Source organism: Antechinus flavipes, chromosome 3, assembly GCF_016432865.1.
Source record: "Antechinus flavipes isolate AdamAnt ecotype Samford, QLD, Australia chromosome 3, AdamAnt_v2, whole genome shotgun sequence".
In the NCBI taxonomy this organism is placed as follows: domain Eukaryota; kingdom Metazoa; phylum Chordata; class Mammalia; order Dasyuromorphia; family Dasyuridae; genus Antechinus; species Antechinus flavipes.
In genome coordinates this window covers 442,119,794-442,191,882 of record NC_067400.1, presented here as the reverse complement: position 1 = coordinate 442,191,882, position 72,089 = coordinate 442,119,794, and positions in this window count along the sequence as shown.

Below are 72,089 nucleotides of genomic sequence, written 5' to 3'. Positions count from 1 at the left end.
GGGTGGAGGGAGGGAGGGGAAAAATCGGAACAGAAGTGAGTGCAAGGGATAATGTTGTAAAAAATTACCCTGGCATGGGTTCTGTCAATAAAAAGTTATTTAAAACAAATAAAAAAATAAAAAAAGTGCTTTCTCTTTCCTTTCCTTCTTAATTTCTTTCTTTTTCTCTTTATTTCCTCCTCTTCCTCATCTATGTTCATATGTGTATGCACATATATATAATATTGTGGTGTTCTCTTCTTTTGTATAATATAATTGTTCTTTGGGAGCAGGTTTCTTGGGGAGGTTTTCTGGAGGCAGCCTTAGTTTTGGTTCAGAGTACTAATCATTCCAAATACAGCCAGCTGATAAAATCCAAACATTTATTTTTTATCTCTTTCCTTGGTTCTGAGAGCTCTCATTGCTAGTCTTTTGCCTTTAGCTCCACTCTGAATGTCTCCAGCCAGCACCAAGGTGAAAGTTGAAATGAATCTGACTCCATCTCTGGGAGTGTGCTCGTGGGCTTCTGTATCTCTCAGTGCTCTGTTCCTACTCCTGGCAATGTTACGAACTGACTCTGACTGACTCACTGAAGCTTTTTTTATGCTCAGTGTAAAAGGTTGACTCTTCCTCAGAGAGTGGGATTATGGGATCCTAGAGTGGGATTATGGGTTTCTGACTTGTGATTCTCATACTGAATACTGACTTGTGAATCTCCCAAAAGTGTGAAGTCCAATGAGTACTTAAATACATTAGTGAGCTAGAGGATTTGCTAAGTACCATGCTAAATTAGGTAACTGACATCACTTTGTAAGGATTCCAACATAATATATATATATACACACACACATAGATATCTGTATATCTATGCCTTTATGTGTGTGTGTGTGTGTGTGTGTGTGTGTGTATGTATTTACCTATCTTTATAGAACATGCAGAATAACTCATTCTCAACAATGCTAGATAAATAAAGTATTATTAGTATATAAATATTACATTGTATTTTTATAAATTAAGTTTCTCTAAACTATGTCATCTTGTGCTATTGATTCTATAGAACTGCTGGAATGGTATTTGTACTCTGGTATAAATAAAGAGTCAAATCCAGCAACACTTTAGGTATGTTCCTGAGCAATGTGAAAATGCAGAATGTCTCTCTATCTTTCTCTTCTACTTAAATTATCTTTCCTTGAGCCTATGATCCTAGGGAAAAGAAAGAGATTCTTTCTAACCTTCTAGTTTCCTGGGGGTGTAGGGATTGAGTTAGGATATTGAGATGGATTCATATGTTGATTCTAGGGCTTATCAGGGATGTTGGCCCTATTTCTCTTGTCCTTTTGTACTGGGAGAAATTAATTTACAGATGAAAACCCACCTGGATTTCTCCGGTCTGAACTCAGATCATGTAGGAATTTAATCATTGAACAAACAAACCTTTAATAGCAGTTGCATCATTTGGATCTCCTGATCCAACATTGAGGTAGTAAACTCTAATTTTCGATATGGGTTCTCAAATAGGATTGCGCTATTATCCCTGGGGTAACTTGTTCCGTTGATCAAGAGATGGGTCAATTACTGGTATTAATACACTTGGATTAGTTAATCTAGGTTATATTCATTCGGAGGTTGTTTTATGCTCCAAGATCATCCGAACCAAAGAGTTTAACTCAGTGGCTTATACAGTTTGTTCCTGTAGGTTGGATGGTAGTATGTGTTGAGTTATGCGACTTAAGCTCCACAGGGTCTTCTTGTTTTGTATAGGCATTCCCACCTCTGCACGGGAAGGTCAATTTCACTGAAGAGACCACAGGAGAATCTGACACAATTCTTTATTTAACAGACACTCTATGAAATGATTCAAATGAGTCTGGGGCACAGTACTTTCTTCTATTCACATGTTTTTTTTTATTTTTTTATTTTTATTTTTATTTTTTTTATTGAGGAGATGAAGTGCCTTGTACAACCTGAAATAATTCATCCTCGAAGTTCAGCTAAATAATTCTTATGACTCTCCATGGAAGCAAGGTTTTAGTATGAGGCCATTCAATTCAACATTGAATCATCCCATTTTTCAATGTGCAGGATGGGCAATTTCACCTCCATGAAATTGTCATTATTTTCACTTTGTGATTTTCTAGTCGATCTCTAGAAGTTTGCTTGATTTGAGCCCCTGGGGGGAAAAGTGACTGAGCAGCTTAAAGCTGTTAGTATCACTGATACAACATTTATATGTAATAAAGACAGAGTGTGTTTGGTCAGATAGATTTCAACATGGTTAAAATCAGAACTCTACAAGCACTGCTGAGCAAAAATGAACAAGGAAAGCCTATTTATTTTCCCTCCCTAAATCTACCACTGAGGCTGGATACCATATTCTGTTTACACTTTGCAAAGTTCTGTTGTTTGTCTCAACTATTTAAAGGACAGAATGATAAATAAATCATCTAAGGAGTGATGGAGCTGGGAGGAAGGCATCCTATTAATACTTTGTGACTTCAAACTATATATTTATACTCACTAAATTTTCTATCTTGTGCAAATTAATTGAAATGACTAAGAGACAAAGATTTATATTCAGATTAGATTTATAGGGAATACATATGGTAAGGTATTGAGTAGGACTAACATGGTTTTTGCTGGTGAACTAGTTGGTTTATTTATTACAATAGTCATCAATTTACTGAGATTGTCTTCCAATGACAAATAGGTGACTCTGGGTTTCTGAGATTATACAAGTAAAATACATGCTTTTGATAGGTCTTATACTATTGGAACCTTTCAATATGCTGTCATGCATGTTTAGGCATGAGACAGCCTAGCCATCTTCAAAGAAGTTCATCATCAATATGGCCATATAATTATTCAGCTATAGTAATGCAATAACACAATTAGTAAATTGTAGAATTATAGATCCTTAAAGTATTAAAACACAGATAAACATAAGATACAGATATTATTAAATATGTCCTTTATTCTGACTCTAACATGGTCTCTTTTGCCTTTCATATTTTCTTCTTGTTGAAGAAAATTTAATTCCAGTAATTAACTCTTAGGAGAAGAATATCTATAACTTTCAAATAGCTCAATTGCATTCAAATAACATATATTAGAGAAATTTGGTGGTATCTAATACTCTATCCTATATCACTAGTTAAATGAGAAGTTATTGAGAAGAGTGTTAATCCTCTAACTCCTAGGTTGGATTCTTTGTTATCTTTCTTGCTCAGAGTCACCAAGTATTGGTGAAATTATTTAGATTGTAGCTCTACTTATACTTTTGGTATGGAGAAACTTCCACTTTATTTTTTAGACTTTTATAACTTGTTCTTAAGATTAATAGTTCATTACCACTTGTCTAAAATCTGAATATCCCCAGGGGTTGGCTATCTTTATTCAACATTCTACTTCTAAAGCCATCCACTTGTCATTACATAGCATGTGACCTCAGAAGTAATGCTTGGTGACAGCTTTCATTACCAGTTGAAATCTTCAGCCATATATGTGTAGGTGTTCACTTATCTCTATGTAGTTAGGTGCATGACCTCAATCTTCCCCAGGCTTATTACAAAAATCCCTAGAGCCTTTCAGACTTTGCCAAAAAACTCTAAACCCCTTTTCTTTTCTAAGCCAGATTGAATGCTTCAGGTTTCCTAAGCTGTAATATAGTACTATGTATGTGCGTTTATACTTATTATGGTGGGAATTTAGTACAATGGTAATGATGGCAGCCAGAGTCCCTAGAAAATACAATCCTCCATTTGTAGATGTTGAGCAGCTTTTCAAATGTCTCACTAAAATTGCTGGATATGAGTAATCCATGTTGCGATGATATTATTAAGCCATGTTAGGCTGTCAACTACATTCAATTTGAATACTTTCTTTTAGATTCTTTTTTCATATGAATATAAAAACTTTAGAAATTTCAATGAAAAGTGTATAGTATGATGGTGTGCTTTGGACAGAGTTACAAACATTATTAGACCAGGACAAACAAAACAAAACAAAACAAAAAACAAACAAACAAACAAACTTTAGAGTACTCAAAACTTGAACTTTGACCATCCTTTCTGAAATGTCTATGAAGAAATTTGACATTAACCTAAATACCATAAAGGTTTCAAAGACATCCATTAAAGAAAAGACACCTTTATTTTTTAATTTTCTGTTTCTTCTGAATTTTTTGTTAAATAACTGAGAGACAATATGCCATAATGGATAGGCATTCTTTTGAATGTCAGGTTCAAATCTTTCTCCTGGTACTTTATAGCACTATGATTATGAATACATTTCTGAATCTCAGTTTTCTTGATGGCAAAGTAAGAATTTTGGGCACTTAGGTGAATCATCAGGAAGACTCATTTTCCTGATTTCATATCTAGCCTCAAATTGATTCTATTTGTGTGATTGATTCACATAAGTAACTTTTGGTCTCAGTTTCCTCATTTGTTTGCTTCAGTTTCCTCATCTGCTGGATGAAGCTGGAGAAGGAAATGGCAAAGCATTCCAGTACCTTTGCCAAGAAAACTTCAAAAAGAGTCATGAAGAATCAGACATGACTGAATTGACTGAACAAAAATAAAGTAAGAATTGATTGTCATTATGAAAATACTTCATTATTTAAGATATTGTAAAAATGTGAATTATTATTACTAGATATGTCTCTTTCTCCTAATGAAGAACTTTGCCCTAAGTTACAGAAGGGATATAGACATAATAGAAGGACTGTTTGGTATTCTTGTTTAGGGCTAGTCTGTTTATAATGTATGCCAAAAATCTATGTGTTATTTTAAGGTATTAAAACTTTTAACTGTCAGCTGATTTCTGAGTGGACTTCCTGGAAATAGGTAATTCTTTTTGGTTTCGTCTCTATTTCATATGAATTGTATCATGTAGCAAAATACTATTCTTTTTTTCTTTTTTGGATAAAAGATGGAGAAGAAACTCTATAATTGCTAAGATCACAGACTTTTATTGTGAAGGCCAAGTTAGCGCCCTGGATGCCTTAGAATCAGCCAGAGTCAGGATAAGCAAAAGTCCTTGGTCTTTATTCTTGGTTTTAGGGGTAGAATTGAAGGGAATGAGCACAGCAATCTCCACACCTTCTTTCTCTTCCTCTCCCCCTAAAAAGTAACTCTGGCTTGTCTTAGTCCACCTTCTAATTCCTCCTACAATTCTCTGTATACACCAACAGATTGAGCCAGCACAGAATAGTGGGGCAGACCATTTTCCAAGTATATACTAATAGAGTATTGTTCAATAAGTAATTAGCCTTAAGTGCTTGGTTGTCCAAGTGCATCTGCTCAGAGTTTCAGCCCTTTACATTTGATAGTAACTACATGGTATTAAAAAGCAGAATCTCACTATTATGTATAGCTTTTGCTTTTATAAACTTCTGGCCTTTATTTCAAGCCAAAATGGAGAAAAGGAAGAATTAGTGAATTTTTATATCATTTCCTGGCCATGAGCTCCAAACCATTTTACTTCTTTATTTAGTCCTTTCCTCTGCATTCTCCAATAAGAAACCCAAACTTTAGTCTAATCTTACCCCAATTTCTGATGAGTGATTATTCATATTATTTTTCTTGGATTCAAATCTTCATCTCATTTCCTGAGATATTGTTTTCCAGTATTAGAATGAAGCTAGGGACCATCTTGATTTCTTATATCTCTCTTCTCTCTTTTCTTCTCTCTCTCTCTCTCTCTCTCTTTCTCTCTCTCTCTCTCTCTCTCTCTCTCTTTCTTTTCCTGTCTTTATCATTTCCTCTCTCTTTCTCTGTATCTATTTTCTGTGACCTCCAAACTTAAAAGATATTTTTCAAACGTAGAGAGGTAATTTATGTAGTAGTATAAAAGAAGATTAGGTTTGAATCATAGCTATACTAGCTATTACCTATATGAACTTGTCTAAATCACAAACCCTCTGGAATTCATTTCATTTATCTATAGAGTTCAGGAGTAGACTAATGATATCTAAAGTCTTCAAGTCTAAATGTTATGACTCAAATACTTTCCACCAATGTACCTATAGTAGTTAAAATATAATCTCTCAGCATTTTTCTGGGCATTTTGTGTTCAATGTAAGTATAATGTATTTTGACTTTAAGATTTGTTGCTGAAACAGCACAATTACATGATGATTAATTCTGATGGGTATGACTCTTTTCAACAGTGAGGAGATTCAGGCTAGTTCCAATGGTCTTGTGTGAAGATAGTCATTTACATCCAGAGAGAGGATTGTGTGGACTGGGTATGGATCACAACATAGTATTTTCATCTTTTTATTGTTATTTGCTTGCATTTTGTTTTCTTTCTCTTTTTTCCCTTTTTGATCTAATTTTTCTTGTACACCAATGTAATTGTGGAGGTGTGTATGGGGGAAATGCACATATTTGGCATATTGGATTGCTTGCTACTGGGGAAGTGAATGGGGGAAAGGGGGAAGAAAATAATTTGGAATGCAATGTTTTACAGGGGTGAATATTGAAAATTGTGCATATGTTTTGTAAATAAACAGCTTTAATAAAAAAAAATTGTTGCTGAGTTAATCTGATCAAAGTCCTAAGATATTTTTAATTGCTGAAGCACTTGCTTCCCATCTGAGTGTTCTGAGATAAATCTGTTGAATTTTGCATTCAATAATATCTTATATGTGGGGTGATAAGGACAACAGAACCACTTTTTGCAATTTATCTTAATGCAATTTATTGAAACTAAAATTTATAGGATTTAGGAGTTCTACTGATTACATGAATTTTCCTCACTCATATGCCTCCTTGGTAGTTCTCTGTAAGTACATGACCACTATTCCACATGGATATTAAGGGAATTTGGTAGGTAAGGGTCACCTAGATATAACTAGGAATGGTTGAGGTTGTGACACATTGTCTTTATGCAATTATTTTATTATATGAGCACTTATAATATCTCTGTTACTTTTTAAAAAATTAAGTAAATAGTTATATTTAAGATTTTAAAATGTCATTATATAAATATCTGATGGTGTAAACAGAAATGCATTGGTGGGGGTTCAAGTGCTACTCTAGAAAACAGAAAATGTAAATTTCTCTTCAATGAATAACTCCTACAATTCTGAGAAAATTTGAGTGAGTGTAACCAGGTTGGTATCTTCTCTTGGAACCTAATCATGCTAATGTGAGAACTGTAGTCAATGAACCAGAGAGTAAATATATATCCATACACCCATGTGAGAGGTATGAGGCACTATAAGAGAAGTGGCCTCTGCATGATGATATGATGGTATACCTAGAAAACCCCAGAGATTCTACTAAAAAGCTATTAGAAATAATTCATAATTTTAGCAAAGTAGCAGGATACAAAATAAATCCCCATAAATCCTCAGCATTCTTATACACCACCAACAAAATCCAAGAGCAAGAGATACAAAGAGAAATTCCATTCAAAATAACTGTTGATAGAATGAAATATTTGGGAATCTACCTACCAAAGGAAAGTCAGGAATTATTTGAGCAAAATTACAAAAAAGTTTTCACACAAATAAAGTCAGACTTAAATAATTGGAAAAATATTAAGTACTCTTGGATAGGCCGAGCAAATATAATAAAGATGACAATATTCCCTAAACTAATCTATTTATTTAGTGCTATACCAATCAGACTTCCAAGAAAATATTTTAATGATTTAGAAAAAATAACAACAAAATTTATATGGAACAATAAAAAGTCGAGAATCTCAAGGGAATTAATGAAAAAAAAAAATCAAATGAAGGTGGTCTAGCTGTACCTGATCTAAAATTCTATTATAAAGCAGCAGTCACCAAAACCATTTGGTATTGGCTAAGAAATAGATTAGTGGATCAGTGGAATAGGTTAGGTTCACAAGACAGAATAGTCAACTATAGCAATCTAATGTTTGACAAACCCAAAGATCCTAACGTTTGGGATAAGAATTCATTATTTGATAAAAACTGCTGGGATAACTGTAAATTAGTATGGCAGAAATTAGTCATTGACCCAAACTTAACACCGTATACCAAGATAAGATCAAAATGGGTCCATGATGTAGGCATAAAGAACGAGATTATAAATAAATTAGAGGAATATAGGATAGTTTATCTCTCAGATTTGTGGAGGAGAAAGAAATTTGTGACCAAAGATGAACTAGAGACCATTACCGATCACAAAATAGAAAATTTTGATTATATCAAATTAAAAAGCCTTTGTACAAACAGAACGAATGCAAACAAGATTAGTAGGGAAGCAACAAACTGGGAAAACATCTTTACAATTAAAGGTTCTGATAAAGGCCTCATTTCCAAAATATATAGAGAACTGACTCAAATTTATAAGAAATCAAGCCATTCTCCAATTGATAAATGGTCAAAGGATATGAACAGACAATTTTCAGATGAAGATATTGAAACTATTACCACTTATATGAAAGAGTGTTCCAAATCACTATTGATCAGAGAAATGCAAATTAAGACAACTCTGAGATATCACTACACACCTGTCAGATTGGCTAAGATGACAGGAAAAAATAATGATGAATGTTGGAGGGGATGCGGGAAAACGGGGACACTGATGCATTGTTGGTGGAGTTGTGAATGAATCCAGCCATTCTGGAGAGCAATCTGGAATTATGCCCAAAAAGTTATCAAACTGTGCATACCCTTTGATATAGCAGTGTTTCTATTGGGCTTATACCCCAAAGAGATACTAAAAAAGGGAAAGAGACCTGTATGTGCCAAAATGTTTGTAGTAGCCCTGTTTGTAGTGGCTAGAAACTGGAAAATGAATGGATGCCCATCAACTGGAGAATGGCTGGGTAAATTGTGGTATATGAATGTTATGGAATATTATTGCTCTGTAAGGAATGACCAGCAGGATGAATACAGAGAGGCTTGGAGAGACTTACATGAACTGATGCTAAGTGAAATGAGCAGAACCAGGAGATCACTATACACTTTGACAACGATATTGTATGAGGATGTATTCTGATGGAAGTGGATTTCTATGACAAAGAGACTTAACTGAGTTTCAATGGATAAATGATGGACAGAAACAGCTACACCCAAAGAAGGAACACTGGGAAATGAATGTGAACTATTTGCATTTTTGATTTTCTTTCCGAGTTATTTTTACCTTCTGAATCCAATTCTCCCTGTGCAGCGGGAGAACTGTTAGGTTCTGCAAATATGTATTGTATCTAGGATATACTGCAACATATTTAACATATATAGGACTGCTTGCCATCTTGGGGGGGGGGGTGGAAGGAGGGAGGGGAAAAAATGAAACATAAGCGAGTGCAAGGGATAACGTTGTAAAAAATTATCCTGGCATGGATTCTGTCAATACAAAGTTATTATTAAATAAAATAAAATTTAAATTAAAAAAAATAATAAAAATAACATTAAAAAAAAGAGAAGTGGCCTCTGCATGCAAATGGTTCTTCTCAGTCTCTAAGAGTTTTGATATCTTATCTGATTCTAAGTTTTAATAGATATTATAATGACAAGTTTTGTGTTTGAACAATGAAATTAATTATATCTAGTGATAGGACTGAAGGTAAAAGTTGAATAATCGTAGGGGCTTTAGAGAACTCATAGCTCAAACCATGCCTGATGTGTAAAAACTTCCCTATTACATTCAATAAATGATTATCAAGCCTTTTTATAGCATTCAACTATGAAGAAATTATTTCTTGAGACTTCTGATTCCATTTTTGGAGAGTATAATTGTCACAAACGTCTTTATATTAATTCCAGATCTTATTCTATGTAACTTGCCCTTATTTATCTTACTTTTGTCATCTGGGGCCAATAACAAGACTTTATGTATTTGAAATAATACTTTAAATAATTGAAAACTGTGATGATGACCTTACCAAATCTTTTCTTCAAGGCTATTAGCCATAAATTTCTTCTTCTTTTGCTCTTTTTTGTGAGACAATGGGGTTAAATGACTTGTCCAAGGTCACAGAGCTAGTAAGTGTTAAGTATCTATGGTCAGGTTGTAACTCAAGTTCTCCTGACTTGAGGGCTTATCCTCTATCCACTATACCATCGAGCTCCCCAGGGTTATAACTACAGTGAATTGAAACACACTGAGGCCCAAGATCTGCCTTTCTGAGGCTGGAAAGATGCCAGCATTTTTCCTTTGCATTTCTCTTTATACAATCATACTTGAGTGATTAGGTCCTCATGCACAATTGTATTCATCCTAGTTCCTAAATTTATAAAATTATACCCAGTAAAAGGAATGGTCTCTAGACATCTAAAACATATTATTTTCTACTTTATCACACTTTTTTCATACTATATGATGCAAAATTTTTGCTTCACAATTTTAAACACCAAATAATACTTATAATTACAGTAAAATCTCTACCATTTGACAATTGCTGTCAGTAAAAGCAGTAAAATAAACACAATTATTTTCAGCCTTTTAACTTGTTTGTTTTGGGATACCTTAATCTCCACATTTGTAAAATAAAGAATTACTTAATTATATCTGCAATATTCTGTAGAGCTCTAAAATTATGGAAATTAAATATTAGTAATTTTCAGGACTTACAAAATCTGAGTCTCCTAACTACATCTACAATTCAATGATATCAAAACAGGAGCCTCATTATAAATTAAAATTTTTTCTCTCCCTTCCCAAAAATAGAAGACACTAATTTCAAAGTTTAAAATGTATTGAACTTCAAACTATCGATATGTACATTTACAGTTTGTTATTCTTAATACTGAAAATCAGCAAGCTATAGTGCAAAGATGGTAGGTTAGGAGTTAGGACTGAAACTTCCAATAATGCCAATTATTGGTTGTTTGATTTTAGGCAAGTTACTTTAGTTCTCTGGGCTTCAAATGCCTTCTCCCTATGAAAAAGGTGATATGGATAAGATTATCTTTAAGATCCCTTTGAGCCCTATTATTCTGACTTCTAGGCTTAAAGTCTAACACTTACATTAAATTCTAACAGTTGCTAACTCCTTTTCTTCCATTTGTCCCAGGGATCTGCATGTTTTCCTATTCTCCATTTTCCTCTGTAAGAGAACACACATATCTGCCTAGAAGAGATGACTTCAGGTAGCCTTATATTTCAACATTCCTCTGCATATACCTTTAACTTTAGTCAACTTGACCTTGGTTCTACCTAATGTTGCATCTGCTGTCTTGGTCTTTTCCCCACCCTGGGTATGTTTTCCTTCCTCATCTCTGCCTCATAAAATCTTTTTTCCCCTTTAAACTCATGGCAATCATGATTGGCTACCTGTTAGTTTTCATGATTCTCCCAACAGCTATTGCCTTCTTTACATAAAATAGTTGAGAGCTATCAGCTTCTATCACCTACTGGTAGAATAATCTTGGGCAAATCACTTAGCATCTCAGTGCTTTGGGAGATTCTTAAAGATTTTGGAGAGAAGGTTCTGACTTGCATTCATAGAAAACCTTTCCTTATCTGGTAGTTCTAGATCAGTGAAATCACTGGGCCAGTCCATTTCTCATTTCCTATTTCTATATCTGTATTTGTATCTATTCTTCCTTTCAATAGAAGAGAGACTCTTTGAGAGCAGGGACCATTTAATTTTTTTTTCATTGGATCTCTTGTACCTATTACAGTGCCTGGTACATAGTAGGTGCTTAAGAAATACTTGTTCATTGATTAATTGTAAGGAAACCAGTATATTTCATGTAAATTCATTAATTTCATAAGGGCCATCATGATTTCTTTTAACTTTCAGGTTCACAATTATTTTGACCTAAATTATAGAACAATAATTAATTACCTCTAAAAACAAATATCCCTAAATGATGTGAATAATTTCTATAGGAGAAGGGGACTGGTGGTAGAGATTGCATAGAGTAACTTTTATAATTTGATGTAATAAATGGGAAATTACATTGAGATAGAATTATCTGTTAGCATGTACTTGCCCAAGGACAATCAAAAGAACCTGTTGAACCTCCTACTTTGGGAATATTATCTTAAATTGGTTATTGCCTCAGAGGAATAGCACACAACCCAGCCTATATTTCAAGTTATAGAGTGACATCTAGTGTGTATGAGAGGAAATATTATGGATATGTAAACTCATTTGCTTCTAGAAAGGCCAAAATGTCCATCTTTAAAGACGTTTACTTCAAAGTTATACAACATTATTTAGAATAAACTGCAAAAGCTTTTTCATAAATCTCTATTAAATGTGTGTAGTGATGACATAGAAATAGCCTTGTTAGACTGCTTAAAGGAATGTATCAGTTTTCCTCTAAGATTAGTAATGAAAATAATATTCCTTAATTAATCCTATTCAACATTGAAAGTGTTCAACTGTGTTGGGTGTTTAACTGGGGCCAAAAAACTAGATATTCACACCTACTCTAAACATTAGATGAATGAAAGTCATTATATCTCTTTAAGAGTCTACCAGAGATTTTGAAACTTTGAAATCTGTTATAAAAAGGATCCCAAAAACCCAAAGAAAAAGGAAACTGCTATTTGCTTTAGTTTATTGAAGGGGTCAAGAAAATATTTCATTTTACCATTAATTAGTCCAATCAGTCCTATACCTTTTAAAATACATAAATATTTTTGTTTGCCATTTTATTTTCCCTAATTATATGTAAAAATAATTAACATTCATTAAAAAAAATTGAATTTCAAAATTTTTCTTTCCTTCCAACATTTACCCCCTTATTGATAAAGCAAGGAATTTGATATAGGTGACATTGCAGGCATGCAAAACATATTTTCACATTATCAACATTATGAAAAATATACAGAGTAAGTTTTTTTTTTTTTTTAAGATCAAAGATCTTCTTTCAGACAATATCAGTTTTAAGTCTGGAGATAGCATTTTGTTTTTACCATAAATCCTTCAGAATTGTTTTAGAACACTATATTGTTGGAAATAGTTACATCATTCATAGTGCCATATTGCTGTCACTGTGTACAGTGATTCTCCTTGTTCGTCTCATTATATTTTACATCAATTCATGTAGGCCTGTTTGGATTTTATGAGATTACTTGTCGTTTCATATAGCATGATAGTATTATATCACAATCATGTACTGCAACTTGTTCAGCCATTTCCTAACTGAGGGACATTTCCTCATTTTCCAATTCTCTGGCACCACTAAAAAAGCCGTTATAAATATTTTGACTTATAAGTCCTTTTCCTTTTTTTATCTTTTTGGGATATAGACCTAGTAGTAGGAGTGCTAGGTCAAAGGGTGTTTATAGCATGCCCTTTGGGCATAATCCAAATTGCTTTTCAGTGTGGTTGAATCAGTTCACAACTCTACCAACAGTGTTTTATTAGTTTCTTAATTTTCCCACACCTTTAATATTTGTTGTTTCTTCTGTCATATTACATATCATATTTGATAACTACAGGATGGTATCTCAGTTGTTTTAATGTCCATTTCTTTAGTTAATAATGATTTAGAACATTTTATATGATTACAGATAACTTGAGTACTTTGTCTAAAAACTGCCCATTCATGTCCTTTGACCATTTTATCAACTGGAAAGTGACTTGTATTTTTATAAAATTTGACTGTTTCATCTATATTTGATAAGTGAGTCCTTTCTAAGAGAAATTTGTTCAGATTTTTTTCAGTTATAATTACTGTGTATTTTCCTACATCCTTTCCCCTCCCGCAACTTACATTGCCTTTTTATTCCTTTCACCTTTTCCATCCTCAAAAGGATTTTGTTTCTGACTACCACTTCCCTAATCTACCCTTTCTTCTATTAGACCCCCTTCTCCTATTCTTTGCCTTTCCCAATTTCCTTTGGGATGAGATGGATAGATTTCTATACCAGATGAGTATGTATGTTATTATCTTTTTTGAGCCAGTTCCAATGAGAGTAAGGTTGAAGTGTTGCCAGCCACCAACCCTATCTTCTCCACCTTAAAAGCATTTTTGGCTCTTTTATATGAGCTAATATATCCCCATTCTACCTCTCCTTTTCCCTACCTCCTGGTGCATTCCTTTTTTTCTCCCTTAGTTTTATTTTATTTTTAGATATCATTTAATTATAGTCAACTCACATGTATCCCCTCTGTCTATATGTGTTCATTCTAACTACCCTAATAATAAGAAAATTTCTCCTCTTTCCATGTAGGATCTTTATATAATCTAACCTTACTGTATGTCTTATGATTTCTCTTTCCTGTTTACTTTTTTATGCTTTTCTTGAGTATTCAATTTGGAAATCACCATTTATTTCTATTTATCTGTGGCCTTTTCATTAGGAATGCTTAAAAATCCTCAATATTATTAAAAGCCCCATTTCCCCCCGAAAGGATCATATTGTTTTCCTGGATAGAGTGGTTCTTGGTTGTAATCCTCACTTTTTTGCTCTTCAGAATATCATATTTTAAACCTTCTGATCCTTTTAATGTAGAAATTGCTACCATAGCCACCTATGTAGAATGGAGTCTTAGTAGAATGGAGTCTAAAACTATGGAGCCTGCAATAGGGGCCTCCATGTGTGCTTTGGGCAGTCAGAGGTGGAGGCCATATAGTGGTATTTTTACTATGAATGTGATTATGCAGGCATATCAGAGTAGTGAGGTTTTATTTTGACTATCCTGCTTGCAATATTTTCTTCTTAACCTGGGAACTCTGGAATTTAGGTAGAAAATTCTTAGGTGTTTTCATTTTGCGATCTTTTTCTGGAGATGCTTGGTAGATTTTTTAAAATTCCATTCTAACCTCTAGTTTTAGAATGTCAGAGTAGTTTTGAAAATTTCTTGAAAGATCATGATCTAAGCTCTTTTTTTCCTCTTTTTTATCAAAGCTTTTTATTTTCAAAACATTGGCATGGATAATTTTTCCACATTGATCCTTGCAAAAACTTGTGTTCCAATTTTCCCTCCTTTTCCCTAACCCTTTTCCCTAGATGGCAAGTAATCAATATATGTTAAATATGTGCAATTCTACTATACTTATTTCTACAATTATTTTGCTATTCAAGAAAAAAAATCAGATCAAAAACAAAAAAAAAATGAGAAAGAAAACAAAATACAATCAAACAACAACAAAATGAGTGAAAATACTATGTTGTGATCTACATTCGGTTCCCACAATACTTTCTTTGGGTATAAATAGTTCTTTTCATCATAAGATCATTAGAATTGGCCTCAATCTTCTCATTGTATAAAAGAACCACATCCATCAAAATTGATCTTCACATAATCTTGTTGTTGCCATATACAGTGATCTCCTGGTTCTGCTCATTTCACTTATCATTAGGTCATTTGAGTCTCTCCAGACCTCCCTGAAAAAGTTCTGTTTATTGTTTCTAATAGAACAATAACATTCCATAACCTTCATATATTGTAATTTATTTAGCCATTATCCAACTGATGCATATCCACTCAGTTTCTAGTGTCTTGCCACTACAGAAAGGGCTTCCACAAACATTTTTACACATGTGGGTCCATTTCCCTTCTTTATGATCACCATTGGATCAAAGGGCATACACAGTTTGATAACCTTTTGGGCATAGTTTAAAATTATTCTCCAGAATGGTTGAGTCAGTTCACAACTCTACCATCAATGTATTAGTGTCTCAGTTTTCCCACATCCCCGCCAATATTCGTCATTACCTTTTCCTGTCATCTTAGCCAATTTGAGAGGTATGTAGTGTTACCTCAGAGTTGTCTTGATTTACATTTCTCTGATCTATAGTGATTTAGAGCACCTTTTCATATGACTAGAAATAGTTTTAATTTCTTCATCTGAAAATTGCCTGTTCATTTACTTTGACCATTTATCAATTGGAGAAAAGTCTAAGCTCTTTTTTGACCATTAATTTCAGATAGTCCAATAATTCTTAAATTATCTCTCCTCAGGCCTTTTTCTTCAAGTAAGCTATTTCCAAAGAGCTATTTCACATTTTCTTCTATTTTTTTTTATTCTTTTGATTTTGTTTTATTGTTTCTTGATGTCTCATTGGTTCATTAGCTTCCATTTACACAATTCTAATTTTGAGGAATGATTTTCTTCAGTGATTTTTTTGTACCTCCTTTTCCATGTGGCCAACTCTGCTTTTTAAGGAGTTATTCTCTTCAATGAATTTTTGTGCCTCTTTTATCATGTAGTCTATCGTGTTTTTAAGGTGTCATTTTCTCATTTTTTTTTTAGTTTCCTTTACAAAAATGTTTACTCCTTCTTCATTATTTCCTTGTACAACTCTCATTTCTTTCCCCAATTTTAGTCTACTTCTCTTATTTAATTTTTAATTTTTTTGAACTTTTTCAGTTATTCTTTTTGAGTCTCATATTAATTCATGTTTTTTCTTTCAACTTTGAACATCACAGTTTTGACTTGGTCACCTTAAACTGAATTTTTGTTTCAATCTTCCTTTTTACCAGGGTTACTTTCTAAGGTCATATTTTCTTTATTGTTGTTTTTTGTTCATTTTTCAGCCTATTTCTTGACTTTTTAAGTTTATATTAATGTTAGATTCTGCTCCAGGGGTGAAAGGGAAATTGTCCCATAGTTCATATTTTTGAAAACCTGTTTTCAGAGCTTCTTCTGGGGTCTTTCAGTTTTCAGTCCTTCTAAAATGAAATTATCTATGGAGATGTATGCTTACTCCTGCTCAGTTCTCATATTTCAAAGCAATCAAAAGCACTCTTTTCTTATCTTGGAATTATGACCAGGCTCTCTGATTCCCAGTGGCCATGATTTTTAATATGCTAGTATTATCCTTACCCTGGAACTATGATGCAGGACTTTGATCCAAATTTGAAAATAGGAAATGCAGCAAAGTTTTGCACCAAGTATCATTAAAAAGTTTTGCCCAGTGTGGGGCAGATAGGTGGCACAGTGGATGGAGTACCAGCCTTGAAGTCAAGAGGACCTGAGTTCAAATCTGGTCTCAGACACTTAAAATACTTCCTATGTTTTGTATGACCCTGAGCAAGTCACTTAACCCACATTGCCTCAAAAAAAAAAAAAAAAGAAAAGAAAAGAAAAAAGAAAAAAAGGACCTTTGTAGTTGATATCTCTTACCCCATGTTGTGGGCTGAGAGTGGGCAGAGAGCTCTAGAAGTTTCTGCTGCCATGCTAATTCAGTTGTCCCAAAGGCCTTCTGCTGATTTGCTGGGGGTATTGCCTGCTACTTTGGTACAACCCTGTGCTGAACTGTATTCTACTTTCACCCTGCTGTTACAGAACCTTTCCTGATGACTTTTGAAGTTGTCTTAGCTTAAAAAATTATTTCATCCCATTCTTTTGTGAATCCTGCCACTTTAGAATTCATTTTGTGTAATATGTGGACTTGCTCACTATAACATCTTGAAGCCCGAATCTTGATCATAAATGAGGAGTGAAAAGACAAAACTTACATGGATGGTCACAAATGGAGTTTGTTTATTTCAAGTTCCCTCAGCCTTATATACCCTAATACCCTTACATAACTATAGCACACTGTGCATGCACTAGCTGTATACTGCTCATGTGGGACCACATAAATAATTAGCTTTTATGTGTAGATATCTCTTTGCCACTTAGTATAATTCTGATTTAATTACAACACAGGTTGTCACACATCTTGACTTCTCAGGAAGGCTGAGATGCCCCTAAGGGGCATGGGTTGCCAACCCAGACACGTCAGCAAGTTCCCTGGCTTATACTTATACTTCCCTCAGAATTCCCCCATTATCTGTGACCTTCTACAATTTCTAGGCAATTATTTAAAGTTATTTGGAAGAGAATTTGGGAGAGATGTATGCTACAAATAAATTAAACAAATAAGGTTTCAATATACAGCCCTTTATCTTCTTTTCACAATCTTAAACCAATCAGTTGTTCTATATTTGGCTCTAACTGTTGCTTCTTGATTTGCATACAGTTTTCTCAGGAGACAAGTAAGATGATTTGATGCTCCGATTTCTTTTAGGAATTGTTACACACACACACACACACACACACACACACACAAATACCATATATAGATATATAAAGGGGTATGTATGTGTAGTGTGTGTGTGTGTGTGTGTGTGTGTGTGTGTGTGTTTGGATATACATATAATCTCATTTGCTCCATTTCTTGAAAGTAAAAAAAAAAGATTACAGGATTTCTTTAAGGAAGGAAAAAGTATTTATGATTTATATAGTTTAGTTCTTATAGAAAGGTCTTCTACTAAAACAAATCAGCAACTGTTCTCAGAAGTAGTTTTCTGGAGCTGTTCATGTTACTTAAACTTAAACAGACACTTAAAGTGTCTGTTCGGAGACATAGACCTTGAAACCAATTTTGTTACTATTGTTTCTTTGGTTTTGTTATTTTTGTTGATTTTTTTAGGGTGAGGCTTATCTCTTCATTATCTTCACTAAATGTCTCACCCCTATTTTACACATAAGAAACATAAAGCCCAAGATTTATTTTTTTGGTTATATGATTGATTAAAAAAATTTGGATAGGATATGCTGACTAAATCCAACATAATGTCTCAACTGGTGTGCATAATGATGATATCCAAGGAAAAATTGAATTTATTTTATTATATTATGCCATGAAATAACAATTCACATTTAAGTCCTGTGAAGTTTTTTCTTCATTTCTACCACACATAGGAGACCTTGCAATTATTAAATCCATTTTGCTAAAAAAATCAAAGTGGTTGAGTGATATAATTAAAATAGGATAAATATTAGTAATCTTTATTGACTGATTTTATCCTGATATTCGAGGGGGGTATGACTAAATAATGACCTTTAAAAAGAATAAAATAGTTTTCATTAAATCACTTCTAATAGAAGAGGAAATATTCCAAATCAATTGGTTAGTCAATTGGTTCCAAGTTAATGCTGAATGATAAAGAGGGATTCTTTCTTCTTGGCTAACTAAACATTCAAATTTCCTGCAAAGGAGGAAGAATCCATGAAAAGTACCTTAACACCATTTGTAATTAGAGTTCTCATCTGCAGGAAAAGAGGATTGAACTAGATGGAAATCTTTCCCTCTCCCTCTAACATTCCATGATTCTGAAACCAAAAATAGACAGTCAGTTCTAGAACTGAGTTTAGCTATGACATTTTTCAGATATTAGTAGATGCACTGTTTTGCAGAGCAAAGGCCCAGCAAGCAAGTTATGCCCTAAGCTTGTCATAAAAAAAAAAAAAATCATTTGTATTTAATCTTGGATGATCTCAGCCACAGCAAAATCCTAGAATTGTTTTTAGTCAAGAAGTCCTAATATGAATCAAACTTGTCCCACTGTTACTGTTACCTCTCATTATCAGGGCTACAATTCAATGGTACATATACGCACAATCATATACACTCACACATAGGGCCTCCCATTAGAGACTGGGTTCTTGCACACATGTCTTTGCTTGCAACTCATTTCCCTCACTTTGAAATTAATTTTCTGTTTTGATTCCTGACTCTCCTGCCTTTAGCCTGCTCTGGTAGGCTCCTGCCATCCACAGGTTAGAGGCCAATACTGGTCCAATTGACACACTCAAGATAATTAGTATTAAATTGTCTTATTACTACCATGAATCCATTATACAAATCTAACTCACTGAACTAGAAGTCATATAAAAAAATCTTATTAGAATAAGAATATATAACATTTATGAGATTCAGAGACATTTTCTTGTGCCAACATCTATTTTACTTTGTTTCTTTAGAAGGTTTTTAGAATATGGGAGAAATATATCAAGACCTGACTTCTCTATAGTCACATGAAGGTACATTTATATAGCACAAATCCTGGACTATGCATATTATTTGATGTTTTCTACCATCTCAATGGTTTATATAAATGAGCTGGTGGTCAATTTTAGAAAGATCCCTTATCAATACTGGAATATCCCTGGGATATGCCCAGGGAAATAAGCCTGGGCAAGTCATCTGACCCCAGTTTCCCCAAATGTAAGATAAGGAGGATGGGGCTAGATGATCTCTGAGGCCCCTTATAGTTAGTTCTATGTCAATACTTTTAAAAATTCTAACCTCATCTAATATGTTTTCAATAGGATGATTAATTCATTATAGCTCACTCAACCCTAAAGTCAGAGTTCTCCATTATAATGTCCATTAGTTAGTTCCTAGAGTGCAGATAAGGTCTCAGGTCTAATTTGATTTCTTGTTCAACACTAGTTGTTTAAGCACTTTTTATTAGAGAGAAATTGGCCTTTTGATATTAATGCCTTAAATAGTAGTAGCCCTATCCTCAAAAAAGAAATGCCAAATTAATGGTTCCATCTATTTACTCTTTTAATCCAAAGGAACAACAACAACAAAAAGAAACAATTTCAAATAAACCCAATCTCATTAAAAATATTTTAGCTCATTTCTTGCAAATTCCATTTTAACATTTCATTTGGTTAATGTGATTTTGAAAATGGGGAATTAGGGGAACTTGTCCTCTGAAATTCCAAGTTTTAGCTCCAATTTCCACACATTACACTAAAGCTCAGCCAAACCTGTTCCTTTAGACTGATGGGTTGTATTTTTCCCAGTTGTACACCTATTTTTTTCTAAAAAAAAAAATCACATCCAGACTTATTTTAAAATTTCAAAGGATCATAGATTTAGAATTTTAAGAAACTTTTGAGATTACTGAATCCAACTTCCTTATTTTATATACAAAGTAATTGAAGCCCAGAGATGTTGATTTACTTTTCCAGAATCACACAACTAATAAGGTCTTGAGTAGGATTTGAACCCTGCTTTTTCTTATTCCAAATTCTACTACATCAGAGGAATTCAACCCAGTCCAATGCTTTTCTCCCAAGTGCTATGAAACCTGATTAAAAGATAATTGGAAAATGTTAATAAAAGAAATAAAAATACAACATAGATAATGTTAATGTATGGTTTTCTGAGTCAATATGTACTTCACAGGGGGTCCATTTCTATTTGAGTTTGACACTACTGTACTACATCATCCTACTTTAGATGGATCTTAAATTAAAATTCAGGACATTCCTGGTGAGGAGAGTTTTTGTCCTGTTTTCTAATTGCTATTCTTCCTATTTCCTCCCTTCACTCTCTCCCTGTCTGATCTGTAAAAAATACACTATTCTCTCAGCAGCCTGCAAAAACCAACCAGGCTCTCATTGATGACTTGGTAATTCATTTTGGGCTTGTTAGAATTATCCAAGCTATCGTTGTACAGGATGATTTATGATACCATTTCTGTTAAGATTTTTTGCTGTTTGGGAAAGTATTTTACATTTACACTATCACTCTTATAGAATAAACTTGCTTAATGTAACCTTTGTCTAAAAGTTACATTTTTGTGAAATAAGATAATAAAATTAGATAGAGTTGTAATCTTAATGCTGCAGAAATCATTAATTAACTATTTGGAGTGGGATTAGAGTTTACTTTGAGGCTTTTATTATTTTATAGTGCTATGTGATAGTTTGAAAAAACACCGAACAGAAATATGGTAATATTTCTATGAGCAGGACACCAATCTGCTTTATTAAAAAACACACATGTGTATAAATGACATTTGATAACAATTACTGTTGTGACCTCTTTCTTCTTTTTTATTTTTCTTTCTTTCTTTCTTTTCTTTCTTTTCTTTTCTTTTCTTTTCTTTTTTTTTTTTTTTCATTAGCCAGGCACTGTGATATCTGATTGAGGTTAATTGTGGAATTCTTTTCTCTAGAGATCTTAGCAAATAAAACAGAAAGAATTCATTTGTCTTTGGTATTGCCCTTCCAGAATATGTTCACTTGTTGACCTTAGGGAGGTCCAGTCAAGGCTTTAAATTCTACAAAATATCTTCATGTCTTCAGAATGAACATTTCTTTTTTCAACCATAGTTTGTTCCCCAAACACAATCATAGGAATTGTTTGGTTCATTAAGGTCCTAACAACCCACCTAACAAGATAAATAGACTGAATCTGACCTCAATCTGAACTCATTTATTCTTCAATCCTTGTTTTTCTGGTCAAAGTCAATGACTTAGCCAAAAGATTCCCAAGAGGGATTCTAGTTTTATTCTTGAGAAATAAATCCAAAGTGATTGTAACTTTTTCTGGTAACGTCATGTTATTCTCTGGTCTGCTAAACATACTAGTTTTCAGAGTCCCTATAATTCATCATAAGCATCTCTCTTCTGCTATTTTTCTAATTTCAGTACTGGTTCAGCATCTTATTTTAGGGAAGCTTTATTTATCTTTATAAGAATTATTAGAATGTAACCTTGAAATTCATGTACCACTTAGGCCAAAGACAAAGCACGTATAGAGACAGAATGGGTACCTGGGTTCTGTAAGTAAAATGCTAAATTATCTATCACCTCTCTATCTTCTTATCCATACATACATATTTATACATACATATATATATACACACACACACACACATATATATGTGACTTTAATTATAAATATCACTCTATTTGGGTAATTGCTTAGAAATAAGATATCCTCAAAATATCTTCCTATAATTTCCTTTGTATGGGTGATAGATTTGATGTATATATATTTATAAGTTTTGTTGTCATCATGAGGACATTTTGTTTTTTAAAAATAGACAATGAGATAGAAAAATATCTTGCAAACAATAAAGTATATATGTATGATGATCACACTTATTATCTACTGCTAAGGAGTCAGAGATTGATGGATCACTTAAATTTGGGAGAGCTAAAGTACATCCAGGCTAAAGATAATTAGGTACAACAAGTACCTTGAATATAAAGAATATCTGGGATCAGAGGGCCACCACTTTCCTACAGAGGTGTAATTGGTCTGGGTTGGAGAAATAGAGCAAGCAAAAGTTTCTAGGACAAACATTTTAGGATCAGGCCTCAGTGGCTATTGTATACTCAGCATGGGAATGCCAGAGAGCCTCAGTCTACAAAAATAACTACAAAAAATAATTTTTTTTTATAAAAAAATATAACTAAATGTATCTCTGAAACTCAGTTTTAATGTCTGTATATGATTTTTAGCATATGTTGATCCAACTTAGGGTCTCCAAGACCTTTATAAACAATACAACTAATTCACCTGGTCAGAAAGGCCCACTAAAGGATTTCAAGTTTCAATTTCATAAAATTTCATAATTTCATAAAACTTGCCACACAAAGTGACTTATCTTCAGACAGTATCATATATAGGCTTAATACATATGATCTTTCAATTCTACAATATAAAAACATTATGAGACTATTTCCCTATTAGATTAGATCTAAGCCAAATTCCTATCTTGGGACTTTGTAGCAGGGGAAAAAAATATTCTAGAGGTATGATATTTAATGAAATTTATGACTGGTGGCCTTGGCACTAAGTAATGAGATAGAGATTGGGGAATATTTGTTGGTTTCATTCACCACAATGATGATACAGCAGAAATTACTCATGGAGCTATATTCATATATATTCAAATAGTCATGAATATATGTACATAATGAGTCATTTTTTATTCGTGAGGTTGTATTGCTCCAAATTGTTATAGATAAAAGTGATCTCACTCAGTTAAACATTTTAAATATTTTTATTTATAACAGTCAATGAAAAAAGTTTCCTTTTTTTCTCCTCTCCTTTTCTCCTCTCCTAGAGGGCTTCATTAGGGAAATTTAATGAAGCAGTCAAACAGGTGTTTTTTTATATGCTTTTTTAAAGGATTGCAACAGTATTTTTACCATCTACTTGGCTTCCAACTGGGAGCCCGCATCATCAGCTGAGCTAATAGCTCACAGCAGGATGTTTCAGTGTTCTCCACATAAATATTCAGAGGTTCATCTTGCTTTGCCTGGTGATCGATCATAAGCACAGTAAACAATGAAATATGAAAAAAATAAATACTGAAATGTATGATTTCTTGGTCATGAATTAAAGGAAATTTAGTGTTGCATTGTAATAATGATATTTGAAAAATGCACAATGACTTGTTGGGCCTGCAAGAGGACTAATAAAAATTCTGCCAACTGTCATGATTTTTCCAAATACCCAAGTTCAGAGGAGAAAAAAATCCAATTCAAGGTAGGTGCCAATGACTATATAAATTTTTAAGTTGCCTTTGGATTTCTGATTGTACTATATGTTATACAGATAAATTGTGTGTAATGTACATACATACATGTGCATATGAATGACCAAGCACATTCAAGAGCTCACATACATACACACACATACTTCAGTGGCTCTCTATTATCTCTAGGATAATAAAATCCTTTCTTGGACATTTAAAATGCTTTAAAAACTGACACCTTCCTACTTTTTCAATCTTCTTATAATTTACTCTTTTCTATACATGCTACTAGTGGTCTGTCTCTCACTTCTACCTTTCATTTTCACTTCCTAGCTTCAAGATTCAGCTCAAATTCCATCTTTTCTTCGTGTATATACTTCCAACTCACACTTCAACCACCCCTTTTAGTGTCATGCCTCTGAAATTACCTTCCATGAATTCTCTCTCTCTCTCTCTCTCTCTCTCTCTCTCTCTCTCTCTCTCTCTCTCATATGTGCATAGATATTAACATTTGTTTATTATTATTATAAAGTGCGCTCTTTATGGAGCAGTAGTTTTTGCCTTTCTTTGTGTAACATGAACTAATCTGGCTCAACAGCTTGAAGGCCAGGTATGTTATCTTTTATCTTTTTTAATAGCTCTCCAAGAGGTACTGGGGGTGTTTAGATTCTCAGACAATGGACCCAGACCCCATTGATGATGTTCCTTGAGCTGTAAGTGATAGATACTTTGCAGTCTAGTTCATTTAGCTAGTAATAAATGGATTAGTTTTACAAAGAAATATTTACTTCAAAATTATAAATACATCAAAATACAAACTAACTTTCAAGCATCTAAAGCTCAACCTTCCCTCTTTCTTATCTCAGTGTATGGCAGGGGAAGGGCATAAGGTACCTAGTTTACTTCACTTTTAAAGAGCATAATTCCTGGAGAGGATTGTAGGAAGATGGTGGAGTAGGTTAGAAAATTTCAAACTCTCCAGATTTCCCCCACATGCAAGACAAAATTGCACCTCAGGGTGAATTTATAGCAGTACAAACAAGTAAGAGTTGGATGAAAACAATGATCTTCTTAGCATAATCAGAATTATCCTAGTATATATATATATATATATATATATATATATATATATATATATAATATATATATATATATATATATAATATATATATATATATCCTAGAATTTCTCCTAATATATTGAAGAAAAATGCTAGGAGAAAATGTTTGGCCCAAATGAAGTATAAATACCTCCACTCTAGTTCCACTTTAACAGTAAGTAATGAGCTTCAGGGCTAGTAGAGTTGGGAGGTAGCCTTTGCCCTAGCCCTGCACCTTTCACAACTTAAATAGTATGGGAAGTCTTGGGTCTAAGTAGGGGAAGATTGAGGGAACCTCTATTGATAAGGAACACTAAGCCCAGTTGTGCTCTTGAAACATTGCCCTAGATGACAAGAAATTAGTACATACACTGTGAATGCAGAAGCAGTGGGGGGCAGGGACACTGCAAGCTGCAGGCACAGCAGAATTCTTGGTTTTGGATTCTAAAGAAAAGATGAGAATTGAAAGAACACCTCAGGCTAGAGGCACCATCTCCTATCCCTCAAGATTAGCGATTACACCAACAATCTGTTAAAATAATAAAAAAGAACAGGCAAAAGAGAAAGAACACAGCCTTAGAAAGTTACTATAGGAATAGGAAAAACTGAAGTTCATTTTAAGAGGAGTGTACTAAAATTAAAAAAAAAGTCTTTCCTATCCCAAAGAATAACTTTAAATGGTCACTTGTCCAAAAAGAATTCATAGAAAAACTCAAAAAAGAATTTAAAAAATTAAATGAGAAAGATCGAGAAAAAAAAAGGAATAATTCAAGAAAAACGAGCATATTAAGAAAAGAAAGTTGCCCAACTAGAAAATAAATTTCAGAGTTTTAAGAAAGTAAATGATTCCTTGAAAACTAGAACTATAAAGGGAATGCCAGGAACTTATGAGAACAAGATATGATAAGAAAAAATATAAAGAATAAGAAAAACAACAGATTTGGAGAACAGATCAAGAAGAGAAACCATAAAAATAATAAGACCGTCTGAAAACTATGATAAAAATGAATCTTAATACAACAATATAAGAAATAATTAAAGAAAATTGACCAGAAGTCTTAAAACAAGAGGGGAAAGTAGAAATAAAAAGGCTCCAATCCTTATCTGAAAGGGATCCTATGAGGAAAACTTATATATGAGGAAAATATCATACTCAACATAGTCAATAGTTTAGCCACAGTTAAAACTCCAAGATCAATGAGAAAATATTACAAGAAAAAACAATTAAAATATGGCAGAACCAAAATTAGAATCTCACAAGGCCTTGTAAAACTATATTTAAAAAGACCTTGAAACACTATATATAGAAGAGCAAAAGAACTAGGGTATCCAGCAAAGCATAATGCTGAATGAAAAAAAAAAAAAGATATTCAATGATTTACCAGATTGGGGGGGGGGGGATTTTGTTACAAAAAAATCTGAATTTAATAGAAAATTTACAAGAGAAATTTATAAGACAAACATCTAAAACTAATCTCAAGGGATTCTATGAAGACAAACTGTTTATGTTTTATACATGTAAATGTAAACTGTATGTCTAAGACTGTCAGTAATTGACAATTAGAATGATATATTGGATTAGAGTTGAGTATGATTTGATTCTTAAACGTAAAACTGTGTATAAAAAGATAAAAAAGATTATTTGAGTCATAAAACTGAGTTTCTAGAACAAGAATTGACAAAAAGGAATTAGATGGGGAAGGAGGGCTGGGAGATAAGGAATCCTACTCATAACAAGCATGGGTTAAAGAGGGGACAATACATATATATCTAGAAAGGTATAAAACTTCTAAATTTATAAAGAAATAATGGGGAAATAGAAGGATGTGTAGATGAACAAGATTGGAAAGAGGAGGAAAGGAAAGGCTGGGGGAGAGAATAAGGGAGAAATCTTTGGGAAACAAGGGAGATAGCACAAGGCAAGGTAGTAGGGATAAGTAAGCCAAGGACTCAGCAGAAGTAGAAAATAATAGATATAAAAGAACATAATTAAGAATCATCATGAATAAAATTTGACAAAAAGCATATGTTATAATCATTGATCTTAAAGTTATAAGTTAAAACAGATTTAATCAAAAGAGAAAAAATAGGGAAACTATAATATATATCACCATATTGATCAATATACTTTTGGACTATTTAATAATAACTAGATAGCATAAGGTTGGAATATTGCTGTGATAAGGAGATAATGAATTTGTAAATTTAGAAAGATAGGGAAAGATCTGAGCTTCTAAAGGATGATGTTATCCATCTTCAGAGAACCAGAGAACAAACAAATGTCCTAAGTATAGTATGAATGTATATGTGTTTATATTTGATTATAGATATCTATATGTATGTGCATCCATGTATATCTCTCTCTATATATATGTATGTATATATACCTTTATGCATATATGTGTGTGTTTAATTTTGACCATCTTGAGGGAAGTGAGGTAGGAGAAAGGGGGGGGGGATAAAGGGAAAAGTGCACAGCAAAGAACAAAAGAAAACCTACAAGGAAGCAAAGATGGACATTTTTGGATACAATGTGTAGTATTTAATTATATAGGCTTTCTTGCAAGGGAAATTTATTGTCTCATATTTTTATTTTTTTTTATGTTCAGCTTTTCTCATGGCAATTTTTTCCTGTTTATTTTTTTCTTTTTCTATTTTGAATTTGTTTTAAATTAATTTTTTTAAAATAAATTTTATTGACAGAACCCATGTCAGGGTAATTTTTTAAATAACTTTTTATTGATAGAATCCATGCCAGGGTAATTTTTTACAGCATTATCCTTTGCATTCACTTCTGTTGCGATTTTTCCCCTCCCTCCCTCCACCCCCTCCCCCAGATGGCAAGCAGTCCTTTACATGTTGAATAGGTTACAGTATATCCCGGATACAATATATGTGTGCAGAACCGAACAGTTTTCTTGTTGCACAGGGAGAATTGGATTCAGAAGGTATAAATAACCCGGGAAGAAAAGCAAAAATGCAAGCAGTTTATATTCATTTCCCAGTGCTCTTTCTTTGGGTGTAGCTGCTTCTGTCCATCTTTGATCAATTGAAACTGAATTAGCTCTCTTTATCGAAGAGATCAACTTCCATCAGAATACATCCTCAAATAGTATTGTTGTTGAGGTATATAATGATCTCCTGGTTCTGCTCATTTCACTTAGCATCAGTTCATGTAAGTCTCGCCAGTCCTCTCTGTATTCATCCTGCTGGTCATTCCTTACAGAACAATAATATTCCATAACGTTCATATACCACAATTTACTCAACCATTCTCCAATTGATGGGCATCCATTCATTCAAACAGGGCTGCCACAAACATTTTGACAAATACAGGTTCCTTCCCCTTCTTTAGTATCTCTTTGGGGTATAAGCCCAGTAGAAACACTGCTGGATCAAAGGGTATGCACAGTTTGATAACTTTTTGAGCATAGTTCCAAATTGCTCTCCAGAATGGCTGGTTGTGTTCACAATTCCACCAACAATGTAGTTTTCCCATATCCCCTCCAACATTCCACATTATCTTTCCCTGTCACTCTAGCCAATCTGACAGGTGTGTAGTGGTATCTCAGAGTTGTCTTAATTTGTTTTTCTCTGATTAATAATGACTTGGAGCATCTTTTCATATGTCTATAAATAGTTTCAATTTATTCTTCTGAGAATTGTCTGTTCATATTCTTTGACCATTTATCAATTGGAGAATGGTTTGATTTCTTATAAATTAGAGTCAATTCTCTATATATTTTGGAAATGAGGTCTTCATCAGAACTTTTGATTGTAAAAATGTTTTCCCAGTTTATTGTTTCCCTTCTAATCTTGTCTGCATTTGTTTTGTTAGTACAAAAACTTTTCAATTTGATATGATCAAAATTATCTATTTTGTGGTCAATAGTAATCTCTTGTTCTTCTTTGGTCATAAATTCCTCCCTCTTCCACAGGTCTGAGAGGTAAACTATCCTATGCTCTTCCAATTTATTTATAATCTCATTCTTTATGCCTAGGTCATGAACCCATTTTGACCTTATCTTGGTGTACGGCATTAAGTGTGGGTCAATGCCTAGTTTCTGCTATACTAATTTCCAATTTTCCCAGCAATTTTTGTCAAATAATGCATTCCTATCCCAGAAACTGGGGTCTTTGGGGTTTTCAAACACTAGATTATTAAAGTTATTGGCTGTTTTGTCCTTTGAACCTAACCTATTCCATTGATCAACTAGTCTATTTCTTAGCCAATACCAGATGGTTTTAGTAATTGCTGCTTTATAATATAATTTTAGATCTGGTACAGCTAGGCCACCTTCATTTGATTTTTTTTCATTAATTCCCTTGAAATTCTTGACCTTTTGTTTTTCCATATGAACTTTGTTGTTATTTTTTCTAGTTCATCAAAGTAGTTTTTTGGGAGTCTGATTGGTATAGCGCTAAGTAAATAGATTAATTTAGGTAGTATTGTCATCTTTATTATATTTGCTCACCCAATCCAAGAGCATTTAATATTTTTCCAGTTGGTTAGATCAGACTTAATTTGTGTGGAAAGTGTTTTGTAGTTTTGCTCATAAAGTTTCTGATTTTCCTTTGGCAGATAGATTCCTAAATATTTTATACAATCCATAGTTACTTTAAATGGAATTTCTCTTTGTAACTCTAACTGATGGGTTTTGTTAGTGATGTATAAGAATATTGATGACTTATGTGGGTTTATTTTGTATCTTGCAACTTTGCTATAGGTGTGTATTGTTTCTAATAACTTTTTAGTAGAGTCTCTGGGGTTCTTTAAGTATACCATCATATCATCAGCAAAGAGTGATAATTTGGTTTCCTCATTGCCTATTCTTACTCCTTTAATCTCTTTCTCAACTCTTATTGCCAAAGCTAGCATTTCTAATACAACATTAAAGGTGGGCAACCTTGTTTCACTCCTGATCTTATTGGGAATGGTTGCAGTTTGTCCCCGTTACATATGATGCTTACTGCTGGTTTTAAATAGATGCTACTGATTATTTTAAGGAAAAGTCCATTTATTCCTATACTCTCAAGAGTTTTTAATAGGAATGGATGTTGGATTTTATTAAATGCTTTTTCTGCATCTATTGAAATGATCATATGGTTTTTGTTAATTTGATTATTAATATGGCCAATTATACTGATAGTTTTCCTAATATTGAACCAGCCCTGTATTCCTGGTATAAATCCTACTTGATCATGGTGTATTATCCTGGGGATGATTTTCTGTAGTCTTTTTGTTAATATCTTATTTAAGATTTTAGCATCAATATTCATTAGGGAGATTGGTCTATAATTTTCTTTCTCTGTTTTCAACCTACCTGGTTTAGGTACCAGTACCATGTCTGTGTCATAAAAGGAATTTTGTAGGACTCCTTGATTCCCTATTTTTTCAAGTAGTTTATAAAGCATTGGGGCTAATTGTTCTTTGAATGTTTGGTAGAATTCACATGTAAATACATCTGGTCCTGGGGATTTTTTTTTTTAGGGAGTTGATTAATAGCTTGTTCTATTTCTTTTTCTGAAATGGGACTATTTAAGCCATTTACTTCCTCCTCTGATAATCTGGGAAGCCTATATTTTTGGAGGTAGTCATCCATTTTGCTTAGGTTATCAAATTTATTGGCATAAAGTTGGGCAAAGTAACCCCTTATTATTTCTTTAATTTCCTCTTCATCAGTGGAAAGTTCTCCTTTTTTGACTGCTAATTTGATTTCCCTCTCTCGTTTTTCTAATCAGATTTACCAAAGGTTTATCAATTTAATGGTTTTTTCATAAAACCAACTCTTAGTTTTATTTATTAGTTCAATAGTTTTTTTTTTTTTAACTTTCTATATTATTAGTTTCTCCTTTTAATTTTAGAATTTCAAGTTTAGTAATTGATTGGGGGTTTTTAATTTGGTCTTTTTCTAACTTTTTAAGTTGCAGGCCTAATTCATTGATCTTCTCTTTTTCTATTTTATTCAAGTAAGCCTCTAAGGATATAAAATTTCCCCTTATTATTGCTTTGGCTGAATCCCATAAATTTTGATATGAAGTCTCATCTTTGTCATTATCTTGAGTGAAATTATTAATTGTGTCTATAATTTGCTGTTTCACCCAATCATTCTTTAAGATGAGATTATTTAGTTTCCAATTACTTTCTGGTCTATTTACACCTAACTTTTTGTTGAATGTAGTTTTTATTGCATTGTGATCTGAAAAGAAAGCATTTACTATTTCTGCCTTCCTGCATTTAATTTTGAGGTCTTTATGTCGTAATATATGGTCAATTTTTGTGTAGGTTCCATGAACTGCTGAGAAGAAAGTATACTCCTTTCTGTCACCATTAAGTTTTCTCCAGAGATCTCTCATACCTAATTTTTCTAATATTCTATTTACCTCTTTAATTTCTTTCTTATTTGTTTTGTGATTTGATTTATCTAAATCTGAGAGTGCAAGATTGAGATCTCTCACTAATATAGTTTTGCTGTTTATTTCTTCTCGCAACTCTCTTAACTTCTCTTTAAGGAAGTTAGATGCTATACCACTTGGTATATGTTTAATATATGTTTATATGTTTAATACTGATATTGCTTCATTGTCTATAGTACCCTTAAGCAAGATATAGTTTCCTTCCTTATCTCTTTTAATTAGATCCATCTTTGCTTTTGCTTGATCTGAGATAAGGATGGCTACCCCTGCTTTTTTGACTTCACCTGAAGCATAATAGAGTCTGCTCCAGCCTTTTACCTTTACTCAGTATGTATATCTCTGTTTTAAATGTGTTTCCTGTAAACAACAGATTGTAGGGTTCTGACTTTTGATCCAGTCTGCTATCCACCTCCTCTTTATGGGAGAGTTCATCCCATTCACATTTATGGTTAAACTTACTAATTCTCTATTTCCTGCCATCCTAATATCCCCAGATTATATTTTTTTTCTTGCCCTCCTTCCCTTCTTCCCTAGTATTAAACTTATTGGTCCCACTAATGTCACGCACCTCTTCCTCTTTAGTATCTCTCCCTCCTCCCTTTCAATCCCTTCCCCTTTCTTGTACTCTTCCCTTATTACTCTTTTTCCTTCTCCCTTTCCCTCTCCCACTTTTTAATGAAGTGAGAGAAGAATCTCTGTAAAACAAATATGTCAATTGCTTCCTCTTTGAGCCAACTCTGATGAGAGTAGGATATACACAATGTTCCTCCCCCTCTCTAAGTTCTCTCATATATGATAAGTTTCCTTTGCCTCATTGCCACATGTAGTTTCTCTCTTTTTATCTCCCTGCTTCCCTTTTTCTGACACTATCCCCTTTCCATTTCTACTTCCCTTTTTTATGTTATATTGGTAAAATCAAATTATACATATGGTTTTTATGTATATCCACAACAGAAATACAGTTCTCAAGAGTTCCTTTTACCTTTTTCTACTTCTCTTGATTCCTGTTGTTGGAGATCAAATTTTTTGTTTAAGTCTGTTTTTTTTTTCCCTTAGAAACAAATGGAATTCCTCTATTTCATTGAATGTCCATCTTCTTCCATGGAAAAAAAATACTCAACTTAGCTGGGTAGTTTATTCTTGGCTGCATTCCAAGTTCTTTTGCCTTTCAGAATATCTGATTCCAGGCCCTTCTATCCTTTAATGTTGAGGCAGCTAGATCTTGTGTGACCCTTATTGTGGCATCTCAGTATTTGAACTGTTTTTCCTGGCTGCTTGTAAAATTTTTTCTTTAGTCTGAAAATTCTGAAGATTGGCCACAATATTCCTCGGAGTCTTTATTTTAGGGTCTTTTTCGGAAGGTGTTCAATGAATTCTTTCAACGCCTGTTTTCCCTTCCAGTTCTATTACTTCTGGGCAGTTCGCTTTGATGATTTCCTGTAAAATAGTATCTAGGCTCTTTTTTTCATCATAATTTCTGGTAATCCAATGATCCTCAGGTTATCTCTCCTAGATCTATTTTCCAGCTTTGTTGTTTTTCCAAGTAAATATTTGACATTTTTTCCCAATCTTTCATTTTTTTGGTTTTGCTTGACTGATTCTTGATGTCTCAATGAATCAGTCATTTCTATTTGTTCAGTTCTGATTTTCAGTGAGTTATTTTCTTCGTTAGCTTTTTTTACTTCTTTTCGTATATGTCCAATTGAGTTGTTTTGCTTTCTGGAATTTTTTTTCCCTTTCACTATTTTTTTTTTTGTTTGTTTTAGTGAGTTATTTTCTTTTTCCAATTCACAAATTCTGTTTTCCTGCACTTCTTGGGAGTTTTTTTTTTTTTTTTTTTACCTTTTCCAATTCATATTTCAGGAAGTTGTTTTCTTTTTCCACTTTATCAATTTTTTTTTTTTAGTGAGTTATATGCCTTTTCTGTACTCTCTTGCATAGCTTCTCTTTCCTTTCCCCATTTCCCTTCTAGTTCTCTTTTAAGGTTTTTAATAGTCTCTTCTAGGAGAGCCTTTTGTATTGGGGACCAACAATTATCTGGAGATTGTCTGCTATTAGTTTCTTCAGGGTTGAAAATCTGTTCTCTTTCTGTATAGAAACTATCAATTGTTCTTTTGATTTTTTTACTCATTTTGTTAAAGTCTGTAGGTTCTGCCTTCAGAGCCAGGAGGTTACCAGCTTCCTCTGCAGAGCAGTGAAAGATGCATGAACAGGTAGCTGTCCTGCTAGCTGGCTACAAAAAGCAGTGAGGTACTGAAGTGCTCTGGGAAAGAGTTCCCCACCCAGGAGTAACTCAGGCCTGCAGGGCTGAGCTGGGAAAGTGCCCTGCAAAGACCCCATCCCTACCCCCACTCCCACCCCAGCTGTGTGAGGTAACGACTGCCCTGGGGCTAGACACTGAGCAGTGAAAGTTTCACCACCCCAAGCCAAATCCCACTCTGAGGCTGTGGGTATTAGCTGGTTATGAGGGGAATAAGAGGAGCTTAGAAAGTCGTGTGTGCCTTCTCTGCCATCTTGGCTCTGCCCCCGGAAGTTCTACCAATTAAATTTTTTTTAAAGGAAATGGAATTTTTTGAACATAACTGGGGAAAATTGTCAAATTAATTAATTAATAACAACCAAAAAAAGGATATGAATCTGATGTAAAAATAAATATCTCAGTAAAATTCAAATATTTTAAAGATTTTTCTCCTAAAAAAAGAGTATTTGTCCAATTTACTAGTTCATGTGAGCACCATGGACTCCCCACTTGGCTGGCTAAGTATAATACCCTACTTAACTGGAGTCCTGTTTCTAGAGTCTCCCTGGAGCAAAGTCCTAGATCCAGTAGGTGGATCTGCATCTAGAAATTGAGGACAAAAGAAAAAACCTATTTCTTGGAGACATGGAACCTAGAAGGAGAAAGGATTGATGAACTCTCTCTCTTCAGTTCATGGTAGGTTTTCTTTTCTTTTTTTTTTTTTTAATAAATTTTATTTTATTTAATAATAACTTCGCATTGACAGAATCCATGCCAGGATAATTTCTACACGACATTATCCCTTGCAATCACTTATGTTTCGTTTTTTTCCTCCCTCCCTCCTCCCCCCCCCCCAGGATGGCAAGCAGTCCTATATATGCTAAACATGTTGCAGTATATCCTAGATACAATACATATTTGCAGAACCGAACAGTTCTCTTGTTGCACAGGGAGAATTGGATTCAGAAGGTAAAAATAACTCGGGAAGAAAATCAAAAATGCAAATAGTTCACATTCATTTTCCAGTATTCCTTCTTTGGGTGTAGCTGTTTCTGTCCATCATTTCTCCAATGAAACTCAGTTAAGTCTCTTTGTCAGAGAAATCCACTTCCATCAGAATACATCCTCATACAATATCGTTGTCGAAGTGTATAATGATCTCCTGGTTCTGCTCATCTCACTTAGCATCAGTCCATGTAGGTCTCTCCAAGCCTCTCTGTATTCATCCTGCTGGTCATTCCTTACAGAGCAATAATATTCCATAACATTCATATACCACAATTTACCCAGCCATTCTCCAATTGATGGGCATCCATTCATTTTCCAGTTTCTAGCCACTACAAACAGGGCTGCTACAAACATTTTGGCACATACAGGTCCCCTTCCCTTTTTTAGTATCTCTTTGGGGTATAAGCCCAATAGAAACACTGCTGGATCAAAGGGTATGCACAGTTTGATAATTTTTTGGGCATAATTCCAGATCGCTCTCCAGAATGGCTGGATTTGTTCACAACTCCACATGGTAGGTTTTCTAAAATGCAAAATAGATTAGTTGATAAATCTGTATATGTATTGGCATAACATTCACAGCTTAATTTACAGCATACATAGGTGAACTGTATGTGATCTGCTCTTCTACCCTTAGATTCAGCAGCAAAAAAAACCAGTAAGCAAAGACAGTGATATTGTTTTAGTCTGGTAATTTTAAGGAAACAGCCACAGTCAGTTGGAGGAGGCTACCACTCACATGGTGGGAAAAGATAGGAAAGCAAGGTGCCTCCATATTAGTCAATCATCTTGGTAATGATCATACAAATTTTAAGCAAGCTGCAATATATTTGTATCTTTAGCAACTGGCACAGTGCCCAATATATGAAAGCAATGGATAAATATTTGTTCATTGCTTGTCTCTGTGCCTGTGTGTCTATGTTTTAATTTCTATTTCTCTCTCTCTCTTAAACACACATACACATACATGCATGAACAAACATGGGCTCACATATGCACATGGGTGCTCATACAGGCTTTTTGTTTATTTGGATTTATGATTTTATCATCTCAAGGAACTACCAGAGTGTTAACTCCCCTATCCCTCCACTGATACCGAAACAACTCCTTTATAACTTTAGATTCAGTGACATGTCGGGGCCACTGAGAAGTAAGTGATTTATCTACAAACAAGAAAGCAGATTTTCATCATCTTCAGGCTAACTTCTATCTACTATGCCACATGATATCTCCCACTGACATATATGTAATACATTGATTCGTCATCTACATTTACAGGCAAGTGTTTTGATGACCTTAATGAGTTCTACATAGCAATTGTGTATTTAATATATAAAATTTCAAAAGAAAGCTATGGCCAGAGTCACATTCAAGGTGACAACAAATCTTCTGTAATTTAAATAAGATAATTATCTTCTGGCACTACTTACAAAAAGTTCAGTTTAATATGGAAATAGAGATAGATCTTGGAATAGTAAAAAGTTACAAATCAGTTTAGTTATGAGGTAATAATCTCATTGCCTCAATGCCTGAATGTGGCCCAAATAGATTAAAATAGAACTGAGAAATATATAACAAAACAAAAAAATATATAATGCAATATGGATAATGCTAATTTTGAGGTTTTGAAGCCAATATGGGGCCCAGATCCATTTCTATTTGTATTTAATCACACTGGTTTAATTCAAGCCAGTTTTCACGTGATTGTTGTTACTTGTTTAGAATTTTCTTAAATAGTTTCCCAGTCTCATTTCAAGGGTATAGAAGTTCCTAATATTCTATAGCAAAAAATTCTGTATTTTTTCAGATGTTCTAAAGACTGGTGTGGAGACAGTGCTATTGTATTTTATGAATGATAATAAACATCAGATAGTCAAGAGGGTAAAATGGAATTAATTCTTAATGAACTAAATGAATTGAAAGAATGATATGAATGAAATAAAATTAAGTATAGTTATGTATATGTAAATTATGTATAGAGTAACACATGTATATATATAATAACATATGTATATATATGCATACACATGCACATATATACCTATATGTATACATATATATGTGTGTGTTTTTGTGTGTGTGTGTGCGTGTGTATGTGTGTGTATGTGTGTATAATATTATGTATCCCTTCAATTGCAAGTGGAAAAGATGGAAAAGGGTTGATTTCCTAACAGTATGTAAAAAAAAGATTGGGATATATATATGTATATACACATACATATATACATTTACATTTTTTGGGGGGAAGTAATCAGGGCTAAATGATTTATCTAGAGTCGTACAAGAAGTATCTGAGGCTAGATTTGAACTCAGTTCCTCCTGATTCCAGGGCCAGTGCTCTATCTATGACACCACCTAACTGCTCCTAAATTCTATATTTATTTGTGTAAACATGTGTACAGCTTAGTCTCTATTAATATGGATAATAAATCCTATAAAATGGTCATGTTATTAGAATTTGCACTGCATATTTCTATTAATATAGAACCATTTATTATAGTCTACATTTTTAAACTGAATAGTACAAATTCAAATGCATATATTAACTTCACAGGGATTCATCAATTAAAATCTAGCTATATGCCTATGACAATAAACCTAAATCTAAGCTAGAGTATTATAGAAAGAAAAAAGTCATTCTACAGACATGACACTTGAATTAATTAAGTGCCAGGAGAGTTTCTTTAGTGAAATTTTGAGGGCCCTACTTTGAGGGATTGTTGAGACTGTTTTGGACAACTAATTGAAATTATTGATTAGAATAATCATCATTTAATTGTATAGGCATTTCCTTTCCATTTAAGAGTTAATATAAAGTCACATATTTACCCTCATTTCACTAAGTAGCTATCCATTCCATGTGCATAGCCATGTACATTTTCTCAGTGTCAGGTATAGATTTAATAAATTAGTATACATCCTGACTTGGCATTCACAACTTAATTTGCAGCATACATGGTTTGGATTTATTATGCTATTATTAAGCATTAGAAATTCCTCCATGATTTTATATGTGACTTTGAGGAATAGAACCTTTTCTTTCTTCCATCTACCTGATTCTGAAATTCCCTAGTCATATATAGGCAAAAAAAAAAAAAATGATGCTACCAAATGTAAGATTGCATAAATGGACAACTTTCTTCATTTTCTCAAGATATAGATCTCCTCAAAGGTTATGAACAGAAAATTTTCAGATAAAGAAATTGAAACCATTTTTAATCATATGAAAAGATGTTCTAAATTACTATGATCACAGAAATGCAAATTAAGAAAACTCTGAGGACCACTACACACCTCTCAGATTGGCTAAGATGACAGGAAAAGATCATGAAGAATCTTCAAGGGGATATGGGAAAACTGGGACACTACCATGTTTCCCCTATAATAAGACCTATCCTGAAAATAAGCCCTCCCCTTACTGTGTAAGATTCCTCTAAAATAAGCCCTTGCCCAAAAATAAGCCCTATTGAGATTACTACTGTAGTGAAGGTGATCCCCTGAACTACACGGTACATTACAGTACCCTCTGTATGCACCGTTCCCCTCCTCCCCGCCGGGTGAAACGCACGCCACTTTCCGAGCTGCATCCAATCAGAGCTGCAGCGGTGAGCACGTCATCCTGTTCCTCCCCAGTGATTTGCTTGCTGGCGCCATTGAGAGCAGTGCTGCAGAGGAGAGCTGAGGCAGGAAAACATAAAATCCCAGTATGTAAGCGGGAGTGAGGGGGCATGATGGAGGATAAAAGGGGCATGATGGAGGATAAAAGAAGAACTCAGGGGGCATGATGGAGGATAAAAGAATAACTCAGCCAGCACTCACCACGCTAAAAAAATGAAGAACTTCCTTGCAGAGAGAAGAATAGATTAAGTAATAATTCCTGCAGGAATGACTGCCTATCTCCAGACCCTTGATATTAAAATAAACAAGCCATTTAAGGACCATTTGTGCATGGAAGTCAATGACTACATTGAAAATAGAATGGAAAGAAATCAGCGTGGAAACTTTGTGAAGCTCTGTCTGCAAGAAGTCGTGACTTGGGTGAAGAAGTCATGGGATAAAATTACTGACAGCTGTGTCGCCAAGGCACTACGAGCAGATTACCTGGACAAGACATGTTCATTTAAAGAGAGCTATATTGCTGGACATGACAGATTGGGTCCACTTCTTCTGAAGGAAATAGAGGCGCAAGACATCCAGGACGGAATTCAGGGTATGGACACTTATGACGATGTTGTTGAAGAAGATGACATGATCATTATTGAATAAAGGTAAAATTTTTTGTTCACATTTTTGTTCACATTGTTCATTAAAATTGCTGTCAATGTTCATTAAAATAAGCCCTCCCCTGAAAATAAGCCCTCTAGTGTTTTTCTGTCCAAAAAAATAATAAGACAGTGTTTCATTATCGGGGAAACATGGTAATACATTGTTGGTGGAGTTGTGAACTGATTCAGCCATTCTGGAGAGCAATTTGGAACCATGCCCAAAGAGTTAAAGTGTGCGTACCCTTATATTCCAAAGAGATCTTAAAGAAAGGAAAGGGGCCCACATGTGCAAAAATGTTTATGGTAGCCCTTTTCATAGTGGCAAAAAAAAAACCTGGAAACCAAGTGGATGTCCATCAGTTGAAGAATGATTGAATAAGTTACAAGATATGAATGCTATGGAATATTATTCTTCTATGAGAAGTGATCAGCAGGTTGAGTTCAGAGAGGCCTGGAGAGACTTGCATGAACTGATGCTAAGTGAAATGAGCAGAACCAGGAAATCATTGTACATGACAACAAGAGTATATGAAGATCAATTCTGATGGATATGACTCTTCAACAATGAGATGACTTGATGCCAGTTCCAATGATCTTGTGATGATGAGAGCCATCTAGACACTGAGAGAGGACTGTGGGGACTGAATGTGGATCACAACACAGCATTTTTATTTTTTTGTTGTTGTTTGCTTGCATTTTTTCTTTCTCATTTTTTTTCCTTTTTGATTTGATTTTTCTTGTACAGCATGATAAATATGGAAATATGTATAGAAGAATTGCACACTTAATATATATTGGAATACTTGCCATTTAGGGGATGGGGTGGCAGAAGGGAAGAAAAATTTGGAACAAGATTTTTCAATAGTCAATGTTGAAAACTTAACCTTGTGTATGTTGTGAAAATGAAAAGCTTTAATTAAAAAAAATAAAAAAGATATAGACCACCAATTTTGGATTCTATTTATTCATCTAGCTTGGCATGTTATTTGATCACTTAATGGAATAGAGGTAGGTGAATCACAAGTGTTCTCATTTTAAAATTATCACCTAGAAAAAAATTGAGTACAATGTTCAGTTTCATAACAATTCCACACACTATTATTGCCTTAAGAAATACATTTGAATTAGTTTCTTTATGTATTTTTTTTGGCCAAAAGTATTTTGCACATTTTCAGTTTTTCCAGGCTATATCAACATGCCAAGCAAAGACTCACTTTGCCATATTTGATGTTTGCTAATAAAACAAGAGCTATGGGCTCAAAGAGTGGCTTCTGGAATGGCATGTGGTAACAAATTGCACGGTGATGAGATTGTATTGTGCAGACATAGACTAAATGTATATTGCCATATGACATCTGTTCTCATTGAAAACATATGCGTCAGTGCCATCAAGAACCTGCTGTTACATGATATGAATCTATGGTTAATGGACAAAGCTGTGAAATTGGAAGTAATAATGCTTAGAGAAAATTATGGTTGCTTTTCATCTCTTTTCCCCACTCACCTCTCCCCCCATACACACTCATACTTACATGCAGGCACATGAAAAGTGCATCTTGTAAATCCCCTTTTGCATGGATTTTTTAATATTTATTTATGTTCAAAAGTAGCAATATTTTCTATATTTTGTGAGAATGATAGAATTTTTCCAAGATCCAATGATCTAATATGATGAAAACTCTAAATCTCTAAAATTATTTGTCCTTTTCAATCACTGATTAGTTTTATAAATTTCCTTAGTGAAATTTGTCATCATGTTGGTTAGCAGATAGTAAAGTTTTTAACAAAAGCAATTTTCTATCACTTAATTAAGCCACAGAAGGGTTAATGTCTTTCTGAGAAAAAAAAATTTATTTTTTATCACATTTTTGTTACTGTAGGTAAATTCAAGCTATGGATTCAAAATGATTTAGTATGAGATAAATTACTTTATTATTTGTGAGTATCATTCTAACAAGCATGAAAGTCTCCAGGAACCTAATGCATTAACAACCTTGGAAAAATGGCAGTTGGGTGCATGAAGGACCTAGTTTTCTATACTGCTTTTGGCACTAACATATATTCTCTCTCTCTCTCTCTCCTCTCTCTCTCTCTCTCTCTCTCTCTTTCTCTTTCTCTCTCTCTCTCTCTCTCTCTCTCTCTCCTCTCTCTCTCTCTCCTCTCTCTCTCTCTCTCTCTCTCTCTCTTCCTCCCTCCTTCCCTCCCTCTCTCTCTCTCTCTCTGGAAATTTAATAGAACAGATGGGGGAGCGAGAGGGTAGAGTAAGGGATGTTTAGTGCAGCATATGGAGAGAATATAACAACAAATTTCTTTTAAAATAGGAACTTGAGCCCAGTATATAAATGTGTGTGTGTGTGTGTGTGTGTGTGTGTGTGTGTGTGAGAGAGAGAGAGAGAGAGAGAGAGAGAGAGAGAGAGAGAGAGATAGAAGGAGAGAGAGAAAAGGAAAGAGAAATATGAAGGAAGAGAGAAGGGGAGGAGAGAGAGAAAGAGAGAAAGAGAGAGAAAGAGAGAGAGAGAGAGAGAGAGAGAGAGAGAGAGAGAGAGAGAGAGAGAGAGAGAGAGAGAGAGAGAAAGAGAGAGAGACAGAGTTTTGAATCAGTAACTCTTCTTAGGAAATTATCTAGTGGCAAAGAGGCATTTCAGGTAACCATCTGCCTACAGCTGTGACAAAGGATTCACTTTGTAACTACTGTTAATTTTCATTTTCTAAAGCATTTGGAGAGAAGGCCCTGGATTTTTAGCAGATTTAGCTTCTTCAAAGATTCCTTTAGCCACAGTACTTGAGCCCATGTGTTGCTTTATTTCTAAGTGAAAAGTACCCTATATATTTTATAGGAGTATAGTAGATGACTTTTTCCCACAATACTTATTGGCTGAGTAAACTTAAACTGGAATCAGATTCCAGATGTTTGCAAACTATGTAGTATTTCTACTTTTGTCTAAGATATTAGGTTAAATACATTATGATTTTTCATAAGATCAGAGAAATAAAACTGGAAAGAATAATAGTTACTTACCTTGTTACATCTAAGCTTCTAGAAAAAGTCATCCACTTGTTATCTCTAATATTTACTTCTCAATTATTACCTTTTGTCCTCACCATTCAATAGAATGGCTCTCTGCTGGTCATTGATGATTTCTTCATTGTTGAAGTCAATAATCATTTCTTAATCTTTAATCTTAACTTTTTCTGCATCATTTCATACAAGTTGACTTGCCCTATCTTATAGAAAGCCCTGTGACCCTGGATTTTCTTTTTTTTATTTTTCTTTTTATTATTTTTAAATAACATTTTATTGACAGAACCCATGCCAGGGTAATTTTTTACAGCATTATCCCTTGCACTCACTTCTGTTCCAATTTTTCCCCTCCTTCCCTCCACCCCCTCCCCCGATGGCAAGCAGTCCTTTACATGTTGAATAGGTTAAAGTATATCCTATGTACAATATATGTGTGCAGAACCGAACAGTTTTCTTGTTGCACAGGGAGAATTGGATTCAGAAGGTATAGATAACCCGGGAAGAAAAATAAAAAATGCAAGCAGTTTATGTTCATTTCCCAGTATTCTTTCTTTGGGTGTAGCTGCTTCTGTCCATCCTTCATCAATTGAAACTGAATTAGCTTTCTTTATCGAAGAGATCCACTTCCATCAAAATACATCCTCAAATAGTATTGTTGTTGAGGTATATAATGATCTCCTGGTTCTGCTCATTTCACTTAGCATCAGTTCATGTAAGTCTCGCCAGTCCTCTCTGTATCCATCCTGCTGGTCATTCCTTACAGAACAATAATATTCCATAACATTCTTATACCACAATTTACTCAACCATTCTCCAATTGATGGGCATCCATTCATTTTCCAGTTTCTAGCCACTACAAACAGGGCCGCCACAAACATTTTGGCACATACAGGTCCCTTTCCCTTCTTTAGTATCTGTTTGTGGTATAACCTAGTAGAAACACTGCTGGATCAAAGGGTATGCACAGTTTGATAACTTTTTGAGCATAGTTCCAAATTGCTCTCCAGAATGGCTGGATGTGTTCACAATTCCACCAACAATGTATCAGTGTTCCTGTTTATCCACATCCCCTCCAACATTCTGCATTATCTTTCCCTGTCACTCTAGCCAATCTGACAGGTATGTAGTGTTATCTCAGAGTTGTCTTAATTTGCATTTCTCTGATTAATAATGATTTGGAGCTTATTTTCATGTCTATAAATAGTTTCAATTTCTTCATCTGAGAATTGTCTGTTCATATCCTTTTACCATTTATCAATTGGAGAACACCCTGGATTTTCATAATACTGTTGATCATATTTCTATTCCTATTTGTCATAATAATCATTTTCATTTCTCTTGAAGTTTCACCATATGTGGCTCAACCTCCCCCCTCCCACCTCCACCCTGATGAAGCTGTACCCCCGGACTCTGTCCTAGACTCTTTCTTCTTTTCATGTTTTCATGTTACATTCTTTTTGGGGAATGCCAACAATTTCTATGGATTTAACTATTACCATTACATAGATGATTCTAAAATCTAGTATACATCTCTTTACTGATCTTCAGTTTCATACTACCAAGTAACTGATTGGCATCTTCATCTGAATGTCTTATAGACATCTCAAATTTATAATTCTATATCTAAATAAGAATTAATTTTACTCATCCTTAAGTGAACCCCTACTTTTAACTCCCTCTTCTCCCTTATTAATAGCACTATTATTCTTCTAGTCATCTAAATTTCAAACCCCCAAATTATCTTCAATTGCTGAATCACTCATCTCTCATTTACATTAAGTTACTAATTCATATCAATTCCACTTCTCCAATATTTTACTCTTTCCCCCTTTCTCAGTACTTTATTTTAGTCTAGGCCCTAATCATATCAAGTAAAGATTATTATTTTAACCTTCTGATTGGCCTCTCTACATCTGGTCTCTCCCCTTTCCAAACTTTTCTCTTCTTTGCTAATCGATAATCCTAAAATGCACATATGATCTTATCACTCTTCTGTTACAAAAGATTCATATTGCTCCTAATTACCTTTAGGCTAAATATAAATTCTCCTGTTTAGTACTTAAATCTTTTTAGAATCCATCTTTAGCCTATATTTTAAAACTATTTATACCTTGTTCCTATTCACATACTTTATTTCCCTTATGGGTTTGTATAAAACATTCCACTTCTCACTCTGCCTCTACACGATGCCTAGAAAGTTCTCCCTCCTATATTCCTTTTATTTGGAGCCCACAAAGGCTTATATTGAAGTGAGAGGCATATGATAAATAATTTTACTAGTAAGTATTCAGAGAATAGTAAAGATGAATGTAATAGAGGAAGAGTCTGAAATTGGGAACTAGTGATCAAGCTTTATCTTACCCATATTGAAATTGATTAAAACTATGCAATTGATTTAACATTACTTTCAGGCTTCCGAGAGTTGGAATAATTTATAGAGCAATTGATATTATAATCCCCAAATCCAATTTCCCAAACAGGCAACCATCTCTTTCTTTTGTTGTCACTGACCTCTCAATAGGTCATGTTACTATGTGTTACTGTGTAAAAATGCTATATTGGCTATTTTGGGAAAATATAAAAGAAATAGTACTTGTCTCCAGGCCCTTCTAGAACTTTATAATCTAACAGAAATGAAAGGGATGACGACTAGATATTATGGTGTTTGAAAAGAAAGAAAGAAAGAGCTGAAAATAAACATAATCAGCCTTGGAAATATGTTTTCTTCTTTTAGCCTGGTTATGACCATAAGGCAAAAAAAAATCACTCTTACATTTTTCTTGGGACTGCAACTTAAAGTACGGCTAAACTACTGGTAAACCTAGTAGGTTGTATAGAAACAGTGCATTGCATTTGGTAGATTTTCACTATAATGTTTCAAAGGCAGCATTTTAAATGTAATTATAGCAAAACACCAGAAGTAGCTATTTCCAAGATAGAATCTAAGATGCTGTGTGTGGCTCTTTTAGGTTTCATATTTTAAATTACATTGTTCCTTTAATATTCTGAAGTCAGCAGAACTAAAAACTGGGCTTTCTACTGAGTTGTCCTTCAGCTCAGGAGCAACTTATTATCCTAGTTCCTATTCAACTTCATGAGATTTTGACACAGACTACTTTTATTTATTTGGCCTTACTTTATGCTATACTGATGTCAATCTTTTGTTACCTAATGTCTCAGATCTGTAATTTTTATTCTACAGCCTTACTTGCACTCCCCTAGACCTAGCAGTATGATGGTCCATAGTAGACTATTTTCATAGCTGATAGTAAAGTCACACAAGAATTTGGTAACTATTGTAAATCAGTTATGATCCAGGCCAGTCTAGTGCTTTAGGTTTGAGATTAGGATGAAGTGAAGTACTTGTAGAATATCTAATCACTAACAAAAAATTTACTCAATCATAACATGGAAAGGATAAACAGCAAGAATATAGAATTGATTCATTGGAACACAACTTTCTTGCCTCTGAGATGGCCACATTAGTTTGCAGAAGCACAGCTTTCAGCCACCAAGAAGCTTCATCAGTGATTTAAAATATGTTTTGCATGATTTTACATGTCCTGTTGATATCATATTACTTGCTTTCTTGATGACTTGATGAAAAGAAATTAAAGGAAAAGAGAGAATTTGGGACTCAAACTTAAAAAAAAAATGATTAAATGTTTTGAAAAAAAAGAAAAATCAGTAATCTGTGGATTTTTACAGCAAAATTAAATCTTGAAAATGGTTTAAGTATCTTAAAAACCCAAACATACAAACATAAAACTTGGTTTAGCCTATATAGTAGATATTACTTCTACCACAATAGCCCTCTGCTAATTTTTGTAAGGATTACAGGCTAAGCTAACTGTTTCCTTCTAATTTTTCTTTGCTACTTCCATTAACACCCTCAAATGAGTCTCTTTTCATTTTTTAGAAAGGTTTTATTGATGTCTTTGTTTTACGGAACCACAAATTTTCCCAGTATTTACCATCTCTTTCACAAGGACCTATCCCATATAATTAAAATATTACAAAAAAAGACAAAAACAAAGAAAAAGAAGAGGAAAAAATAATCATAATGATCAATTGCATCAACAAAGTCTGAAAATGTGAATAAGGTACAACACTTGTTGACTTCTCATTTCTGCTAAGAGGTAAAATGGATGAAATCTCTTAGCTCTTCTTTAGAGCTCTTCTTTATTATTGTGTAGCATTCACTTTTTTAGATGCTAATTGTTTCCATTTACATTGTGATAGCAATTATATGTGTTGTTTACTTGGTTCTACTTATTTCATTCTGCTCTAGTTTATTTGGACCATTCCTCACTTCTCTGAAATCATCACATTAGTCACTTCTACAATTTGCCATTCAGTGAGCATCTATTATGTTTTCAGTTTTTTTCCCGACACCAAAAAAGGTTTTACTACAAATATTTTGGTGTAGATGGAGACTTTTTTTCTAAACAAAGATCTTTTGGGGCATACATTTACTAATAGAAACGCTGGATAAAAGAGGTAATTTAGTCATATTATTTGCATAATTCTAAATTGTTCTTTAAAATGGTTGTACTGATCGACAAGTCCATTAACAATGTATTCTTAGACTTGTTATCCTACAATCTTTTCAGCATTGACTATCATCTTTGCCAATGTATAACAGATGAAAAAAAAGTCTGGATTGTTTTGAATGACATTTCTTGTTAGGGATTTGAAGCATTCTTTCATAAGGTTAACAATAGTTTGCAATTATTCTAAGAAGTGTTTGTTCATATTATTTAACTATTTATCTATAAGAGAATACATTTGTCATACATACATATTAATTAATTGCTTGAATAATCAGCTTTTATCAGAGAAATGTGATGCAAGTTTTTTTTTTTTATTTGACTCTTTTCTCTCTTATCCAAGGTGCATTAATTTTGTTTGTGCAGATGATTTTCACTTTCCTGTAATAAAAGTTATCTTTTTAATAGCTGTTAATTATGTTTATTCTTTGTTTGGTTAAGATTACACCTCCTATTCATACTGTGAAAACTATATGATAGGATTCTCTTCATTTTTTCAAAAAATAATGTTATCTTTAATATTAAGATCTTGTATAGATTTAGAATGTTGTTATATAATGTACATTATTTTTCTAAACCTAATTTCTTCCAGATTACTTTCCAGATTCTCTACCAGTTATTTTGAAATAAGAAATTATTTTAAAATAATCTGTTTTTCATTTTGTCATACACTGAATTAATAAGTTCAACTCTCTGATTTTCTCTTGCCTAGATAATTCTCTTGATCAACTTATTTTTAAGCCAATACTAGATGGTTCTGATGACCGCTGCTTTATAATATAATTTCAAGTTGGAAAGAGCTATTCTCCCTTTAACCTTACTTGTGTTCAAAATTTCTCTTGATATTGTAGCTCTTTAACTTTTCTATATAAATTTTATAAAGTTATGCCAAGTTTTTTTTTATTATAGCTTTTTTTATTTACAGGATATATGCATGGGCAATTTTTCAGCATTGACAATTGCAAATTGTTCCAACTTTCCCCCTCCTTTCCCCTACCACTCCCCCCATATAGCAGGTTGACTAATACATGTTAAATATGTTAAAATATGTTAAATACAATATATATAAATACATGTCAAAACAGTAATTTTGCTGTACAAAAAGAATTGGACTTTGAAATAGTGTACAATTAGCCTGTGAATGAAATAAAAAATGCAGGTGGACAAAAATAGAGGGATTAGGAATTCTATGGAGTGGTTCATAGTCATCTCCCAGAGTTCTTTCGCTGGGTGTAGCTGGTTCAATTCATTACTGCTCTATTGGAGCTGATTTGGTTCATCTCATTGTTTAAGAGGATCATGTCCACTAGAATTGATCATCATATAGCATTGTTGTTGAAGTTTATAATGATCTCCTGGTCCTGCTGATTTCACTCAGCATCAGTTCATGTAAGTCTCTCCAGGCCTTTCTGAAATCATTCTGCTGGTCATTTCTTACAGAACAATAATATTCCATAATATTCATATACCACAATTTATTCAGCCATTCTCCAATTGATAGGCATCCACTCAGTTTCCAGTTTCTGGCCACTACAAACAGGGCTGCCACAAACATTCTTGCACATACAGGTCCCTTTCCCTTCTTTAAAATCTCTTTGGGATATAAGCCCAGTAGTAACACTGCTGGATCAAAGGGTATGCACAGTTTGACAACTTTTTGAGCATAGTTCCAAATTGCTCTCCAGAATGTCTGGATGTATCCAAAATTCCACCAACAATGTATCAGTGTCCCAGTTTTCCCACATTATTGGAAACCTTACAAAGTGTTAAGTCATTAGAATTGATACAGACAATAATTATCTAATTTAGCATGGTTCAGTATGATTGATCTGATCTTACAAGGAAATGTCATGGGCCAGAACTTGAAACAAGGTACTAAGTGGAATTGAGGAGACAATGTTTAAATCTAGTTTAGAATTGATTTAATCCTCCAACAAACAATGGTTTCCCAGTGGTATAATGATTGGTGTGTACTCAGTGTACAGCATATAAGCAAGTAGCTCTCAGGTCCAAAAAGCACTTTGGGAGATTGAAAGCCAGGAGTGAGTGGAGGCATCAGTTGAGAAGATTCAGAACCAAGATTCAGAGGGAGCTGGAGGCGACAAAAGACAAGCTGCAAGAGCTCTTGGAACGAAAGGGAAATAGGCCTCTAAGAAAGCTAACAGAGCTATTTTTGAAGAAGCAATAAAGATCTAAACTTTTAACTCCTGGCTGCATTTGGAGTTAAATGAAGTATTGAATTTTGAACTGAAACTAAGGCTGCCTCCAGAGAACCTCCTCAAGAAACCTGCTCCCAGAGAGCCATCATATATTACAAAAAAGAAGAGAACACCACACCACACCCTCTCCAACATTCCACATTACTTTTCCCTGTCATTCTAGCCAATCTGACAGGTGTATAGTGGTATTTCAGAGTTGTCTTAATTTGCATTTCTCTGATCAGTAGTGATTTGGAACACTCTTTCATATGAGTGGAAATAGTTTCCATTTCATCATCTGATAATTGTCTCTTCATATCCTTTAACCATTTATCAATTGGAGAATGACTTGATTTCTTATAAATTAGAGTCAATTATCTATATATTTTGGAAATGAGGCCTTTATCAGAACCTTTGACTGTGAAAATGTTTTCCCAGTTTATTGCATCCTGTCTAATCTTGTCTGCATTAGTTTTGTTTGTACAAAGACTTTTCAATTTGATACAATCAAAATTTTCTATTTTGTGATCAATGATGATCTCTAGTTCTTCTTTGGTCATACAATTCTTCCTCTTCCACATTTTAGAGAGGTAAACTATCCTATGTTCTTCTAAATTATTTATAATCTCATTCTTTATGCCTATGTCATGAATCCATTTTGACTTTATCTTGGTGTACGGTGTTAAATGTGGGTCAATGCCTATTTTCTGCCATACTAGTTTCCAATGTTTGTTAAACAGTGAGTTCTTATCCCAAAAGTTGGGGTCTTTGGGTTTGTCAAACACTAGATTATTAAAGTTATTGGCCGTTCTGTCCTTTGAACCTAACATATTCCACTGATCAGCTAGTCTATTTCTTAGCCCATACCAAATGGTTTTAGTAACTGTTGCTTTATAACATGATTTTAGATCTGGTACAGCTAGACCACCTTCATTTGATTTTTTTTTTTCATTAATTCCCTTGAAATTCTTGACCTTTTGTTTTTCCATGTGAACTTTGTTGTTATTTTTTCTAGGTCATTAAAATAGTTTTTTGGGAGTCTGATTGCTATAGTGCTAAATAAATAGATTACTTTAGGTTATATTGTCATCGTTATTATATTTGCTCACCCAATCCAAGAGCATTTAATATTTTTTCAATTGGTTAGATCTGACTTAATTTGTGTGGAAAGTGTTTTGTAGTTTTGCTCATATAGTTTCTGATTTTCCCTTGGTAGATAGATTCCTAAATATTTTATACTATCAGTAGTTACTTTAAATGGAATTTCTCTTTGTAACTCTAACTGTTGGATTTTGTTAGTAATATATAAAAATGCTGATGACTTATGTGGCTTTATTTTGTATCCTGCAACTTTGCTTTAGGTATGGATTATTTCTAATATCTTTTTAGTCGAATCTCTGGGGTTCTCTAAGTATTCCATCATATCATCAGCAAAGAGTGATAATTTGGTTTCCTCATTGCCTATTCTTATTCCTTTAATCTCTTTCTCAACTCTTATTACCAAAGCTAGCATTTCTAATACAATATTGAATAGTAATGGTGGTAGTGGGCAACCTTGTTTCACTCCTGATCTTATTGGAATGGTTGCAGTTTTTCCCCATTACATATGATGCTTACTGATGATTTTAAATAGATGCTACTGATTATTTTAAGAAAAAGTCCATTTACTCATAAATTCTCAAGTGTTTTTAATAGGAATGGATGTTGGATTTTATCAACTGCTTTTTCTGCATCTATTGAAATGATCATATGATTTTTGTTAGTTTGGTTAGTAAGATGATCAATTATACTAATAGTTTTCTTAATATTGAACCAGCCCTGCATTCCTGTTATATATCCTACTTGATCATGGTGAATTATCCTGGGGATGATTTTCTGTAGTCTTTTTGCTAATATCTTACTTAAGATTTTAGCATCAATATTCATTAGAGAGATTGATCTACAATTTTCTTTGTTTTCAGCCTACCTGGTTTAGGTATCAGTAACATATCTGTGTCATAAAAGGAATTTGGTAGGACTCCTTCATTCCCTATTTTTTCAAATAGTTTATATAGCATTGGGACTAATTGTTCTTTAAATATTTGGTAGAATTCACATGTAAATCCATCTGGTCCCGGGGATTTTTTTTTTTTTTAGGAAGTTGCTTAATAGCTTGTTCTATTTCTTTTTCTGAAATGGGACTATTTAAGCAATTTACTTCCTATTCTGTTAAACTGGGAAGCCTATATTTTTGGAGGTAGTCATCCATTTCACTTAGGTTATCAAATTTATTGGCATAAAGTTGAGCAAAATAACTCCTTATTATTGCTATAATTTCCTCTTCATTGGTGGAATGTTCTCCCCTTTCATTTTAAGACTAAGAACTTGATTTTCCTCTTTCTTTTTTCTAATCAGATTGACTGAAGGTTTATCTATTTTATTGTTGTTTTTTTCATAAAACCAACTCTTATTTATTAATTCAATAGTTTTGTTACTTTCAATATTATTAATTTCTCCTTTTAATTTTAGAATTTAAGTTTAGTACTTGATTGGGTGTTTTTAATTTGGTCTTTTTCTAGCTTTTTAAGTTGCAAGCCCAATTCATTTATCTGGTCTTTCTCTATTTTATTCAAGTAATCCTCTAAAGATATAAAATTTCCCCTTATTACCACTTGGGCTGCAACCCACAAATTTTGGTATGATGTCTCATCATTGTCATTATCTTGAGTGAAGTTATTAATTGTGTCTATAATTTGCTGTTTAACCCAATCATTCTTTAAGATGAAATTATTTAATTTACAATTCCTTTTTGGTCTATTTATTCCTAAATTTTTGTTGAATGTAGTTTGATTGCATTGTGATCTGAAAAGAAAGCATTTACTATTTCTGCCTTCCTGCATTTAATTTTGAGGTCTTTATGTCCTAATATATAGTCAATTTTTGTGTAGGTTCCATGAACTGCTGAGAAGAAAGTATACTCCTTTCTGTCACCATTCAGTTTTCTCCAGAGATCTACCATACCTAATTTTTCTAATATTCTATTTACCTCTTTAATTTCTTTCTTATTTGTTTTGTAGTTTGATTTATCTAATTCTGAGAGTACAATGTTATGATTTCCCACTAATATAGTTTTGATGTCTATTTCTTCTTGCAACTCTCTTAATTTCTCCTTTAGGAAGTTAGATACTATACCACTTGATGCATATATGTTTAGTATTGATATTGTTTCATTGTCTATGCTACCCTTTAGTAAGATATAGTTTCCTTCCTTATCTCTTTTAATTAGATCAATTTTTGCTTTTTCTTGATCTGAGGTAAGAATGGCTACCCCTCCTTTTTTGACTTCACTTGAAACATAATGGATTCTGCTCCAGTCTTTTACCTTTACTCTATATGTATCTCCCTGTTTTAAATGTGTTTCCTGTAAACAACATATTGTAAGATTCTGACTTTTGATCCAGTCTGCTATCCTTCTCTGCTTTATGAGAGAGTTCATCCAATTCACATTTAAGGTTAAAATTACAAATTCTGTATTTCCTGCCATCTTATTATCCCCAGATTATGCTTTTCTGTTTCTTGCCCCCCCTCCCCTTTTCTCCATATTAAACTTATGGGCTCCACTTGTGTCATGCAGCTCTCCCTCTTTAGGATCCCTCCCACCCCCTTTGAATTCCTTTCTCTTTCTTGTACCCTTTCCTTATTACTCTTTTCCTTTTCCCTTTTTCTTTCCAACTTTTTAATGAGGTGAGAGAAGTTTCTCTGTAAACCATATATGTCAATTATTTTCTCTTTGAACCAACTCTGATGAGAGTAAGATTCACACAATGTTCCTCCCCCTCTCTAAATTCCCTCAGAGAGGATAAGTTTCCTTTGCCTCTTCGTGGGATGTGGTTTCCCTCTTTTTGTCTCCCCTTTTCCTTTTTTTTGCCACTATTTCCTTTCCACTTCTACTTCCTTTTTTTCTAATTTTTCATTTTTTTTTTGGTTTTGCTTGACTGATTCTCGATGTCTCAATGAATTAGTCATTTGTATTTGTTCAGTTCTGATTTTTAATGAGTTATTTTCTTCATTAGCTTTTTAAAAAATTTCTTTTTGTATATGCCCAATTGAGTTTTTAAATGACTTGTTTTGCTGTATGGAAGTTTTTTTCCATTTCACTATTTTTTTTTTTTAGTGAGTTATTTTCTTTTTTCAGTTCACAAATCCTACTTTCATGATAGTTCTGTATCTTTTCAGTTCACAAATGCTACTTTCCTATGAATTCTTTACCTTTTCTAATTCACAAATTCTGCTTCCTTGCCCTTTCTGGCAGTTCTTTACCTTTTCCAATTCACATTCCATTCACAAACATAAGTTGTTACTCTCTTGCATAGCTTCTCTTTCCTTTCCCCATTTTTCTTCTAGCTCTCTTTTTAGATTTTTAATAGTCTCTTCTTGGAGAGATTTGTGTGATGGGGATCAGGTTACATCCCCCTTTGGGGCATTGTCTGGAGACTGTCTGCTATTAGTCTCCTCAGGGTTGAAAACCTGCTTTCTTTATGTATAGAAGCTATTGATTTTTTTACTCTTTTTTTTTTTTTTTAAAGCCTGTAGATCTCCCTTTAGGGCATGGAGGTTACCAGCTTCCTCTGCAGAACAGGGATAGGTGTATGGATAGTAGCTGTTCTGCCAATGGGCAGTAAAGAGCAAAGTGTGGGAGTGCTCTAGGAAAAAAATGTTCCCCACTGGAAATGAAGTGCCTAGTGAAAAACCCCGCTGTGCAGACTAGTGACTGCCCTGGGGCTAAGGAGGCTGAGCAGCGAAAATTTCATTATCCCAAGCCAAAGCCTGCTGTGGGTCTGTGGGTTTTAGCAGTTGCCAATAAATAGTCCCGCACAGCACTGGAAGTGGCTCTGCCCAGGGAAGCACAGTTGCACTGTAGAATTTCTATTGCCCTAGGCCAAGCTCTCCACTGTGAAGATTAGAAGCTGCCCCGGGCTGCACCCCCCTGCCATGAAGATTTGTGAATTTTACCAGTCAAGTGCTATTTTTAAAATTTAATTTTTAATTTAATAATTGGTAGTGAAGGTATGAGAGAGTCAGAAAGTTGTGTGTGCCTTCTCTACCATCTTGTGCTATCTGTAGTCTTATGCTTTATTATTGAAAATAAATTATTGATTAGCAAATCAAAACATCTCTGAGAGATCACTTCACATTTATCAGAAGTAACAAAGAATGGTTAGTGAAGTAGCAAACTGGTCCAAACTATTTGGAGAAGAAGTTGAAGCTATGACTTATAAAACTGTGCATACCCTTTGATTTAGAAATCCCACTGTTGTGGGTCTATATTCCAAAGAGACAAAAGGAAAAAGACCAATATGTTTAAAATATTTATAATAGCTTTTTTGAGGTGATAAAGAATTAAAAATTCAAAGAATGTTTATCAGTTGGGGAATGGTTGAACATGTAGCATATTATGATTGTAATGAAGTAGTATTTTGCTATTAAAATAATTAATTTCAGAAAAAAATAAAACATAGCAAGATTTGTATGAACAGAAGCAAAGTGAAATTAAAAAAAAAACCTAGGAAATCATTGTTTATAGTAAAAACTGTGTTATAGTGATGATCAACTATGAATGAATTGACTACTTTGACTAAGACTATAATGTAAGACAATTCCAAAAGAACATTCTTTTCATCCAAGGATTATACACACATACAGACAGATTTATTTAGAGAGAAAAAAAGAGAGAGAGAGAGAGAGAGAGAGAGAGAGAGAGAGAGAGAGAGAGAGAGAGAGAGAGAGAAAGAAAGAAAGAAAGAAAGAAAGAAAGAAAGAAAGAAAGAAAGAAAGGAGAAAGAGAGAGAGAGAGAGAGAGAGAGAGAGAGAGAGAGAGAGAGAGGAATGAGAGAGTTAAAAGGGGAAGTAGGAAGGGAGAGGGAAATTAATATTCACAATTTTATGTACATTATCAAAGAGGAAGATAATCCATAAATATGCACTGAAAATTATTAGGTAGAAATTCTATCTTAAGTTCAAAATTTTTGTTTACATTTTGCTCAAAATACTCTAAGACACATATTCTTTATGAAAATATCTTCATAATGCTGTAACTGGGACTACAAACACCACGACAAGGATAAACACAATGTAACCTGAACTGAAGTTTTCTGAAATTATATTTTAGAATTATTAGATAAATCTAAATGGTGTTTATTCTGATTTAGATTAAAGATTCAGCAGAAGGTGGTAAGATTACCCTTTTAATAATTTCATTTTTATATACTAATAACACCATTAAAATATATTTCAGAATAATGTGCCTTGAAGCCAGGGGTTCTTCTTATATTAAAGTAATGCAATGAAGAGCCTGAGCTATTATTTTGAAATATTCCCATTTATTTTTCAAAAAGGAACACCCCAAACTTATTCCAATCATGAAGGATATTTAAATTTCAAATATAACTTGCAATGAAATTTATGAACTACACTATCATGATGCACACGATAACAAGATAACATATTGGAAATAAGGACAATTTAATACTAATTCTAGAACTTTACTACTATTGGTATCATACAATAAGTGATGGAAGCCAAAATATCAAGAGTGGAGGTTGTTGCATCATTTAGTATCAAATTTGCCCTGGGAAAATACATTAAAAGATAATGAGGTAGGCAAAGAAAAGAAAAGTGACTGATAGTGTCTTTGATGAAAATCTGTTGAAGTTGGGATGGGGAGGGGGAAGATAAAAAAAAAAAAGAAACATTTGGAAACTACAAAAGTCAATAGCTTTAGATGATTAAAACCTGGGCAAAAAAAAAAAAAAAAAAAAAAAAACAGAGAGAATAGCAGATATCGTAAAAACCAATTGTGATATAATCTTTATACATGAAAAATGTTTTAGGAAATTAGACAGGGTAGTATGGAGCCTGAGGATGTTGATTGACAGTACTAGGCTTAGTGGTATATGATCTCTCACAATGATCACTTGACAATTATAAAATTAATCTTCTGGCCAAAAAAATGATAAGAATGATCAGCTACATAAAACAAATGAAAGTTACCTTTGGGACTACTGAAAGTCATCTGTAATTTTCAAAGGAATTATCCAGAGAGAAAGAAAAAGAAGAAAAAAGAAAATGAAAGGGAGACAGAAGACATAAAGATAATTCTATAATAGAATTATTGAGATTAAAAAGGTTGAGTATCATGCAAGGAGCAATATGCCTTTCTGGATATGGCTAATCATGAGCTAATGTCAATCAATTTCATTAAGTTATGGATTAACACAGCCATAACATTTAGTATCAAATTTTCTCAGAGATATTCAGCAGTTCTCCTGTAGTTTAAAGACAATCTATAGTGGAGGAAAACAACATGATTTTTCTAGAGAAATGATGTCTGAATATTAGGGGGAACTGCACAAAATTTGTGAAAATGGTAAAATAATGAACATTATTTAGACATCTGAAAAATGTTTTGAAAACATAAAAAAAAGCTTTTAAAAAAAGAATAAGGAATTGGATGGAGAAAAGGAATATAGTAAAGTTTTTATGTATTTTAATATTTATGGGATTTTGAAGAAAATCTTTGAGATTCAGTTTTCTTTTGTATTAAGTAAGAGGTTGGACTAGATAATCTTAAATGTCTTTTCAATTATAAATTTGATTAGGTTTTAATTTGGAGGAGGGGAATACAAAAAACAAAAGAAAGATTCTTCCGTCTCTTTCACCAAAGAATGAGTGAACATGGAACCTAAAAATTATTCAGTTTTTAATGGCTATCTAGAGGTTATGATTAAAACTTGAGGGAATTTCAGTTTGGGTTAATTTAGATCAATTAATTTCAATTCAGTTCAATGCAATCCAATCATTTTTTTCTCAACACAATTCAATAGGCATTTATTAAGTACCTATTGGGTGCAAGGCACTATTCAAATCATTGGGGAATATAAGAACAAAGACAACATATTCACTACCTTCTAAGAGCTTTCACTATACTGGGAAAATCTAGGATTTTCAGGCATCTTACAATTATCTTATTTGCTTGAGACTTTATGGTTTAGCTGTCATGATGGTTCTGAGGATTCTTAATTTCAGTTAGTAAGAGGATACATTTCAGATTTGGGATAATAACCTTAAACATACAATTGGGCAATTGGGATTAGGTGACTTGCCTAAGGTCACACAGCCAGAAAGTGTTAAGTGACGGAGGTTTCAGGTTCTCCTGACTTCAGGACTAGTGCTCTATCCATTACACCAACTAACTTCCCCAATATACAATTTCTAAGAAATCAACAGCTTGTGAAGATTTAGGCATTCTATATGATTGCAATACTATTCCAATCTGTTATTTATTTTAAGTCTATAAATTCCAAACAGGAGGGTGAAGGAGAATCTTAACCCAAATGTACCATGAATTACTATAAAAATCAAACCCCCTCGAACAGATGATATTGATCAAGTCAAAACATTAAGGTAACAATGTTTCCCCACTACCATAATAACTTCATTTAATAACTGTTTAAAGGGATGAGTGTGATCAATCAAAGACATAAACTAATTTCCAATTACTATCTAATAGAGAATCCACATATGAACTACATAGGCAGATGTTTTAAATTTCCAGGATGCTTGGGATATTATGCTGGTTTCATTTTCCTTTTTCCTGGTAAAAACATGGTAAAAAAATGCAAAGAATCTTTGAGATGGAAAAAAAAGGCTCAAGAAACTATTACATCTTTTACTTTAGGTCAGCCAGTGAAAATGCATTTTTTTTTCTTTTTCTCCTGCAGAGAACAAAAGTGTTATTTGTAGTCAATAACAACCTGTTTGGGAGGTAAAATTAACTATTTTCTTCGTTTTAGTCTTCTGCAGGTTAATTCATACCATAACAGGTTATAGAAACACAGGAACAAATTCAAGAATAACAAAGTTCAGTATATGCCATTCCTATAGCACAGAAATTCAACTACTCCTGGGCCAAGCCACTTGGGGTTTGAGTTTAATGCCTTGTATGTTCTTTTCCTATATCTTCACATGTGGGACTAAGATAACCTAAGAGATCATGGAACAACTTATGTTTAGGGGGCAGGGATTTTACAACAGCTTTTTCAAGATCTTTATTCTCACTCATTAAGAAATGGATTTCAAAAGGGAAAACTAATGGAAAACTAAGAAAATAGAGATTTTGGAAAAGAAACTGATATTTTTCTAGAAGAGGCTTTTCTTGAATAGCAATGAGGATGCAAATATTTTAGGTGATAAGATGCCATATTTAAGTGGAAAAGGGAACCCATGGGTAAAAAATACCAAAGAGATACGACATTAGTGAAGTTGAAAGACAAATACTTTGATTAATCCTGAAAATAAAAATTTAAGAGTCATGGATCTTGAGTTTATGTCATAAGAAGATCATTTAAAGGAAGTGCTTAGCCTGGAGGAGAGAAAATTCAGGGGGAACATGATAGATTTTATGGAGTGGGTAGATTAGAATTATTACAAAAGTAGTGGCTAGAAAGTAGAAAGTGGCAAATTCAGGCTTGTGATCAGAAAAAAACCCCACAAAATCCTTTATTGTATGCAAAAAAGAAAATCCTAGCTTGAAAATTGATAAGAGTTCCATTACCTGGAATTATTGAAATGGAAATTGAAAGAATACTTGTCAAATGAAGAATTTCTCAGGTGTGGACTAGATGGCTACTTAGATTTTCCAACTCTCAAATTCTATGATTCATTTGCATTATTCCTCCAGTTGTGTTTTACAGTAGTTCACTAGTGATGTTAAACTATAAACCTAGAAACTCTTTTTGCTTATAAGGTAGTAATTTTAAGGATCACCAGAGAAGGACTGGACTCATGTGTACTCAAGTAATGAGGTATGTAAGTTATACCTGGGCAAGAATGTACTTGTTTGATGCTTTTGAAGGAGCTTTTGCTTTTTGGTGAAATTTTCAGAAGTCATTTTTCATATAAAGGAAAAAAAAAAACCTTTCTTCACTCCCAAATCTTTGAATTTCCATGTCTAGGTTTTTCCATCCTTAGAGTTTAAAACTTGTTTAGGATAGAGGACATCTTAATGACCTGTATCTTTATAATTCATTCTTCCTTTCTCCATCTGCCTTGTTAACTTCAGATGTCACTTCTCCTTATGTCTTCTATTTTCTTTTCTTCTAGCTTTCTTCATATTAACCAAGCTATTAAATCATTAAAAAAAACTCAATAAATTACTGTAGTTAGATGTGCAGAAATAGTTGAAGAATAGAACCTAAGAGAAGTCATTTACTAATCAGATATCAATTCATTTTAATAAGCATTTACTCATCACCTACTACTTGGAGGATACAGGACAAAGTAAAATGCAAAGATAGGCGTGAAACAATAACTGTTTCTTCAACAATTAGTTGAATTCCAACATTTTGCAAGAAGGTTTTCCTGGTTAACTCCTAATGTCTTCTCTGGATATCTGAAGAAGGAAATGAAAAACCACTCCAATATCCTTGGAAAGAAAACTCCATGGAGAGTATTGCTGGGCTATCGCCCGTAAGATCACAATGAGTTGGACATTACTGAAGAAATGAATAACAAGTCCTCTTTGCATTGTTTTTGAATATTGTCTCCCCTATTAGACTGTGAGTTTTTTGAGAGCAGGAACAGGTTTTTCATCTTTCTTTGTATTCTCAATGCTTAACATGGTATTTGGTACATAAAACATGCTTGACTGACTTCTCACAAGAAGCTCATAATATATTGGAACAAATAACATGTACACTTGGATGAATGTAAAATATGTACATATTTCTTTTAGGAAAAAGAAGTAGGGAATAATAAGTATGTAAATAAGTGAAAGAATCAAGATAGACTTCATAGAGGAAAGGAAAACTTATCTCTGACTACTTTATTTTAGTTCTTCCTAATTATATTCTCATATCTAAGGAAATAAGAAAGAAATCTTGAAGGAACAAAGGAAAAGAAAGGAAGGAAACACAAGAAGTGAGAAGGTAGGGTATTGAACTTGGAGTTCAATATTCTTTCTTATAAACTCCATGCTTATGAGTTATTGAGGATAGAGAAGAAAATACACATAAATGACAAAACTTTTTCTTTTGTCTTTTTGTCTAGTTTAATTATAAACTCCAAATAGATCGAGTCTTACCGGTTTAATTCTGGGTGGTATTGTAGTTTCATGAAGTATCATATTCATCAAGTGCCATAACCAAGAAAATGTGCCTAATTCTTGTTTGATAAATGAAGGATTCTTGGTCAGGAGGAGATTCAGAGATGTCAAGGAGAAAAAAAAAAGATTCACAGGTACTGATTATAGCTTCCTATTTTCATTTATTCATCCATTCGCTAATTCCTTGGCCAAGAATCTATGGAAGATACAAAATAGCATAAAACATTGACCTTATCTTGGGAAGTCAAGTTATTTTCTGCACCCTGTATTTATTGCAAAGTGGGATTATCATGTTGTGCAGTCATAGATTTCTTCAGTTCCTTCTTCTTTTTTCATTTGTATTCACAAATAAACTGAAAGCACAGTCTCCAGGTTTTCAGTATTTTTATTTATTATCAAAGCAAACATAGATGATTAAGATATCTTTAGAATGTTTATAAGTGAAAAATCTGAAGTTTGAATTTTGTATCTGAATTTTTAAGTCATTTTAAGAATTAACATGTAACTTATTCCCTCATATGGGAAGAAGAATAAGGGACAATTCTCCTGTCCATTAATTAATGTCCATTTAGGCCATTGACTGTAAATATTGGGCTTTTTTGGAAGGTTCCCTATATTTATTAAAACTTTTTCAAGTTTTACAACACTTCAACATAAATTTCTTCCACAATCATAGTAAGCAATAGATAAATGTTAAATATTATTGTATTATTATTCACTCATACAGTCTCTATTGTCTTAATGTAATCAAGATAATATTTGTGGTAACCTAGTCACTAATTACATTTTTTAAAATTTGGCTTGATTAATAGTTTATACTGGTAATTGTCTAATTGGTAAATGTAGATTTGCCAAGTCTAACATAATATTGGAACATTTATTTTTGTTGCATAGCAGCAACACATATATACACACATTACATAAAACATATATATATATATAGATAGATAGATAGATAGATAGATAGATTGATATGGATAATTAATAAATAGATTTTCTAAAGCACAAAGAAATTTTGAACTCTACTATTGTTATGTTTGTGGACAGATATGAAATAAGTCAAAATGTGAAAAATGCTAAAGCCTCAAAATACAGAAGTAAATTCTCCAATCTTCTTCCTCAATCTTGGTGTCTACTAGCCTTGCTCATTTATAAAAAAAAAAATAACTATTTTCAATTACATGGGATCCTCATTTTTCAAACTGCATTTTTTGAAGTCTAGTAGTTCTTTGGTACAGCTTAAGGGATTCATCAGGGATGTGGTATGGTGATGAATGAATTTTAGCATGTGCATATATGTTTATGTATGTATGAATGTGTGTCTGTGTCTTTTGCAAAGCAATAATTCCTAAGTACTAGAAATTCCATCTTCTGAGGAATATTCAATTGTTAGTGTGGCCAGAACTCACAAAGTATATCTAACCAGGTTAAACATCACTGCATCAGTGGATTTGGTGAGCCATTTCTCAAAAGTTTACTACAATCCCTCATTGTGATTGATGATTGGGACACTTCCTGCCCCAAACCTTGGAAGGTAAAAGAGGTCATACAGATGTTAAGTACATTATTAATGGGGGAAAGTATATATGTATTGTATCCCTACTTGTACTTGCCCTAGGATTTCTAATGCCAGTGTTTTATTTTTTAAGGTTTTTGAAGCACTTTCCTCACAACATTTGTGGAAATTTTAATATCATAGTTTTACAAAAAAGGAAACTGTGACTCTGAGATATTAAGTGATGAAGATAAAATATATGTCTGAGTCAGGATATGATTATGGTTTTCTAACTCCAAGTTCAATATCCTACCTCTCATTTCATCTACGTGAAAGGTATAGAAAGTTTGGTCAATTTAAGAATCAGGATGATGATATGGTTTCTGAAAAAGAGAGATATTGGTGCAGATCCATTCCATCCTAGCACATATTAGAGGGAACTTATTTTTAAACTTAAAATTAGATTAGGTTTTGAGAATTATTCCTACCCTAGAAGTTCCCTGTTGATTGAAATATACAGTCTAGTCCCTTTCCCTATCAATAGTATTTACATATGTATGTTTTGAGTGAAGTGAACCTAGCTATCATGTATAACTTTATTTTTGCAATAAAATTTATGCTAAGCTGCAAACATTGAAATTTTAGAACCCATGTATTCTTAGACTGAAAGGGAAACCATAATTTCCTCTCTTTTTTGAGTTACCCAGTTTCATAATTGCATCATCTTTTTATTGAGTTCCCTTCTTTGTAAAGACAGTGGAGTTCCTTTAGCATCCTTTTTAGAAACACACACATTTAGTGTAATCAGGTCATACATAATTTAATGGCTAATAAAATCTTTTAAATGTTGTAAAACCAATCTTATGTATTAGTTCTGTGATTTGACTTGATTTAATTTTACTCCATATGTAACTTCAGGGAACTTTTAAACATGGTACAATAGAAAAAGATACAGAGACAGAGGGCCAGTTTTTGAATCCCACATGTGCCAAGCATTATACTAAGTAGTAGGTCTATAAATAAAAAATCAAGACATTCCATTATCTTTTAATAGTTCACATTTGACTGGGAAAAACACATATGGAAGAGTTCAGGGTAGATTGAAAAGTGGAGTGGTCTTTTTGGTGTAATAGGGCATTTTCTATTTATATTTCTTTGAAAATAAAGGATGGAGTGGAGTCATGATGGCAGAGAGCTCTTTGAGCTCTTCCTGGCTTCTCTCAGATCAATACCAGATCAAACCTCTAAAAAGTTGTTTTTTTTGTTTGTTTGTTTTTGTTTTTTTTTTTTTTTTTTTTACTGACAGAACTCACAAATATTTGGATGTAACAAATTTCCAGCAGAAGATATTTTGGAAGAACTTCAGGAAAGGTGTGTCTCATTTGGGCCCAGCATAGTATATTGCAATGTAAGGAGACCTAGGGTTAAAAGACTTCTGAATTCTGGGGAAATCTAGTGGAAGGTTCATAACAAAAATGCAGTATCAATTGCTATTCTGTTCTGGTTTAGAAGCCAGTGTATTAGCAGATTAGCTGTGAGACTTTACAGAAGGTAAATAGTGAACCCCTGAATCCCAGGATAATGAAATTTGGTCATGCTCATCCAACACAAGAAGGAATCAATCCTAAGGTGGTGTAAATCCACTGTTGTTTATAGAAGTTTGGAGCAAACTCCCCTTCACTCTAAGAGTAGACCTCAACCTTTAAAAAGCAAAAAGAGCTCTGTTTACAGATACCTTTTGTGGAGACAGAGAAGAAAATATCTCAAACCCTGAGAATACTAAAGGCAAAATTTTCCAGATGAAGCCTCAAAGAGTGATATAAATTTGTCTCCATTTCACAAGGCTCTGTTGGAAGAATTCAAACAGGATATTAAACATGAGAAGAAAAATGGGAATGGAAATGAAAACTCCAGGAAACATAGAAATTATCTGAAGAAATCATTCCTTAAAGAATAGTTTTGGTGAAATGGGAAATGAAATCAATTTTTGAAAAATACAATTTATGAAATGAAAAAAAAATCAAATGAACAAAACAATTCATTTAAATGTTCAATTCCTCAAATTAAAAAGGAGATAAAAAAGCTAACAGAATAAATGATACACTAAAAATTAGAATTGAACAAATAGAAGCAAATGGCTCAACGAGACATCAAGAATCAGTGAAACATGTAGAGGGCCAGAACTCTGATAAGGCATACTTAAATCTAGGTCAACATGGTGCTTATATATGAGATAATGATTCTTTATGGTGATGTAATGGTTGCACATGGTCAGTATGGTATAGAGATGTAATAGTACTGAAGTATTTAAGGGCTGGGACAACTGGGAACGATCTCTTAGCCACAACTCTCAGCAACAACTCTCGGCCACAGACACAAAAGACACCAGATTCCAGACTCCACCTTTGACTAGCCATGTGACCCTCCTGCCTTCTTCACTCCTCCACTAAGACCAAGGACTTGAGCTGATCCCAAGGTCCTCTAGAGAGCTAGTCCAGACATTACAGACATAAAACCAAAAAAATATGAAAAAAATAGAAGGAAATATAAAATACCTCATTGGAAAAATAACTGACCTAGAAAACAGATCCAGGAGGGAAAATCTAAGAATTATTGGAGTTCCTAAAAATCATGAAGAAAACAAGATCCTAGACAGAATCTTTCAGGAAATCACCAAGGAAAACTCCCTTGATGTCCTAGAATCAGAGGGTAAAATAGTCATTGAAAGAATTCACCCATCACCTCCTGAAAGAGACCCCAAAATGAAAACTCTAAGAAATATTGTAAGTACATTCCAGAATTATCAGATCCAGGAGAAAATATTGCAAGCAGCCAGAAAGAAACAATTCAAATATCAAAAAGCCATAATCAGGATTACCTACTGTTGAAATCCTTACTAACTGCTAACTAATTAGAGTTGATCTAATCTTACAAGAAGATTTTGGCCAGAACCTGAAACAAGGTACTAAGTAGAACTAATTAATACAAGGCTTGTGTTCACACCTTTACTCATTGGAGTTCACAAGTATGCCAGCTTCACAAAGTAAACTTTCTAACTTCAAGGGAGTTCACACCTCCCTTAAAGCTCTTTGGGCCAGAGAGCACTATGGGAGAAAACCCATAATCTCATTCTCTCAGAAGATTCACATATAAGGCGAGAGAGCCATTCCAGAATACATTTTTCCTCTTGGCTGGCTGGTCGCAGAGGAGAGTTCAGCTGGACTCGAGAGGAGCGACTCTGGTGCAGAGCACACTTTGACGGATTTCAGCGGATTTACGCCAGAAGCCCTCTTTCCGAGGCAAGGCAGAATATATTCCACTTGGCTGGCTGGTGGCAGATGAGTTTTCAGAGGATAAAGCTACGAGTGGAGAGTTCAGTGGACAACCAGATTCATCTTCATCTTACACCATTGTAGCTGGTGGCTGGGCTCCTGCACGCCCCACACTGAGACCAAGCTGGTCTGAAAGACTCACCAGAAAGCTAGCGGAGCCCTAAGTGAAGGAGACAAGAGATTCATTCCATCTCTGTATTGGTTGGAGGCTGAAGAAAGCAGAGGCAGAGGCTGAAGGACAGAACCTTTGGATTTGGAGACATCCGGAGGGCTCTAAGCTAAACCGGCTGTGTTTTGAGAAGAACAAGAACTCCAACATTTGAACTCACTACAACCTACGATCTAGAAACTGCCACTTTAAAGGATCAAAGGGTCTGGAATATAATATCGATGGCAAAGGAACATGAATTGCAGTCAGGAGCCAATGATCCAACAAAATTAAGCCTTATCATTCAGAGGAAAAGATGGACATTCAATGAAACAGGTGAATTTCATTCATTTCTGATGAAAAGACCAGAACTGAACAGAAAATTTGATCTTCAAATACAGGACTCGAGAGAAGCATAATAAAGTAAAAAGAAGAAAAAAATACTGTTTTTAAAAAGTAAAAATGTTTACATGCCTATATGGAAATATGACATGTTTAACTCTTGAGAACTATATATTTGTTAGAGAGATACTGAGAGGGTATAGATATAATACATGATATAAAATGAAAATATGGGTAAAAAAGGGATTTTACAGGAAGAAGATGGAAGGAGAAAGAAAACAGGGTCAATTACAGCACATGATGAGGCAAAAAAGGCCTATTACAGTTGAGGGAAAGAAAGAAAGGGGATGAACATCGTGTGAATGTTAATCTCATTGGATTTACTTCAAAGAAAGAATATCAAATATATTTGGTTTCATATTGAAACTTGTCTCATCTTATAGGGAAGTAGGAGGAGAAAGGAGAAAGGAAAGAAGGAGGTAATATAAAGGAGAACAAAAGTAGAAGGGGAAAAGGATAAAAAGGGGAGGGGCTGTAAAAGAGGGAGGGCAAACTGAGGGAGATGGTGGTCAAAAGCAAAACATTGGTGAGGAGGGAAAGGGGAAAAGAGAAAAAAATATAACTTGGAGGAAAACGAAATGCCAGAAAATACAGAGTTAGTAATTTTATCTCCAAATGTGAATGAGATGAACTTTCCCATAAAATAGAAGTGGAAAGTAGATTGGATTAAAAGCTAGAATCCTACAATATGTTATTTATAAGAAATACATTTAAAGCAGAGTGATACATACAGAGTAAATGTAAAAGGCTGGAACAGAATCTATTGTGATTCAGCTGAAGTAAAAAAAAAAAAAAAAAAAAAAAAAAAAAAAAAAAAAGCAAGGGTAGCAATCCTGATTTCTGATCAAGCAAAAACAAAAATAGATCTAATTAAAAGAGATAAAAAAGGAAATTACATCTTGCTAAAGGACACCATAGATAATCAAGTAATATCATCACTAAACATATAAGCACCAAGTGTTAAAGCTTCCAAGTTCCTAAAAGATTTAAGGGAGCTGCAAGAAGAAATAGGCAGCAAAACTATACTAATGAGGGATTTCATCTTTTCTCTCACAGAACTAAATAAAAACTAGAACACAAAATAAATGAGAAAAAAGTAAATAGAATTTTAGACATTTAAAATGTGATAGATTTTTGGAGAAAATTGAATGAAAATAGAAAGAAATATACTTTTTTTTTCCTTAGCAGTACATTGAGCCTATACAAAAAGAGATTATAACAACTTATCATCAGGATAACACACCATGACAAAGTACAATTTTTATTACAAATGCAGGGTTGGTACAATATTGGGAAACTCTTAGTATAATTCACTTTATCAATAACGAAACTAACAGAAATCCTATGATTATCTCAATAGATGCAGAAAAAAAAAAGCATTTGACAAAATCTGTAGAGGGCTGGAACTATGCATAGGGCTGGGACTCTGAAAAGGTGTACTTGAATCCAAGACAGCAGAGAACTTAAGGCTAAGTATCTACTCAATGTGATATAATGGTTCTATAAACATACACTAAGATGAGATGATGATATGATGGCTCCCCTCACAATTGGCATTTGCTGAATGTGTTGGGTTGAGGTAATCTTAGGGAAGGATTGGAGGGCTGAAGGAGGGAGACAGAATCTTTCTGCCACAGGGTGCTCAGCAGGGAAGACTTCAGATTCCAAAGCCAGGACCAAGGATCCATCTTTGATGAGCCACATGGCAGCTTACCTGCCTCCTTCACTTCTCCTCCTAAAGACCAAGGACTCTGATTGATCCTAACTCTGACTGATCCTGAGGTCTTCCAGAGAGTTAGCTTGGACATTACAAAAATTCAACACCCATTGCTATTAAAAATATTAAAGAGTATAGGAATAAATTGAATTTTCCTTAAAATAAAAAGTGGTATCTATCTAAAACTATTAGCAAGCATTATTTGTAATGGGGAGAAGCTATATGCCTTCCCAATAAGATCAGGGCTGAAATGCCCATTATCTCCATTACTATTCCATATTGTACTAGAATTGTTGACTTTTGAAAAGAAAAAGAAATCAAATAATTTTACATAAGCAATGAGGAGATAAAACTATTACTCTTTGCATATGATATGATGATGTACTCAGAGAATCCTAGAATGTCAACTAAAAAGAATTCACAACTTTAGCAAAGTTGCAGGATACAAAATAAATTCACAGAAATCATCAGCATTTCTATATATTACCAACAAAGTCCAGCAAGAAGAAATACAAAGGGGAATTCCATTTAAAATTACTGTAGATAATATAAAATATTTGAGATTCTATTTGTCAAGAGAAAGTCAGGAACTATATGAACACAATTACAAAATTCTTTCTACACAAATGAAGTTAGATCTAATTAATTGGAAGAATATATTTTAAAATGACATTTATATCTAAATTAAGCTACTTAGTGCCATACCAATAAAACGCCTAAGAAATTATTTTACAGAATTAAAAAAAAAATAATAACAAAGTTGAAGAACAAAAGGTCAAAAATTTCAAGGGAATTAATGAAAAAAATACAAATTAAGGTGGACTAGCTATAAAAGACTGAAAATCATAGTATAAAGCACTCATCAAAACCATTTGGTACTGGCTAAGAAATAGATTAGTTGGTCAGAGGAATAGCTTAGGTTCACAAGACAAAATAGCCAATGATTATAGTAAACTAACGTTTAATAAACCCAAACTAACGTTTAATAAACCCAAAGACCCCAGCTTCTGGAATAAGAACTCAGTATGTGAAAATATTGCTGGCAAAATGAGAAATTAGTAGGCAGAAACTAGGCACTGATCTACATCTAACACCCTATACTAAGAGAGTATTTGGTTGCAATGATTTCATGATATAGACAGAAAATGTAATAATATAAGCAAATTAGAAGAACAAAGGATAGTCAACCTCTCAGATCTGTGCAGAAGGAAGAAATTTGTGGCCAAAAAAAAAAAATACTGGAGTTCATTATGGAATGCAAAATGAATAATTTTGATTATGCTATGCTAAAAAGTTTTTGTAAAAGCAAAACCAATGTGATAAGATTATTAGGGAAGCAGTAAACTGAGAAAAAAATTGATAAAGACCTAATTTCTAAAATATATAAAGACTTGACTCAAATTTATAAGAATCTAAGCCATTCTCCAATTGATGAATGGTCAAGGGATATGAACAGACAAATTTCAGGTGAAATTAAAATCATTTCTAGTTATGTGAAAAGGTGCTCTAAATCACTATTGATTAGAGAAATGGAAATTAAAACAAGTCTGAAGTAGCACTATCAGATTGGTTAAAATGACAGGAAAACATAATGTTCGAAGGGATGTGTGAACACTGGGACACTAATACATTGTTGCTGATCCCACCATTCTGGAGAGCAATTTGTAACTATGCCCAAAGAACTATCAAATTATGTCTACCCTTTGATTCAGCAGTGTCTCCACTGGGCCTGTGTCACAAAGAGATCATAAAAAAGGGAAAGGACCCATATATGCAAAAATGTTTGTAGCAGCCCTTTGTGTAGTAGAAGGAACTGGAAATTGAGTGGATGCCCATCATTTGAAGCATGCTTGAATAAATTATGATATATAAATGTTATGGAATATTATTGTTCCATAAGAAACTACCAGCAGGATCATTTCAGAGAGACCTGGAGAGACTTACTTGAACTGATTCTGAGTGAAATGAGTACAACCAGGAGAACATTGTACACAGTAACAGCAAGATTGTACAATGATCAATTGTACTGAGGTGGCTAGTTCAGCAGTAAGGTGATTGAGGCCAGTTCCAATGTTCTTGTGATGAAGAGAGTAATCTGTACTCAGAGAGAGTGAAAATTGAATGTGTATCACAACATAGTATTTTCACTTTTTTGTTGTTTGTTTGCATTTTGTTTTCTTTCTTATTTTTTTCTTTTTTGATTTGAATTTTCTTTTGCAGCATGATAATTATGAAAATATGTATAGAAGAATTGCACATGTTAACATATATGGGATTACATACCATCCAGGGGAGGAGTGGCAGGAAGGGAGGAAGAAAAAAAATTTGGAACACAAGTTTTCGCAAAGATGAATGTTGAAATTTGTCTCTGCATATATTAAAAAAATCTTTAATAAAAAAAAAAGGAACTGGCATTGGAAAAAAAAAGAACATTAAGGATCCTTCCATTATCTGAGGATGTCTGCATTTGGAAAATGACTCTTCATTTTAAAAGCTTGATTTCAATGAAATTAGATAGGGGCATTAAGTGGATCATCTGTTCTCTATATAAATGAAGACAGACCTGAAGTAACTAGCTTAAATTGTTCAATATAAGCAATGGCTTCCTGAAAGATCTTTAATGCAAAAATCACAACTTTCCCTAGAGACTTCTAAGAGCAGAAGATCAGTGTATGTTGAATGAATTAAGTGGAGCTTGCCAAGAGGCTGGGGGACGGACTAGATAACCTCTGAATGTCTGCTGCAGCTCAGTGATTAGAAGATCTTAGCAGACTTCTATTTTGGAGATATAATTTTCAATCTCAGAATACTTTAATAGCCTCATTGACTTTGATATGAGAATTGAATTAGTTGCATTCATTACAAAACCTATTTTCCTTATGACTTCTGCCAAAACTCTCTGCTTTATATTTTTCTAATTTGTCATTAGCTACTTTACCTTTAGACTAACAAACTTCTCTGTCTTTATCTGCACAGCAGAATAAAACTGAATTTTAAAATCTTTCTGGCTAATTGTTTTAACCATACTTGTTTGGCAAGAACTAACCACACTTATAGTGTGCCCTTTGATTTGTTGTGAACTGTTATGGTTCAGTTGTCTGAGCAACAGAAACAAAATCTCAGGAATTTCAAGTTGAGAGGGGCCTTAGAAGTCATCAGATCTAGCAATTGAAAAGGAAGCCTTCCTTGAACATATTTGAATAGTGTTCACCTAATCATTGTTGTAAAAATCCTATTTTTTTAAAATTATTATAGCTTTTTATTTACAAGATATATTCATGGATAATTTTTCAGCATTGATAATTGCAAAACCTTTTATGCTAATTTTTCCCATCCTTTCCTCCATGCCCTCCCCCAGATGGCAGGTTGACCGATAAATGTAAAATATGTTAAAGTATAAGTTAAATACAATATATGTATATATGTCCAAATAGTAATTTTGCTGCACAAAAAGAATTGGACTTTGAAATAGTGTACAATTAACCTGGGAAGGAAATCTAAAATGCAAGCGAACAAAAGGAGAGGGATTGGGAATTCTATGTAGTGGTTCATAATTATCTCCCAGAGTTCTTTAGCTGGGTGTGGCTGGTTCAATTCATTACTGCTCTATTGGAAATGATTTGGTTCATCTCATTGTTGAAGAGGGCCACGTTCATCAGAATTGATCATCATTTAGTATTGTTGTTGAAGTATAAGATGATCTCCTGGTCCTCAACATGAGTTCATACAAGTCTCTTTAGGCCTTTCTGAAATCATCCTGCTGGTCATTTCTTATGGAACAATAATATTCCATAATATTCATATACCACAATTTATTCAGGTATTCTTCAATTGATGGGTATCCACTCGGTTTCCAGTTTCTGGATACTACAAAAAGGGCTGCCATAAACATTCTTGTCCATACAGGTCTTTTTTCCTTCTTTAAAATCTCTTTGGGATATAATCCCAGTAGTAACACTGCTGGATCAAAGAGAATGTACCATTTGATAACTTTTTGAGCATAGTTCCAAATAGCTCTCCAGAATAGCTGGATGTATTCACAATTCCAATAATGCATCAGTGTCCCAGTTTTCCCACATCCCCTCCAACATTCTGCATTATCTTTCCTGTCATTCTAGTTAATCTGACAGGTGTGTAGTGATATCTCAGAGTTGTCTTCATTTGCATTTCTCTGATTAATAATGACTTGGAGCACATTTTCATATGGCTAGAAATAGTTTCAATTTCTTCTTCTGAGAATTGTATGTTCATATCCTTTGACCATTTATCAATTGGAGAATGGCTTGATTTCTTATAAATTAGAGTCAATTCTCTATATATTTTGGAAAGGAAGCCTTTATCAGAAGTTTTCATTGTAAAAAAATGGTTTCCCAGTTTATTACTTCCCTTCTAATCTTGTCTGCATTAGTCTTGTTTGTACAAAAACTTTTCAATTTGATATAATCAAAATTTCCTATTTTGTGATCAAAATAGTTCTCTGGTCATAAATTCCTTCCTCTTCCATAGGTCTGAGAGGTAAACTATCCTATGTTCTTCTAATTTATTTATAATCTCATTCTTTATGCCTAGATCAAGGCATATCTTGGTGTAAGGTATTAAGTGTGGGTCAATGCCTATTTTCTGCCATACTAATTTCCAATTTTTATCAAATAGTAAGTTCTTATCCCAAAAGCTGGGGTCTGTCAAAGACTAGATTATTAAAGTTATTGGCTGTTTTATCCTTTTAACCTAACTTATTCCATTGATCAACTACTCTATTTCTTAGCCAATATCAAATGGTTTTGGTAACTACTGCTTTATAATATAATTTTAGATCTGGTACAACTAGGCCTCCTTCATTTGATTTTTTTTCATTAATTCCCTTGAAATTCTTGATCTTTTGTTTTTCCATATGAACTTTGTTGTTATTTTTTATAGATCATTAAAATAATTTTTGGGAGTCTGATTGATACAGTGTTAAATAAATAGATTAGTTTAGGTAGTATTGTCATCTTTATGATACTTGCTTGCCTTATCCAAGAGCATTTAATATTTTTCCAATTGGTTATATATGACTTTATTTGTGTGGAAAGTGTTTTGTAGTTTTGCTTATATAATTACTAATTGTCCCTTGGCAGATAGATTCC